The sequence below is a fragment of the Triticum urartu genome, chromosome 5A (assembly GCF_056163025.1).
Source record: "Triticum urartu cultivar PI428250 chromosome 5A, HENAU_Tu73, whole genome shotgun sequence".
Classification (NCBI taxonomy): Eukaryota; Viridiplantae; Streptophyta; class Magnoliopsida; order Poales; family Poaceae; genus Triticum; species Triticum urartu.
Genome location: NC_141877.1, coordinates 53313909 through 53384936, shown reverse-complemented (window position 1 = coordinate 53384936; position 71028 = coordinate 53313909). Strand labels below are relative to the sequence as shown.

General features: G+C 46.3%; 4 protein-coding genes and 1 pseudogene across 6 annotated transcripts; 2 read left to right on the top strand and 3 right to left on the bottom strand.

Annotated features, from left to right (window-relative positions):
* The first annotated feature begins 14983 nt into the window (after positions 1 to 14983).
* On the top strand, positions 14984 to 15658 carry LOC147967981 (uncharacterized). The gene is made up of 2 exons (XM_087522606.1): positions 14984 to 15146; positions 15300 to 15658. Exons 1-2 carry the CDS (start codon positions 15068 to 15070, stop codon positions 15467 to 15469), a joined length of 249 nt encoding a protein of 82 aa, XP_087378732.1. The 5' UTR covers positions 14984 to 15067; the 3' UTR covers positions 15470 to 15658.
* A 6425-nt stretch (positions 15659 to 22083) lies between these two features.
* On the bottom strand, positions 22084 to 23425 carry LOC125555601 (uncharacterized; annotated as a pseudogene).
* Positions 23426 to 28078: 4653 nt separating this feature from the next.
* On the top strand, positions 28079 to 28859 carry LOC147967980 (uncharacterized). The gene is made up of 2 exons (XM_087522605.1): positions 28079 to 28267; positions 28486 to 28859. The coding sequence occupies exons 1-2, from the start codon at positions 28180 to 28182 to the stop codon at positions 28677 to 28679; spliced, it is 282 nt and encodes a 93-aa protein (XP_087378731.1). The 5' UTR covers positions 28079 to 28179; the 3' UTR covers positions 28680 to 28859.
* Positions 28860 to 38359: 9500 nt separating this feature from the next.
* Positions 38360 to 50590, bottom strand: LOC147967979 (uncharacterized). The gene is made up of 4 exons (XM_087523340.1): positions 50293 to 50590; positions 50020 to 50243; positions 49455 to 49890; positions 38360 to 38610 (listed from the first exon to the last, which is right to left on the bottom strand). The coding sequence occupies exons 1-4, from the start codon at positions 50588 to 50590 to the stop codon at positions 38360 to 38362; spliced, it is 1209 nt and encodes a 402-aa protein (XP_087379466.1).
* A 12520-nt stretch (positions 50591 to 63110) lies between these two features.
* Positions 63111 to 67641, bottom strand: LOC125507808 (GDP-L-galactose phosphorylase 1). Of its 3 annotated transcripts, none has more exons than XM_048672316.2 (8): positions 67538 to 67641; positions 66298 to 66739; positions 65709 to 65821; positions 65569 to 65628; positions 64692 to 64916; positions 64387 to 64569; positions 63595 to 63846; positions 63111 to 63503 (listed from the first exon to the last, which is right to left on the bottom strand). In XM_048672316.2, exons 2-8 carry the CDS (start codon positions 66368 to 66370, stop codon positions 63306 to 63308), a joined length of 1104 nt encoding a protein of 367 aa, XP_048528273.1. In that variant the 5' UTR covers positions 66371 to 66739; positions 67538 to 67641; the 3' UTR covers positions 63111 to 63305. The 3 variants fall into 3 exon arrangements, with proteins under 3 accessions (XP_048528273.1, XP_048528272.1, XP_048528274.1); XM_048672315.2 differs by having other exon boundaries at positions 67465 to 67585; XM_048672317.2 differs by lacking the exon at positions 67538 to 67641 and adding an exon at positions 67177 to 67194.
* Positions 67642 to 71028: the final 3387 nt, after the last annotated feature.

Sequence of the window (71028 nt, the reverse complement as noted above, 5' to 3'; positions counted from 1 at the left end):
ATGCCCAGCCTCGGAAGATCAACACGTCGCAGCCCTACCTAGGCACAACAGAGAGGTCAGCACGCCGGTCTAAATCCTATGGCGCAGGGGTCTGGGCCCATCGCCCTTTGCACACCTGCACGTTGCGAACGCGGCCGGAAGCAGACCTAACCTAGCAGGTGTTCCAGTCCAATCCGGCGCGCGCCGCTCAGTCGCTGACGTCACGAAGGCTTCGGCTGATACCACGACGTCGTGTGCCCATAACTGTCCTCGCGTAGATGGTTAGTGCGAATAGGCCAGTAGCCAGACTCAGATCAAATACCTAGATCCCGTTAAGCGTGTTATTTTGAAGTAACCGCGAACGCCGACCGGGGCCAGGCCCCCCTCTCTCCTAGGTGGTCGCAACTTGCCCTGTCGCTCTGCCACAAAGTAACAGTCGGGGGGCGTTGGGAACCCAGGCCCACCTCTATCGGGATGGAGCCACCTGCCCCTTTGGCCCCCATCTTCGAACAGTATCATAAGTAATGTAACAGTATAAAGTATATAGCATATGCCCGTGATCACCTCCCGAAGTGATCACGGCCCAGTAGTATAGCAGGACAGACGGACAAGAGTGTAGGGCCACTGATGATAATCTAGCATCCTATACTAAGCATTTAGGATTGTAGGTAAGGTATCAACAGTTGTAGCAACAATTACAGGCTATGCATCAGAATAGGATTAACGGAAAGTAGTAACATGCTACACTACTCTAATGCAAGCAGTATAGAGGAGAGTGGGCGATATCTGGTGATCAAGGGTGGGCTTGCCTGGTTGCTCTGGCAAGCGAGAGGGGTCGTCAACACCGTAGTCGTACTGGGTAGCAGCGGCATCAGTCTCGGTGTCTAGCGAGAGAAGAGGGGGAAGAAACAATAAATAGTAAGCAAACAGATGCATAGCGATGCATGACATGACAAGTATCGGTGTTAGGGGTGCCCTAACGCGGTATGAGGTGGTACCGGTGAAGGGGGAATCATTCGGGAAAATATCTCCGGTGTTTCGCGTTTTCGGATAGACGAACCAGAGGGGGAAAGTTGCGTGTTCGCTATGCTAGGGATGGGTGGCGGACGAACGGGCTACGTATCCGGATTCGTCTCGTCGTTCCGAGCAACTTTCATGTACAAAGAATTTTCATCCGAGTTATGGATTAATTTATATTATTTTTTTTAATTTATTTATATTTAGAAATTACACAGTAAAATAATCTTGTCTCCTGGTGCTATTCTAGCATAGTGTATGACAGTAGGGCCAGGGGGTTGGGTTGACCCAGTCAAAGGTTAACTAGTCAACATATGAACAGTGTATGGGGCCACGTGTCGTTGACTTAGACAATTATTTTAAATTTTGTTTTTCTCTAAACCATTAGTGGGTCCACATGTCATCTACTATTGGATAAATTAGCTAGCACTACTAATTATATAAACTAACTAAAAGGCTGGCCTGGGTGTGGCATAGCCGGCTACACACGGCTGTGGTGCATGCACACTACGCACTCACGTATACACACTATGCTAGGGAGTAACTCTATTTCTTTTAACACAAGATAGCATTTTGTGATTTTTGTAGGATTTAATCCATGCATTATCTGAAGCAGGTCCAATGGAACAAAATGAGGCTTATTACGTCTACTTTCTGTTTATATAATTTTTACCCATGTTAGGACTTGTCTTATCGCTGTTTAGTGGCTGTCTAGAGGGCTTGGCATTGTAGAAATACGAAACCTAGCTACTGCTACAGTAACTGAACATTATTGTAGCAGAGTAGCAGCAGAATGCAGCGGCTGCAGGAGACGGGGCAGGCGAGCGGAGCAGGCTCAACGGCGGGAGCGCAGGCGCAGCAGCAGGTGCGGGGATCTGAAGCAGCGGCGGCAGTGGCGCATCAAGGCAGCCAAGCGCGCGCACACGCGGGCGACACAACGGCGTAGCGGACGGGGTGATGCCAGCCTGCAGGAGCTGCGCCATGGCCCACAGGCGAGGTAGACGGGTCCTAGGTGAGATCGGCTAGGCCCAGCTCGCGGCCATGGCGGACGGTGGCTACGGTTATGAGCGGACGCGCCAAGGAGCCGAATCCGACGAGGGAAAAGGGAGGAAAATAAGCGGAGGCTCACAGCGACTCGGAGGCATGCTCGGGGAGGTCGGGGATAGCCAGAGCAATACGGATCGACGCCGGGAAGCGGTAGTCGTCGTCGGGGAAGAAGGTCGCGGCCGACGTCTTGGCGGCTCCTCGATCCAAATCAACTGGCGTAGACGATGTGGTCGACGTCGGGGATCCTCTTGAACGTATCCTTGCAGCGTGGGGTGGCTTCGGAGCGTGTTGAGGAAGGTGGCACGGCGATGCAGCGCTTGGCTATGCGCAAGGAAGAAGAAAGAGGCGCGACGAGGGGGGGAGGGGGTGCTAGGGTTCGGGTGAGGGGTGTTGTTGCTAAGTAGGGTGAGAGAGGACCGTGGATGCGTGCCACGGTGCCATGGTATCCGTGGATGTGCTCCACGATGCCTCACTGCTACAGGTTGAAGAAAACTAGTGTGGGCTGGGCCTTCGTGCATTGTAGCACTTAGGTCCAGTGGCACTGTAGCAGATGGGCTTTTACTTTCTCTGTTTTCATTTCTTTTGCCCATGTTTTGCATTTACTTGACCTAGTAAATGAATTTACTTGAAACCAAAATTTAGTATATAAATACTAGACTATGTAATGACCTAGCGCAACAAGTTTCAAATATTTTCGAATTGTTTAAATATTTGTTTAACTTTAAATGGTTGATTTAAATGATGTTGGTTCTGTTTTGAATATTTTAGGGTCATTTAAATATCCCAAATGATGTTGTTTTACTCATGAAAATTAGTTAGTGAATATTTGGAAATGAAAGAACATTTTTGTTGTTGTTTGAATAAATATTAATTTGACTCTATTTTAAATTGAATTTGAATTTGGTTTGGAACATAGTGAGGTTTAGAAAAATAATTGTGATGACATGGCATCGTTAGTGAGTGGTTATTGTAGCTTAATTATTCGGGCGTCACAATTCTCCTCCACTACAAGAAATCTCGTCCCGAGATTTAGGAGTAGTTGTAAGGGGGAAAGGATCTGGTTACGAAATTCTAACGATTCTTCTCGGTCATACTTGCTCTTCTCGAAGAGGTCGATCCATGACATTGATGTCTTCATTCCTTTGCTTCAGCTCATCATGATGAAGTTGTCGTCCTTTCCTCGGGGCACTCCATCATACTAACGAATAGGTAAGGGGCAGCTCTACAACGATAGGATGTTATAAGGGAAAATCATCTGGGGGTATCCCAAGAATGAACACATGAGTATCTCTCGAGTTGAACAAATGAAACACCTCAAGAGCAAAGTAAGAAGGTACCATAAGCAGTTTCAAGCAGATAGACAACCGTTGTTGCCTGAAACAGCGCGTGAAAGGGGTTCAGAGCAACGATAATTAGTGTTGTGTCTGATACCAGAATTGACGATCTCTCGGAAGGTGGCTCCCGAATTACCTATGAGGTCACGTTCGAGGAATAACTATGGAAACAGGGGGTGTACAGGAGAGCCAGGTTTCGATCCTGTGGGACTGTGGGTTATGGGCCCACCATGTGGGTTAAAGTAGAAAGGGGGTTGACATATTGCACGGTCACGATAGCAAGGCATGTCAGAGGGTAGCCTGTCAGTTATGTCGGCAACAACATCGATACCAAGGGCGAGGGACGAAGAGAACCATTTTCCTGGTCGTTGAACAAGGCGGACCAATAGGCAAGGTTCTCGTCCATCAGTGGCTACCAGAATGTCAGCAACAATAGTAACATGGTCTTACTGACAGAGTGGTACAACGAGGTGTTTACATAAGCAGGGAAATATTACTGCTTATATTATATAGATCACAAGAAGGTTTAAACAAACCAATGGAAAGGAAAAGTGATTATCAGGTTTAAACAGAACAATGGAAAGAAAAATGTGTATACACACATATTTCAGGGGTATATCCTTAGAAAAATGTGTATACACACATATTTCAGGGGTATATCCTTCCCAAGGACAAGCGGAGCATGATATCCATGACAGGATAGAAAGTAGGAAACCATTTAGGTAAGTAGGGAGGAATCTCATGATATTACCCATACAACAGTGTTAGGATAAATGATAAAGAAAACTTAGCATTGTGCTTCAAATGCTCTTATTGAAAATCAGATTACCACATGCATGCTTCGAGATAGCATTGACATGGTCTTCAAGCAAAGGTCAGACTTTGGATACAGCAAGGATCCATCAAGAACAACTTGTAGAATAAGTCTTACAATTTCCTCATGGAAGAATGGATAACCTTGCTAATAAGGAAACTATAACAGTAGGTCCTTCGGCCAAGTGTGCTGGGCATGACATCACCTTACTATGTCATAAAATACCAGTGTTATAACTCTTGGAAAAATGTTCCAACCATCATATCTGACCGAGATTCAGATCTGATCGGTGTTAGGATACCTCAGACTCAGGATGCCTGAGAAGAAAAGGTGCAACACAATTTGACGAGATGACATAGTAAGTTTCTCGGGAAAAGAATTATGGAAGCGAGTTCCAAAACAAGAGTTCATCATTAAACCAAGGAGAGGATGAGGAGGTGGCTGATGGACTCAGCGACAATTCCTCAAGATTTCCAAAAGGACGGATTTCCACAATTATGTGAACAAGGGGATAACATTTGTCAATTCAAATGATATAATGTTGTATGCTCTAGGAAAACATACACCATCAATCATTAGTTGAAAGGTGTGCCCGAAGTATGACCTTAGGCAGCAAGCTCAATGTTAGAGTGACGATTCAATAACCAACAGTCTAAGAATGAACTGTCGACCGTTAACTTCAAAGCAACAGGGTTTCTAGAAGTACAGAACTCAAACAACATCATTAGCATATTGGTATCCTGGTTAAAAACAACACTGGAACCAAGGAAGAATGGTGATGGTGAGAAGTATCATCATACAGAGAATTTCTAAGAGGTGGAGCAATCCCCACAACATTCTCGACAGAAAAGACAGTAATACTTGAAGGCAGAATACAACGCTAGCTGGAAAGCAAGTTGTATACATAATGTGGACAAGTTCGCGATGAAAGGAAGTCAAGGGCGTTGTTGATGATAATAAAATCATCAAGGGCAAGGAGGGTATTTCTCATCATGAACACAGTTGACATCTCGGAAGAAGTCAAAGTGTTGAAGGTGATCCGACACATTTGTCGGGAGGTTTCAAGAGGATGCAATCAAACAACAACAACAACAACAACAACAAGCAAGCAAGGAAATGACGAAGTGGCAAGTTATAGGATCAATATATAAGCTGCAAGCTCGGGACCAAAGTTGCCTTTCAAGACAAGCAACATGATGTTGAAAGCTCGACGTAAGTCGTGCTGGCACACTGAAGAATTCATGCCCCAGAGAAGGACGCGGTAGCATAGTCAAAAGTAGAAAGACCAAGATGCAGCCGATAGTCTAGGAATGACCAGATTGGATTCAGAATTTCCTAGTAAAACTACTATGGGTATTTGATTTGTAGTGTGGAATAATTTCACTAGTCGGTTCCCTCGGTTGACAACAACCCAGAACCCGTAGAGTGATTACGACAAGGAAAAACATTACTTCAACAAGTTAGTAAGATGTGGTGCAATGGCAAGGCATCTCCGAGATACCAGGGGGTAATACTCGAAGGTAGAACATGATAGAAGTAGAACCGGGTCATTGACCTATGACAGTAGATACTTCAACCTTGCCACAATTAGACGAGGCACTCGAATGAATTCCGATCAGATATATCAGATCAGGACAGCATGGTCGGAATCATAACTGTAAGGAATCAATTTCAAAAATACCGAAAGAATCATACAGCTAGATAATCATTTTGCAAGAAGCTTCTGAGACGGTCTACATCATTTTCATGGGCATGAACACAAAGTTCAAGGTCGACTCCCACTTCTTTAATGCATATCATTTCATTCACCTCTCGCTTTGATAAAACTGTAGTGTTGGAATTTATTTGGTAGAACACCGGAAGAGTATGACTTGTGAAAACTTTCGGGCTCTCATGGATTAGGGGAAGACATAGGTTCAACCCATAGGGGCATCTTTGGAACATATATCACAAACTTCAGGAGTAAATAACACAAGCTCGAAAGTAGAGCATGGTTGACAAGGCAGAGGATACAATTTACCAAAGGCATTATATACCTGTGGAAAGGCTCACAAGGTTATTGAATATTAAGGACGATGTCGGATGAAATCCAACAATGGATCTGACGATCCACAACGGAGCTGATGTGAGTATCGATACTCTGCCAGAAGAAGAAAGAATGCAAGTGGATCAGATGACAGAAACAACTGACTAACTCAAAGCTCAATTGCACAGGAATTGTGATTCCAAGTCAAGGGATCAGAAGCAATGCTCTCAATAGGGATGGATAAGTTGAATAGTCTTAGAGGTACAATCGCCGGCAATTTGATTGGTCGAGAACTAACTCATGTTTAAAATGGCATCTGAGCCGGAAGGATGAATTCTAGGATCTGGTTAAGGATTGCGAGCATTCACACTCATTGAATCAATGGGCTCAAAATGATAGTGGCAAAGGATGCTAATAAGATTACGAGACTTATGGGATTAACCATAATGGAAGCAAGCAAGAATTTCAAGAGCAATAGGCTGCTCAGGATTTTCGGAAGACCGAATTGTATTTCGAAGACTTTTGTGAAATACGTGAATCAACTAGGGATGAGCGGATACTCGATAAGTGCGAGAATTATTCCATAGGGGTATTCAGGTTGCAAAGAACAGCAAGGGCAGTGGGCACAAAGTACTTTCGGAACAATAGAGAGAATTTCGGGGTATCTTGTAATAACAAGATTAACTGGGAATAAAAGTAAAAATGACAGGTGTAGGTATTTATCCATATGGATATTTCGGTGGTACGGGATGGCAAAAGCAATGGGCACAAAGTCTTAGAAGAACAACATAGAGTATCCTCGGAATCTTCTAGTGCAGCAGTCGACCATCGGTAATAAGATGCTCTCCAGTTGAAAGTGATCACGAGATCCTAATGTTAGATTAAGTAAAAATAATTTCACCCGAATAGAAGAGAGAGCAGAATCCCAGAGTATAGACAAGGAATAAAAGATCCTAATACCACCCAAATGGCAACATGGGCCCGTAAGACACACAACCATGTTAGTAAAAAGTTTTGCAATGTCTAGACTCGACTTCAACCAAGGAGAGTGGAAGGGGGATTCCTACAGGAAGTCGGCTCTGATACCAACTTGTGACGCCCCCAATTTGACCGTACACTAATCATACACGCAAACGTGTACGATCAAGATCAGGGACTCACGGGAAGATATCACAACACAACTCTACAAATAAAATAAGTCATACAAGCATCATATTACAAGCCAAGGGCCTCGAAGGCTCGAATACAAGAGCTCGATCATAGACGAGTCAACGGAAACAACAATATCTGAGTACAGACATAAGTTAAACAAGATTGCCTTAAAAAGGCTAGCACAAACTGGGATACAGATCGAGAGAGGCGCAGGCTTCCTGCCTGGGATCCTTCCAAACTACTCCTGGTCGTCGTGAGCGGGCTGCACGTAGTAGTAGGCACCTCCCGAGTAGTAGTAGTCGTCATCGACAGTGGCGTCTGGCTCCTGGGCTCCATCGTCTGGTCGCAGCAAACGGGTATAGGAAGGGGAAAAGGGGGAGCAAAGCAACCGTGAGTACTCATCCAAAGTACTCGCAAGCAAGGAGCTACACTACATATGTATGCATTAGTATGAAATGGAAAAGGGGTGTCATATGTGGACTGAACTGCAGAATGCCGGAATAAGAGGGGGATAGCTAGTCCTGTCGAAGAATACGCTTTTGGTAACCTCCATCTTGCAGCAGGAGAAGAGAGTAGATGGTAAGTTCACCAAGTAGCATCGTGTAGCATAATCCTAACCGATGATTCTCCCCTCGTCGCCCTGTGAGAGAGCAATCACCGGTTGTATCTGGCACTTGGAAGGGTGTGTTTTATTAAGTATCCGGTTCTAGTTGTCATAAGGTCAAGGTACAACTCCAAGTCGTCCTGTTACCGAAGATCATGGCTATTCGAATAGATTAACTTTCCTGCAGGGGTGCACCACATAACCCAACACGCTCGATCCCATTTGGCCGGACACACTTTTCTGGGTCATGCCCAGCCTCGGAAGATCAACACGTCGCAGCCCTACCTAGGCACAACAGAGAGGTCAGCACGCCGGTCTAAATCCTATGGCGCAAGGGTCTGGGCCCATCGCCCTTTGCACACCTGCATGTTGCGAACGCGGCCGGAAGGAGACCTAACCTAGCAGGCGTTCCAGTCCTACCCGGCGTGCGCCGCTCAGTCGCTGACGTCACGAAGGGTTCGGCTCATACCACGACGTCGAGTGCCCATAACTGTCCCCGCGTAGATGGTTAGTGCGTATAGGCCAGTAGCCAGACTCAGATCAAATACCTAGATCTCGTTAAGCGTGTTATTTTGAAGTAACCGCGAACGCCGACCAGGGCCAGGCCCACCTCTCTCCTAGGTGGTCGCAACTTGCCCTGTTGCTCCGCCACAAAGTAACAGTCGGGGGGCGTCGGGAACCCAGGCCCACCTCTATCGGGATGGAGCCACCTGCCCCTTCGGCCCCCATCTTCGAACAGTATCATAAGTAATGTAACAGTATAAAGTATATAGCATATGCCCGTGATCACCTCCCGAAGTGATCACGGCCCAGTAGTATAGCATGGCAGACGGACAAGAGTGTAGGGCCACTGATGATAATCTAGCATCCTATACTAAGCATTTAGGATTGTAGGTAAGGTATCAACAGTTGTAGCAACAATGACAGGCTATGCATTAGAATAGGATTAACGGAAAGCAGTAACATGCTACACTACTCTAATGCAAGCAGTATAGAGGAGAGTAGGCGATATCTGGTGATCAAGGGTGGGCTTGCCTGGTTGCTCTGGCAAGAGAGAGGGGTCGTCAACACCGTAGTCATACTGGGTAGCAGCGGCGTCGGTCTCGGTGTCTAGCGAGAGAAGAGGGGGAAGAAACAATAAATAGTAAGCAAACAGATGCATAGCGATGCATGACATGACAAGTATCGGTGTTAGGGGTTCCCTAACGCGGTATGAGGTGGTACCGGTGAAGGGGGAATCATCCGGGAAAATATCCCCGGTGTTTCGCGTTTTCGGACAGATGAACCGGAGGGGGAAAGTTGAGTGTTCGCTATGCTAGGGATGCGTGGCGGACGAACGGGCTGCGTATCCGGATTCGTCTCGTCGTTCTAAGCAACTTTCATGTACAAAGTATTTTCATCCGAGTTATGAATTAATTTATATTATTTTTTGAATTTATTTATATTTAGAAATTACACAGTAAAATAATTTTGTCTCCTGTTGCTATTCTAGCATAGTGTATGACAGTAGGGCCAGGGGGTTGGATTGACCCAGTCAAAGGTTAACTAGTCAACATATGAACAGTGTACGGGGCCACGTGTCGTTGACTTAGACAATTATTTTAAATTTTGTTTTTCTCTAAACCATTAGTGGGTCCACATGTCATCTACTATTGGATAAATTAGCTAGTACTACTAATTATATAAACTAACTAAAAGGCTGGCCAGGGTGTGGCATAGCCGGCCACACACGGCTATGGTGCCTGCACACTATGCACTCACGTATACACACTATGCTAGGGAGTAACTCTATTTCTTTTAACACAAGATAGCATTTTATGATTTTTGTAGGATTTAATCCATGCATTATCTGAAGCAGGTCCAATGAAACAAAATGAGGCTTATTACGTCTACTTTTCGTTTATATAATTTTTACCCATGTTAGGACTTGTCTTATCGCTGTTCAGTGGCTGTCTAGAGGGCTTGGCATTGTAGAAATACGAAACCTAGCTACTGCTACAGTAACTGAACATTACTGTAGCAGCGTAGCAGCAGAATGCAGCGGCTGCAGGAGACGAGGCAGGCGAGTGGAGCAGGCTCAGCGGCGGGAGCGCAGGCGCAGCAGCAGGTGCGGGGATCTGAAGCAGCGGCGGCAGTGGCGCATCAAGGCAGCCAAGCGCGCGCACACGCGGGCGACACAACGGCGTAGCGGACGGGGTGATGCCAGCCTGCAGGAGCTGCGCCATGCAGCGGCGAGCGGGAAGGGCGACGCGCCGTGGTGCGCGCTAGACATGGGCGGACCGCAGGGCACACAGGAAGCAGGCTGCGCACGGCAGCACGCCGGAGGATGGCGGACGTACAACACGCACACATGGAGGCACGGGAGGATGCTCATGAGCACATACGAGACTACGGGGGTGTGCGCAGGTGCGACCTCGTCCAATGGAGCCCACAGGCGAGGTAGACGGGTCCTAGGTGAGATCGGCTAGGCCCAGCTCGCGGCCATGGCGGACGGTGGCTACGGTTATGAGCGGACGCGCTAAGGAGCCGAATCCAACGAGGGAAAAGGGAGGAAAATAAGCGGAGGCTCACAGCGACTCGGAGGCATGCTCGGGGAGGTCGGGGATAGCCGGAGCAGTACGGATCGACGCCGGGAAGCGGTAGTCGTCGTCGGGGAAGAAGGTCGCGGCCGACGTCTTGGCGGCTCCTCGATCCAAATCAACTAGCGTAGACGACGTGGTCGACGTCGGGGATCCTCTTGAACGTATCCTTGCAGCGCGGGGTGGCTTCGGAGCGTGTTGAGGAAGGTGGCGCGGCGATGCAGCGCTTGGCTATGCGCAAGGAAGAAGAAAGAGGCGCGACGAGGGAGGGGGAGGGGGTGCTAGGGTTCGGGTGAGGGGTGCTGTTGCTAAGTAGGGTGAGAGAGGACCGTGGATGCGTGCCACGGTGCCATGGCATCCGTGGATGTGCTCCACGATGCCTCACTGCTACAGGTTGAAGAAAACCAGTGTGGGCTGGGCCTTCGTGCATTGTAGCACCTAGGTCCAGTGGCACTGTAGCAGATGGGCTTTTACTTTCTTTGTTTTCATTTCTTTTGCCCATGTTTTGCATTTACTTGAGCTAGTAAATGAATTTACTTGAACCCAAAATTTAGTATATAAATACTAGACTATGTAATGACCTAGCGCAACAAGTTTCAAATATTTTCGAATAGTTTAAATATTTGTTTAACTTTAAATGGTTGATTTAAATGATGTTGGTTCTGTTTTGAATATTTTAGGGTCATTTAAATATCCCAAATGATGTTGTTTTACTCATGAAAATTAGTTAGTGAATATTTGGAAACGAACGAACATTTTTGTTGTTGTTTGAATAAATATTAATTTGACTCTATTTTAAATTGAATTTGAATTCGGTTTGGAACATAGTGAGGTTTAGAAAAATAATTGTGATGACATGGCATCATTAGTGAGTGGTTATTGTAGCTTAATTATTCGGGCGTCACAGTCGCCCTGTGGTATTTTCCAGTGAACCTTCGTTTTAGCCATAACGTCTCTGATTCGATTATATCATCTGCATTGTTTGCATGCTAATCTATGTCTGATGTCACTTGAACATTTAAAGAACAATTTTAGATGGACAAACATTGCCCCCCCTCCCCCTCTCTCCCCCTCTCAAACTATTGGCATTAGCACTTAACCCGTAATCTTTGTCGGTGACTTGGAACAGTAAATGGAAAATCAGGAGAAAACAAACCCATGAGCTGACAACAGAATGCACGAAAACAGCTAAAACACAAAACTATACAAGTTCTAGCCGCTTTACATAATCATTATTTAATAATAAACAAACCAAATCAGTGGTTGGGTATGCTGTTTTGACCCCTAACGACCAAATTTAGATTTCTAGAATTGACAGCTCATGCACAGGGGTTTTCCCCCATTTATTGAGGAACAAGCTTGGTGTTAAGATAATATCTTGAACCATGCTTATCTTGGTACTCATACTAAAAATAACTATGTGCATCCCTAGTTGGTGTAGAGGCCGGGAAGTGAAATTCTCTCTCATTTTCAGACATGGTGGCCATCACATTTTTCAGTCCTCACTCTCAACTCCATCCCCCCCCCTCCCCCCCCCCGCCACCGCCGCCGTGCGCGGGCGACACAGGAGTACCCAAACCCTAGCCATCGGGCAGACGCCCTCCCCTCCATCGCCGCCAATGGTCGGCGGCGGGCAACAACGGCGGCGGAGGGCTTCTCCTCCCTCTCCCAGGTCGAAGGATGGCACAAGGTAGCCATATTCATGGGGGTGTGGCCTTCGTTTCGGCCCACGACGGTGCGGCGGCTCCCGGCGGCGGCGCTTGCTATGGCGCTAGTGGGGATCGATGGCCGAAAGTAGGGTTGTGGCTGGGCGTGGCGGCAGTGACGTTTGGCCTAGATCCCCGGGGGGGCTCTGGTTGGTGGCGGCAGGTGAAGTTGAGGTGGCCCTCGGCGGCATGGCATGGTGGTGACCAAGTCCAAGGCGGAGCTGCTTCGGCCATCTGGTGGCTTTGGCTCCGGTTGGTTCGGCTCAGCAACAATGAAGATCAGGAGCGGGATCCTTCCCAGCAGCTCTCGCGATTCAGCGCGGTGGGGTTGCGGCCCTTCCCCCCAGGCACCAGTGGTGGCGCACGCTGGCAGTGGCCGGAGTGTCAGGGCTCCCGCGGTGACAGTGCTGTTGGGTAGTCACTAGATCTGGGCGGCCAGATCTAGGGCTTTGAAGGTGGTCTGGCCGGTGCGCAGGTTGTCCATTGGGAACTCGTGGGAAAGATCCGGGTGAAGATATTATCTTCGACCGGTGGCTGGAGTTGGTGATGGCGAAGCCCTAGGCGTCATCTCCTTGTTGAAGGAATCATCGAGGTCAAGCTCCCACATCCTTCCGCTACCTCCAGGAGAAACCCTTGATCAGTCGACCGGATGATGATGGCTCTCATGTATCGTTCCCCCCTTGGGGGCGTCATTCTTGGAGGTGTTCATCGGCTCGAGGGACCAGTGGACGGTTTCAGTGGTGGAGCAGCGTTGCATCTGACGCATCGACGACGTGGAGTCTCAGTGGCGTAGCGCAACAGGGTCTTGGCGACGAATGCGTGATAATAGACATGCGTAGGGAGGTGGCGTCGTCAGCCGGCGTGGCGGCGTCGACGGCAGCCTGGCAAGGTCAATGCATTGATACCAATTCTGAAGATGGATCGGCGAAAGATGGTGGTGGCAGCCTCTGGAGCGTGCTTATGCGGTGCCCACTGAGAGCCCACTGGACTGGTTTATCACCCGCTGTTGGGCAGATTGGTGTGAGGTATGGGCAGGCGGCCCTGATCATGTGCACCACCTTCATCAAGTTGGTAGGAGTAGCGACAGATGTTGCCTGCAGGGTTGTCAGGAAGGTGGCTTCAGAATAATTGTTGTATTACTTTGTAAGGCTTTGTTGGATAATTAATAAAAAAATGGTTGTGTGCATCGCTGCATGCAGAGAGGCCGGGGGTTATCCTTCTTTTTGGAAAAAAAATGGGTCAGCTCTATCTAGACCAAAAATTCCAGCATCTGCCAATGTATACAAAACCGAGCTGCATCATCCCTATGTTTGTTTTCATCCATAAAAGTCTCAAGATTGCTATGAACTTTGAAGGTGCAACACATGATTACATTATCCAGAAAGAAATGCATCTTCAAGATATAATTGCATCATACTCTCTGTTTTCTACATAGTTTTTTTATATGGTCTGGCCATCCATGACTATAAGAAGAGAAGGCACTAACCTATTTGAATCTGTACCGTCTCCTCTCCCCTAGCTTCATTTCTCCCTTGGATGTTTATTCTTGAAGACATGGAGGTCTCCAAGATCAAGATGCCAGGCTTGTGCTTGCTGCTGCTCATGCCACTCCTGTTGCTTCCTGGTGAGCCTTCCCTGAAATAGTTATCTGAAGAATATAACGGTTTCTCGGTGTTCTATTCTTTGTTTGATGCTGCTAAGCAAAATGGTGTCCTTGTTTTGACTGCAGGATCTGAAGCAGGCGATTATTGCAAGTGGTTCAGCAAGACCTACACTACTTTTCACTGTGCGGACAACCCATGCGCTGAGCACTGCCGCAACGAGGGCTTCCCTCGTGGGTGGTGTGAGTTCGTCGCCTTAGAACCTCTCGCCTTAGTCTGCTTCTGCAGGAAACCCTGCTGATGATGCTTGTGAAGTAATAATACTGTTGTGTGTTTATAAGGAAGTGTACATGTGAACTTCTATGTCGTATTTGCCGTGAAGAGCAGATCAGTATAATAAAGGTGAAGTTGCAATAGTCTGCCTCCCTTTTGGGTTCATCCTGATGAGCAGGAATCATATTAAGCTCTTGATGGTCCTCTCTGCTGATGAAATCTTTTATTGGTGTGAATAAGTAGAGACTGATGCCTTTGTCTCTTGTATTATTGGAATCAAAACAGAGCATGCTACAAATGCAGAGATATGGACATAGCTGCTGTGACATGATTATGTCTACTCGATTGTTTGTATGTGAATCCATCTCTAGTGTTACTTGAACATCCAAAGACCAATCTCCAGTAGACACAAACATTAAAAGTATTTCAATCTGGTTATAACTATCTATTATGCAGTGAGATCATACCATAGTGTCTTCCTTCACCTGGAACTGTTGGTGATTAGCACTTCACCCCCTAATATTCTCTCTTAGAAGGTGATTAAGAGGGACCATCTTAAATTCTCGCTTATTTCTTAAATTCTCTCTTATTCTGGTCAATACTTTCTTAGAAGGTAATTAAAAGGGACCATCTTAAAATCTCTCTCATTCTGCTCAAATGAGGAGTGTGTGACTGAGAGGAGTATAAGCTGTCCCCGTATCTTTTCAGCATGTGGGCTTTAAATGGTCCATATATTTTCAGTAAATTCCCAGCAGATTGCTTTCCAATGCACAGCACAACATTTTGGATTACGCAGCAGCAGGTAAATGCATCCTAAGGTCTCATCCTCCATGGCTGGCTATAAGAAGAGACGCCACTCACCAGTTTGGATCTGCGCCTTCTCCTAGCCCCTTCCTTCCTTCCCTCCCCCCTTCATTCCTTCATTCCTTGGAGACATGGCGATGGCGGCGCCCAAGCTCATGGTGCCAGGCCTGTGCCTGCTTCTGCTGATCATGCCGCTCCTCTTGCTCCCTGGTAAGCCTTGCCTGAAAGAAATTCATCCATCTGAAGAACACGGCACTTCATCGGTGTTCCTGTTCCTGAGCAGATGTTATGCTGTCCTTTTCTCATCGTGCAAAGAAGAAAAAAAAGGAAATCTGATGATGTTATGCTGTCCTTCACCTGCAGGATCTCAAGGGGCGGCTTGCAAGGAGCTGAGCAAGACCTATGACTCTCCCAACTGCGAGACCGGCCGATGCGTGGAGCACTGCCAAGTGGAGGGCTACGGTAGCGGGGTGTGCCAGGGGAGCTACTTCGACCCCTACAAGATACTCTGCTTCTGCAACAAAAACTGCTGAGCCGCCAGCGACGGCGCATTGCTTCGGGCCGGGGTGTAATAAGATGTTAGCTAAGGCGAGCCGTCGAGATGAGCAGTTGAAAATAAAATTGGTCGTCAGCTTGCGGAAATGGATCGCTTGTTCCGCTGTTTTCATTTCGTTCCTGTTGAAAAGGAATTTCTATCTATCTATATGATCTATCTACTCCTATATGATCTATCTATCTGCGGGTGCAAAGCCCAAGCCGAACCTGCACAAAACCCAGAAAACAACAAGGATCATTACCGTTGCTGCTGATTCTGGAAGACTCGCATGTTCATGTGTCCACGGTAATTTCCTCCATATCTTTTTCTTCAGAGTGTTTCCAAATGGCAGCACATCACCAGGTCATCCAGATATAATATCATTATCAATTGCATCATAATCACAGTCACCTTTAAAAAAAAATCTTGTTCAACCATCCCTGGCTCCCTATAAGAAGGTATTGATGATGACATGCATTAATAGCCTATATCTGCATATTTCTTCTTATATCCTTTGCTTAAAAAACAACATCTATCTGATTTCAACAATATACAGATGACACTGCGTTCTTCCTCAGAGGTGTTCTATTCTTGTTTTGTGAGTGTACAAGGCCGCCGTGTGCTTTCACGCTTGGTTCGCCGAGACGATGGCTTGTCAGGAAGCGGCCCGAGTCGCCCAACATTTATGTTCAGAGTTGGCCCAAGCCTACTGGACTGGGACTACGATGTGATAGATCCCTCTGGATCGGATCGGCCTGAGATTTTCGGTAGTAGTGATAGGTATTACCTTCTCCTGGTGCGTTGAACTGCCGCCAGTGGCCATGGTGGGATGGTGACGGCGGCGATGAGTGGATAGAGAGATAGCGGTGGCGGAGCTTCCCGTCGCTGTCAGCTCCGCCTCGATCAGTAGGCAGGGCAGGTGGGGTGCGAACCATTCTTCAGCATTCTGCACTCGTGGCCCCCACCTCCCTTATATGGAGCTGCGTGACAGGGGCCCGCAACCCAGTTGAGTTGAGTGTCCCCGATCAGGACTGAGTCAAGAGTCCAGTTGGCCGTTGGGCCAACTAAGAGGAGATCAACACTAACATTCTCCCCCTTGATCTCACCTTATACTTTTAACTTCACACTTTGACGTAACTCTTTTGACTTTCTCTTGATTTGCTCTTGGTCCTTGTCTCAGTGCAGATCAATACGTAGGGCGTGCCTCGTCATAACAGTTATCAGTTACCGTCAGATTAACAGCCACAATGCATCTTTCTGTATTGAAACAAGACCTTAACCTTTCTTTGGGCCCTTTAGTAATCCAGAAATCACAGACCTCCCATAATTCACATGTCGACTGCATGTTCTCTTAACACGCTGGGTGGTAGGCCTTTGATAAGTAGATCTGTAAGCATCTGTTTGGTACTTACACCGTTAGTGCTATCATATGATTCTCGATTTTCTCCTTCACAACATATAACTCTTTGTCAATGTGTTTGGCAGTACACCTGACATGTTGATGTAGGAGATAAAATACTTGGATGATATATTGCTGTTGCATATCATCATCAATTCCGGGTAAGGTTTTCTTTAACCATTTAGCCTGTCATGTAGCCTCATATCATGCTATACTTTGCGGTATACATAACTCATGACACCGCAACTATTTTGCTTTTGGAGCTTTTCCACAATAAAACTCCAAAGGTACGAGTGTTTAGCTACTAGTGTGGGCTTCACTAAACATCCCGCCAAAACTTAGTTCTTTTACTCACAACCTTTTGAGAGTATGTGTCCCTTTCTTATTTAGCATGAGGCTTACAATACTTTGTAAGATTGCAAAACGTTCTTTAACTCCATTCCAGTGATCTATTGCTGGACTGGACTTCTGCCAAAAATCTCCCGGATAATTGAGCTATGTCAGGGTAAATAGCACTGATTTTGCTTCCAACAGCTAAAGCACATGGAACCTCTTTCTTTTGATCGATCTCGTATTGGTTCCTGGAATACTTAATATTCCCAAACTATTACCCTTGACTATAAGACGGGCATAAACTTACTCGCATGCATACTATATCTCATTAGAATCCTTTTCTAAGTATGCTTTTTGCGATAATCCTAATACCCCTCTTCTTTTATCCCGGTGAATTTCCATTCTTTGGGCGAATAGACCTTCATTGAGGTTACTGTGATCATGACTTGATGTCACAAATAATCTTCTTTTTCTTCAACGGTAGATTGAACATCACTACTAGTAAGTAGTACATTATCTACACGTCGAAAGCGGGAAAAGTATTTCCCATCTTTGAACTTTGCAAATATTCAATTTTTCATCCTGACCTTCCTTAAAACCCAAAACTTCTCTTCGTCCTCTTTAATCTTTAGATGCCACTGTTCAGTGGCGTGCTTTGATCCATAAATGGATTTCTTCATGTGGCATCCCATATTTTTCTTTTCTTTTCACAACAAAACCCTTGGGTTGTGTTGTGTAAGGGTTTTCTCATACAAATCTCCTTTTGGGAGATGCTGTTTCTACATCCAACTGATGCAATTCCAAAATATTAGTATGCCACTAATGCCATTGTGATTCTAAGACAATCCTTTTATGAGACTGCATATAATGTCTCATTATCACTTATCTTTTCTTTGCATAAAGCCTTTTGCCACAAGTCGCGCTTAGTGGCTTTTCATATTCCCTCAGGAGTCACAGTTTAATCCTGTAGACCTATTACAGCCTACTGTTTTGGCTCCGTTGGGAACTTATTCTTTGTTCCAAAACGAGTAGGAATTTCTAGGTCTCATGACGTCTTCCATGGTTCTTGCCATTTCGACGAATGAGCGCCTCTCATGGCTTCACCAAAAAAGGCGGAATCACTTTATTTTCTATCTGGGGTTGTTTCTATTTTCCATTGCCAAGAGATGGTTGATACTACAGAGTCTTGAGTAACAAGAGTTCCCTTGACTTTATTTTCTTTTGAAGAGTTAACGATAGGTGTTGTACATCTGTTGTCATCTCAACTTATGTCGTTCATACAACGCCGAAACAATTGTTGTGCTTGAATCATTCGAAGTGAACATATGGTCCCACTTCTCTTCAAGCTTTAGTTCTCAACATACTTTACTCCCCAGATTATCCCATCTATTGTAATGATGGTATATTTACTAGCTTCCGTTTGGGTTTATTTGATTTGGGGTATCAATGATATGAGCGATGTACTCCCTTTTCGATCATATTCTTCTTTAATAGATCATTCTTACTTTAAACATACATTGTATGCATCGTATTCAATTTTGAGGAGAATTTCTTATCTTCCTAATCTTTCTCCCCCTCGAAATATGGCACAAACTACTTTGCGGCCATAATTTCGAAACTATTTGTAACACTTGTGAACGAGGAGTCTTTTATTACTTGGTGTGGTCACATGATCAAGTCATGCAAGAACAATGGGAGTACTATTTCCTCATTCCCCTCAAGAACTCATCAGAGTTCTTTATTCTATTGCACTTTCAAGAACTCATCAGAGTTCTTGATATTGGTACACTTTTGCAAGTTATGCTTGCAATCTTGACTTCTGTTCGTATACAACTTTATTTTGTCCTTCGGCTCTTTCGAAGTCACTGTCCAGCATGACACTATGGAAATGCATGGGATTTGTTTGGATAGCTTTAAAAGCTCCCCCAGACTTCTTCATTTTTATGTGATACTGAAGTAGTACATGAGTCCTCGCAAAAACTTTCTTTGCCATCCAAAGTTATGAATGACACAAGTGCCAAAACTTTTTCGACATGTGGTATTAAACTTTAAATGCATTGTTAACAATCAATGCACTGCTAACGCACATATTTAATTCAACGTTGGTCAAACTGAACATACATGTTATTTATTTCAATCACTATTGAAGGACAATATGTTGATTACCTTTAGTCATAATGACTTCAAAAAATGCACTTATACTTTATTTTCCCGATTAAATTTTCTCGTTGGTTCCAATTTAATCAGAAAAAATAACAAACTGAAACATCATGAAAACTTTAGAGAGAGAGAAATGATAACTCATTTCCGGAACATATTCGTTCCCTTTTGTCTTTTATCGTACCGAGAAAAAATCAGAACGACGCTCGATTTTTCTTTCTTAACATCAGCAGTGCAGCCGAATAAGTACTAAAACTTTAACTGTAGCGTTGATGGAAATCAACTGTTGTTTGCAAAATTTCTCTCTTCCAGGAAAAATATTGTATTTTAATTTAACATTGATCAAAATTAAAACATATGATATTCTTGTACTTTGAATCCTAGATCACCGTTGGGCAAAAACAGGATTTGCGAATATCATATAATAATGTTGTCATCATCAGCTATGATCATTAAACGACAACATCATAATTAATTTTAAAATTCTCTTCTTTGAGAATTTCTCATCTTTATGGATTTAACTGTAAGAACAAACTAATGCTCAACTTTTCTTTCACTTAAAACAGCGGAAGCCTTTATGAACTTTAAGCTTAAAAGTTGTTTCCCCACACAGGAAAAAACTCATCTGTACTATCATAATTAAATCATCTTTAGATCGTGAAAAAAAACATACTATTCAGAAGCATTTGTGTTACTTTTGTAATCTCTAAACAAATATCTCGTTGGTTCAATTTGAGTAGAGATCAATAATTCATCAAAAATATGCTTCTGAAAGAATAGACTTTGACTGACAAGGTGTACTTTGTGCATGCGGCCCAGCCGCAAAATTGACCCATGGTCAATATGCACCCGCCCGCATAGGCCTTTACTGTTTATGCAATTAAAACTATATAACCGTTGGACAAAAATAGAAATAAATGCACATTTAGTTTCAATAATAAAACATGATCATGTTATTTACAACATTGGTCATAAAAATAACATAATCATATTCATTTTAATAATCACTTTAATGTGCTCTTTAAATTTAATTCTATCTAAACTTTTATTTTCTTTGTAAAAGAGCACTATTAATTATTTATGCAGCGGAAAAACGTGAATAAAAATTCACAAACTTTTTAATCTTTATATAAACTTTTCTTTGACCGAATAAAAAATCATGAACTTTTTAATTTTCTTTATAAAATTCATGAACATTTCTTTTTCTGAAATTTTTCTATTTTCATTTTCAGAAACTTTTTCCTGTTTACTATTCTATTTTCTGAACAAATTTTCGTTGGATTATTTTGAACAGAAAATTGTACTGTAATTTGCCCAAAAAACAGGACAAAAAATAAATTAAACAAAAACGACAGCCTCAACTCGGCCTAGGCCACCCGCGGCTGCGGCGTCGGCCCAGCTCGCGCCCAGTGGCCGGCTGCTAGCCTCCTCCACTTTTTTTTCCGGCCCACTTGGCCCGGGGCAGGACTAGGGTTTCACGAGGGCCGTTGATCACGATCCAACGGCGCACCGCTGTTCTCGCTGGATCAAAACCAGCGACACGGTCACCCGGATCGAACCGATCCCGCACGCGTCGCTCTCATCTCTCTCGCCCGATCGCTCCTCTCCCACTGGCGTGAGCAAGGAGCTGCGCCCCGGCTGCCTTGTCCGGCCGCCGGCGGCGGCGGCGAAAGGCACCATGCAGCGTGCGCGTCCTCTTCCTTTCCCTTCCTCAATCCCCTTCTTCCTCCGCCTCCCGCGACAGAGAAGAAGAGCGAAAGAGGCAGAGTGGCAAGGGGGTTAGGGCCCCGCCGTCCGCCGGCAACGGCGTCGGCACGGTGCCGCGCGATCTCCGTTTCTTCACTTTTCCCTTCCTCTTCTCCCGTGACAGAGAGAGATGCGCCGTCCTCGGCCTCTTGCAGCACCCGATGGACGACGACGAACCGTAGCGCCGTTGCCTCCCCTTCGCCGGTGACGCGTTTCCTTAGCAGAAGCGCGCCGCCGTCGAACGGCGTGGCTGCGGTGCCCCCTTTGCCCTTTGCTGGGTGATGTCCTTCTTTCAGATGCCTCGGCTTGCCGATGCGCATCTGAATCAAGAGGGACGGCGCGGCCTTGCGGCGGCGCTACTTTTCCGGTGAGACCTGAGGCCCTTCTCCGGTGATGCACTTTGCCCTGTCTAGGGTTCTTGGGGGGAAGGGAGGGATCTTTCTATCTCTGATTTCTTTTGCTACCCGAAAAACTCAGCCAAAGTGTGGCTCTGATACCATTGATAGATCCCTCTGGATCGGATCGGCCTGAGATTTTCAGTAGTACTGATAGGTATTGCCTTCTCCTGGTGCGTTGAACTGCCGCCAGTGGCCATGGTAGGATGGTGACGACGGCGATGAGTGGACAGAGAGATAGCGGTGGCGGAGCTTCCCGTCGCTGTCAGCTCCGCCTCGATCAGTAGGCAGGGCAGGTGGGGTGCGAACCATTCTTCGGCATTCTGCACTCGTGGCCCCCACCTCCCTTATATGGAGCTGCGCGACAGGGGCCCGCAACCCAGTTGAGTTGAGTGTCCCCGATCAGGACTGAGTCAAGGGTCCAGTTGGCCGTTGGACCAACTAAGAGGAGATCAACACTAACACGATGAAGGCATCTACAACAATCTTCAAACTCCAACAAAAAAAATAGCAATGATCTCCAAGAATGCATAAATGCACATCATGCAAATTTTCGTTTGGATCGGTCCAGTCCCTGACTCAGAACACGCAGTGGATAATGGAATCGTCTTGGAACCTGTAAATTTTGCGCTTGTGGTTGATCATGTGGAGCTCATCGCCACGGCGCACCACCTCCACTCCTGTCAAGACGATGAGGTCATGGAGCACTACGTCATCGTCCAGCCCGTCGTCAGAACGGTAGCCCCATGAGCTTGGGTGCCTCTCGATGCTCTGAAAGCTGGTGGCGATGAACTTGCCCGCGCCCAGGTTCACCAGGTGCCTCTGCGACGTCAGCCACTCGCCGGGCAGGCGGTCGAGGTAGCTCCAGGTTTGCCGCACCACCGGCGGCGAGGAGGAGGAGAGGTCAAAGGCGCGCAGGAAGTGGTCTGGGTTGCGTTTGGCGTGCTCCACGCCGAACCAGACGCCGAGCTCGGGGACGTATTCCGCCGCGCCGTCGCAGGGCAGCACCCAGCGGCCAGCCTGCCTCCACTCGCCCCTGGCCGTGTCGAAGGCGCAGGAGCTGCCGGCGTCCACGGACGACACGCAGATCGTCGTGTCGTCCACCACCGCCGCCGCGGAGGGGGAGAACACTTTCCTGCCGATGTCCGGCGAGTAGAGCGGCGGGGAGGGCAGAGGCTTCCAGCTCCACCACAGGGGCCCAGCATGAGATCGACCGTACCAAGGGAAGCCGGTCCTCGTGTAGTTCAACACCTCGAAGAAGCCATCGTAGCCATTTCCTCTGGTTATGACATAGAGCTGCTGCTGGCCGCCGCCGTCGTCGTACCGGCGGTTGACGCGTCCCCGAGGCCCGGCCATGGACATGGAGATGGAGTCGCTGTGCTTGGGGAAGCTGGGCAGGGGCACGCCGGCGACGGACTCCTTGTCGACGTCGTACATGACGGGGTTGTCGTAACACGGGACGAACATGACGGAGCCCTCTGCCTCTGCCTGCCCTCTCAGCAGCGAGAAGAAATGCATGTACGGCGAGCCGGCCATGGCCGGAGTCATCGAGAACTCGAGGTCGTTGGCAGTAACAATCCCTTCTTCTCATTCGCTTTTGCAGAAGCTGCTGCTTGTGCGGCTGCTGTGGAAGGGTGGAAGAGATGCCGCGCGAGGTCGAAACGGCACAGGGAGTAGACTCCCCTGCCGCCGTCGCGCACTATCATGTTGGCGAACTGGCGATTCATCACCGTCGTCCCTCCCTCCCTCGGCCCTCGCCCAGCTAACCCACCCAGTACCCTGAGTACAATCAAAAGAAATGAGTTGTTCAAAAAAAAAAGAAGCATGGCTGCGATTTTCTTCATCGAGAAACGAGAAGAAATTGGAAGTTGATGTGTACCTGCAGCAGCAAGATCAAATCCCGTATGGCTCCAGTTCCAGATTTTACATCTAGGGCCGTCCGGATTGGTTCTGCAAACAGCCTGTTGCGGGGCCGTCGAAGATGTGGAATATGGCGGAGATCTGAGGCTGCTGGATGAACGGGGGGCAGAAAGGCGGCGGCGCACGAGATTTCGTCTGCCGCCCTAAGAGCATCTCCAACAGACGCCGCCGGTCGCGTCGCGCATAAAAAATACGTATGTCGCGCACGCATCATCTGATTTGGCGCGGCGCGCAGCGCTGGCTCCAGCAGCCGCGTTAAAATGCAGCGCGCGCGACTCGCACAAACAACATATACATTCAAAAACAAAACCAAAAAAATTAAAAACAAACAAAAATAAATAGTTCAATTTCGTTTATTACAACTCAAACAAACAGTTTATCGTTCAATACAACAAATAGTGCAATTAAACACAGTAAATAGTTCAACAATACAAATAGTTCAACAACAGTTTATCGTTCGGAAGAATCATACGATGAACTCATCTACAATGTTGAATACTATGCTATAAATAAAAAACTACAATCAACATGCATGAAATTCATGGCTTTTGAGCAATACATACCTTCTAGGCGTTTTATCGAACACCTAGCGGGCGCCGAGCGGCAGCGAGCGCGCCCGCGCTGTTCGTCGGCTGACCAACACGCGCGCAGGGCGGCGGGCCTAGAGGGGGGCCGGAGAAAGCGCGCGCGGGGCGGGGATAGACCGGGGAAGCGCCGGAACGGTCGCCGGGTGGCGCGGTCGGCGGTGGCGGCGCGGCTGGAGGGGGGGAGGTGCGAGCGAGCGCGCGAGAGTCCAGCGCGCGGGAGCGGGCACAGCAAATAAGCGGCGCGCGATTGCGTTTCGGCCCGCGCGCTGGACTACGTATGCCGCGCGCGCGGTTTTCGCGCGCCCGCTGGAGCAGCTCTTCCGGTTGCGCGCGCGCTAAAAGGTGGGATTTTGCGGCGCGGCGCTAGTTTGGCGCGCCTGTTGAAGATGCTCTAAGAAACATGCTGCTGGCTTATTAGACGCTCACAAGCGGCGAATAGAGGAGGCTCCGCCTGGAGCTAGGGCAAATGGGCCGGCCCACTCTCCACGTGCGCGGTTTTCGCGCGCCCGCTGGAGCAGCTCTTCCGGTTGCGCGCGCGCTAAAAGGTGGGATTTTGCGGCGCGGCGCTAGTTTGGCGCGCCTGTTGAAGATGCTCTAAGAAACATGCTGCTGGCTTATTAGACGCTCACAAGCGGCGAATAGAGGAGGCTCCGCCTGGAGCTAGGGCAAATGGGCCGGCCCACTCTCCGCGTGCGCGGTTTTCGCGCGCCCGCTGGAGCAGCTCTTCCGGTTGCGCGCGCGCTAAAAGATGGGATTTTACGGCGCGGCGCTAGTTTGACGCGCCTGTTGAAGATGCTCCAAGAAACATGCTGCTGGCTTATTAGACGCTCACAAGCGGCGAATAGAGGAGGCTCCGCCTGGAGCTAGAGCAAATGGGCCGGCCCACTCTCCACGTGCGCGGTTTTCGCGCGCCCGCTGGAGCAGCTCTTCCGGTTGCGCGCGCGCTAAAAGGTGGGATTTTGCGGCGCGGCGCTAGTTTGGCGCGCCTGTTGAAGATGCTCTAAGAAACATGCTGCTGGCTTATTAGACGCTCACAAGCGGCGAATAGAGGAGGCTCCGCCTGGAGCTAGGGCAAATGGGCCGGCCCACTCTCCGCGTGCGCAGTTTTCGCGCGCCCGCTGGAGCAGCTCTTCCGGTTGCGCGCGCGCTAAAAGATGGGATTTTGCGGCGCGGCGCTAGTTTGGCGTGCCTGTTGAAGATGCTCTAAGAAACATGCTGCTGGCTTATTAGACGCTCACAAGCGGCGAATAGAGGAGGCTCCGCCTGGAGCTAGGGCAAATGGGCCGGCCCACTCTCCCCATGCACGGTTTTTTCTTTTAGCTTTTTTTCGACTCTTCACCCCCAAAAACACTGGTTATTGTTTTGAAGGACCTAGATATTTAAATCCCTACGGAAAATATAACTATATCTTAGACGCTGCACCGTATCTCTCTTTATTAAAAAGTTCACCGTATATTAGAAAATGTTGAGTGTTTATTTAGAAAATGCTGATCATATAATTTTAAAAACCCATCGTACATTAAAAAACTGTTGATTGTGTATTTTTTAAAAATGTTCACCATATACTAATTTTTTTAGAGTGTGCTTAAAATATCAGTGTATTAGAAACTGTTTACCACATATTGAAAACACTATAAAAACATGAAAAAAGGAAAATATATCTGAAAAGGAGAAAATGGAAAATAAATGAAAAGTAAGAAGCCAAAACAATAAACCATACACTGAAAACCATTGAAAAAAATAACAAGGAAAGAAGAAAACCGAAGCGAGGAACACATCACGCATGGTGCTGACTGTGCCCACCCACCTACCCTCGCTCTCATCGAGGGCTCCTCTAGGCTTGGTCTATGAGAAAGAAAACTAAAAGGATTGGCCTAGACGAGATACAACTACCCCGACTCCTTTGCTCGAAACCTAGACGTTCACCTCAGTCTCATGGGATTGGTCCTAAACTCATGCATGCTTTGTTGCAGTCTCTGGCCAACCACACGCGAGCCGACCGTTGCTTGTCTGAGTGTTCCTAATCACCACCTTTGGCGCCCGTTAGAGCGCCACTAGTGTATAGAAGCAACACTACCTCTAACGTGGGTCACATATCCTTGCCTCTAATATGAGCAATATAATCTCCAATGTCTGTGACTCCAAACCAGCCTCTAAGGTGGACCCATTAAGAGTAAAAGAATATTAGAATCCTCTCTCTCCTTGTTCCTCTCTCCCTCTTACAAGTGGGGCCGTTTGAAAGTTTAATCACTGGAGGTAGCCTCTAAGCTTAGAGGTATTTAAAGTAAACTTCACAAATGTATGAAGGCAACCTCAAAAGCCTTAGAGGCGACCTTAGAGGCAGAGAAACTCAACATTGTGGATCCTCGTAGTGTGCCGGCGCTCGCACGCAATCCTAGCGGGCCATGGCCTAAACATTCGCTAGCTCCCTTGCCTCGCTCCTCTCATACATGATTGCCCGACGACCTGCGTGTTCGCTCCCAGACACACTGGCACTGCACGCTGACGAGGAGCACTCTTCGTCCCTCCCCCCTCCCAAAAAAGGATCGACGGCTCATGCACGTGTGCGGTGGTAAAGAGTTCACACTCTATGCCAACTGTTGCTAAAAAAAGAGTTGATTGGTTGACTGGTTCACCTTTGACATGTTGACCAGTTCACTGTTCTGAAAATGTTCATGAAAACTTAAAAATATTCTTGGATTTGATTGTTTTTGCAAACTAAAAAACATTGATTCTGAAAAAATGTTCATGGATTAAAAAAATATTCACAAGTTTAACAAAAAGTTCATGGATTTTTTTAAAAAAAATTAAAGGATTGGAAAGAAGTTCACAAATTTGAACAAGGTTCACGGATTTGAGACAAGTTTGCAAATTTGAACAAAGTTCATAGATTTTAAAATGTTCATGAATTTGAAAAAGTTTGAAAATTTGAAATAAAGTTCATAAATACGAAAATGGTCATGAATTTGAAAAAAATAAGGAATTTAGACAGAAATTTTCATGGAAATTAAAAGAAAAAAGAAAAATAAAAAAGAAAAAGAAAAAGGGGAAAGAAAAACCCAAACAAAAAAGGATCAGAAAAAGAAAAACACATGAAACCGGCCCTAGTGGAAACCGGCAGAAAACAGCGCTACCTGGGCAGTCCTAAGTGGGCCAACCCGCTCAGTCATGGGGGTGTGCGCCCGCAAATTTGAAAGAAAGTTCATAAATACGAACAAGGCTTGACAAGACAGTCACTGGTTCCTTCTCAAAAAGAAAAAAAAAACAGTCACTGGTTGTGGCGTCGAACAAATTTTCAGGATTGCAGCAACAATGCTTGGTTTGCAATTATCTGTTGTGTTGTACACTGCTTTAGCCAGGGAAGTTTCTAGAGAAGATGTCCATGAAGAATGATGTGCGTAATAGTACGCCATCATTCACATTAGCATTTAGAGCATAATTGGTTTGGTGCCAAAAATAGGCATGCCAATGTTTGGCAGTGTGCCAAATATTCGCTACTACCTGATTGATTACCGAGTTGTCTTGCCTATCTCACATAAAATTGCTAATATTTGGCAAGACTTGGTATTGCCAATATTTGGCAATTCCAACATTTGGCTAGCCAAATATTGGCAGCAAACCAATCATGTTCTTAGAGACGAAGATAAGGATCATCCACCCTGTGGAAATGGATCGCGTTGTTTTTCTCTCTTTTGCTGAACACACATCACATGCATGCATCTATCCATCTGCGTGTCATTGCTCAGGATCAGAGGAATAAAGTCTATCCATCTTGCTATCTATGGGTGCAAAGTCCAACGGCCCGGCTCAAAACGCGCACTGGGACTGCACAAGAGCAAGAAGATAGCAGAGCATCGTAACCGCAGCTGCCGCCACAATTTTGGTCAGTCGCCAGTTCTGGAAGACGCGCAGCCTCCCACCACATCTTCTTTCAGAGGGTTTCCAAATGAGAGCACATTATCGCGTCTTGAAGATATAATAGTTGCATTATAATCCCACTCACATTTGTCTCTCTCTCTTTTTTCCTTCTCAGCCATCCATGGCTGCCTATAAGAAGGGGAGGGGTTGATGGATGATGGCACTACCAACCTATCTGCATCTGCACCCTCTCCTCTGAATCTGGTCTTCCTTACTCCCTTTCTTGGTTGAGCGGGAGACAGAGAGAGACATGGCGGCACTCAAGCTCAAGCTCATGGTGCCACCGGCAGGCTTTTGCTTGCTTCTACTGCTCATGCCACCACTCCTACTTCCTCCTGGTAAGCATTTGCCTCCTTTCTCAGTCTTGCCTTCTTTCTTTCTTACAAATATGACACTCTGCATCCTTCCTCCATGTTCTAATATTCTTTCTTTCCGAGACCAGTTTATTGCTGATCTGGTATGTGAGTGAAAGGATTATAAATTTATAATAAACTGCATGCCAAAATAGTTGAAAGGTTCATCGAACTAACACAAGTTAATCACATTTTCTTTGTAGGATGTACTGCCATTCGTCCTGATCCCACCCAAGGGCCATCTGAGGGCAACAACAGGACATGCACGGAGCTGAGCAAGAGGAGCCCCATCCTCTACTGCGAGCACCACGCATGCGTCGACAACTGCCGCATCGAGGGCTTCGCCGAGGGAGGGTTTTGCAACTGGCTGCGCTGCCTCTGCAAGAGGCCCTGCTGAATGTGACGATGCTGCTTCAGGATGTTGCGAGCGATGCAACGAGTAATAACTAATAAGATGCATCAAAGTGTTGATGTGCATTTTCTCAAAAAAAAATAAAAAAGTGTTGATGCGCAAGTTGTAACCGCAACAAATTTCCTTCTCTAAAAATTTGTCAACTCCCAGTTGCAAGCTATATAATCTGAGGCATCTAAATATTAGTTTAACGACCTGAGTTTAATTCCTAGAATTGACAGGTGATGCACAGGGGTTTTTCTCCATTTATTAAGGATCAAGTTTGATGTGTGGTGGAACCACTTATCAAAAAATATCTTAATACTCATTTAAAAACAATCTGAGGACCATGTTTATCTTGGTACTCATACTAAAAATGGCCATATGCATCCCTAGTTGGTGCAGAGGCCGGGGAAGTGAAATTCTCCCTCATTTTTATGCAAAGAGAGCCTTGGCTCAGTGGTTGGGCATGCGGTTGTGCAGCCTAACAATCCGAGTTCAATTTCTAGAATTGACAGGTGATGCACAGGGGTTTTCCCCATTTATTGAGAATCAAGTTTGGTATGTGGTGGAACCACTCATCCCAAAATATCTTGATACTCATTTAAAAAAAAGTATGAGGACCATGTTTATCTTGGTACTCATACTAAAATGGCCCTATGCATCCTTAGTCGGTGCAGTGGCCGGGGAAATTAAATTCTCCCCAAAATTTTAAGGTCCTGAACCTGAAGCCCCGTCCCCCGCGTCCCTCTCTGAGGCGACACGGGGGAACCCTAGCCGCCCCCGCTGCCGGCCTCCCTCCACCCTCCCCCCCCCCTCGCCGCCGCCGAGAGCCACCGCTGCGCAAAGCCCAGGCAGTGCCGGCGGCGGCGGGGCTTCTCCCCTGGCGCGGCTTCCCTTCTTCCTCGCGGCGGCTTAGTCACTCCCGGTGGGCTTGGTGGCACGACGCTTCGAAGCTCCGGCGGCGGCTCGCTTTGCGGCAGGTTGGAGGGCTTGTCCCCGTCTGGTGGTGCCGCCTTGACAGCGGCTGCGGCCTAGGGCTCTTAACCCCAGATTGGATCTGGGTGGTGCTCGGGCCTGGCCGTGGCTGCCTGTCAGGCGTGGTGGCAGCGAGTCTCGCGGCCTCTGGGCATCGTGGAGGTGCCGGCGGCGGTGTGTGCTCAGCCTGGGGATGGCGGCGGCCGTGCACGGGAGTTGGATTCCTTCAAACAAATCTGGGTGAAAACTTGCTTTCGACTACTGTCAAGGCCGGCGGTGGCGGTGCTATCTGCATCGTTCCCTTCTTGAAGGCATCGTTGTGGAGAAGTTCAAGGCCACTCTCTGCTACCTCCGGGGGAAACCCTAAATCGGATGATCGGATGACGGCGGCGCTCTGGTGTCGTTCCCCCCTTGGAGCGTCATTCTTGGAGGTACACACGTGATCGAGGGACCAGAGGAAGGATCCTTTGGTGGAGCGGTGTGTCATCTCACTCATTGATGGCGGCGGATCACGGCGGCATGACGTTGTGGTGACTCGGCGTCCAATACGCGGAGATGGACTCGCGCAGGAGGGTGACGCGGTCTGGCATCAACGGCAGCTAGACCGGGCAAGGTAGATGCATCAGTACAGCTCTGAAGATGAATTGGTGGCAGGTGGCTGCGGCGGTCTCATACCCGGCAGGCGTCCTGATTGAGGAGTGCGCCGGACCGGTGGGTGCCCCATACCCGGCAGGCGTCCTGGATGGGACCTCAGGTTTTAGATGTTAGGTTTGGCTGCGAGGTCTGTTTGGTATTAGACCCAGACTATCAGCATTCCTTCATCAATTAGATAGGAGTAGCGACAGATGTTGCCTAGACGGTGACTTTAGTCTTACTGTTGTATTACTTTATAAGGTTTTATGTGAATAATTAATAAAATGACTACATGCGTCGTCCAGATGCAGAGGTCGGGGATCTTCCTCCTTTTCTAAAAAAAATTTACCTAAATATTAGTTGTGCTTGCAACAAACTGTCAGATCCTATGAAAAATTTATGTGTAGCGACACAAATGGAAAATTGAACCATCTGCCATATCCACAGGTTGGCTTCTAAATGATTCAATGTCTCATACAGATGCTGGAAATGTTGGTTTTTAGGGGATATAAATTTTTTGAGGGGATGCAGAAGTTGTTTCTGTAAGCTGCAAAAGTAGTAGCTGAAATATCACTACACATTTTTAATAATTCTGGTAATATATCCAGAGATTAATTCATGAGGGGAACAACAAGCTTTATCGATCAATCCGAACGTCTCCAGACATAGATTCCATAGTATTTAGGCATAAACCACCAAACACAGGGAATGGCGGACCACAACAGAGGATGTTTATAGTTGCGGTTACATTCTGCGCAATTTTACATAGTGGACAGTCACACAAATAAAAAAAAAAGACAGTCACACAAATTGTTGATGGTTGAGTTTCATACCGCGCAATCTCTATCTTGGAACGAGAACGATGCCATCCTGTTGGAAATTCCGGACTCAGAAGCTCAGTGGAAATCGACCTTGGGCGTTGTGTGATACAGACATCACTCCTTGGCAGAAAGACAGCAGCCAGTAAACGGGTTGTTTTAACCTAAAATCATACGCTCCCGATTAATATTGATCCACATCAATGTTAATAAAACGTTTGTTAAGAGATGGAACACGATGCATTACCGAGTTTCACCTGGGAATATAAGAAACATTTCTGCCATTGTTAGAGATAGGGCCATAGGGGGTCCCTAGGCACTCTTCGGTCGACTCAGTCTGTCCATACCCGTAGAGCGTGCAGCTCTGATAGTTCGACACCACTCACCAAAACCGTGCTTGAAATAAATATCTGAAGAATATAACAATTTCTCAATGTACTATTTTTTTTTGATGTTATTACACAAAAGGTTGTCCTTATTTTATTACGGGATCTGAAGGCAAGACTTTCAACACTGCCACGGCGAGGGCTCTACTGAAGGGCAGTGTGACAGGGCATCTTTCAACCCCATCATGACATGGTGTGAATGATGCTTCAGGATGTGAAGCAACATGTAACTAGTTGCAGAAGTTGTACGTCAGATCTCCGGGCAGCGTCCCTCGCAACGAAGGCCGGGACCGTGGCAAGGCGTCGGGGATAGCGGCTGTGGTGGCAGGCCCCATCATCGTGTCCAGTTGCTACTCCGATTAGGGTGCCGGTGCCGGCCGACGATGAGGGATGTCGCAGCCGTGCCGCCGCGAGGAGAGAAGCAACCAAATATGGAGGAGAGGCATCTCTCGCGACAGCTCCGGCCTAAGGGGCAAGGATTGTGCACCTATGCAGCCGGCCCGAGTTTCAACTCGTCATCACCGGGATGTCTGGCGCGAGAGCTATATCTGGCCTTAAGCGAGACGGAAGAAACTCTCGCTGAAGTGTGTGAGCATATGGCACCTCCTATTAGCGTAGGTTCGATCACTTCGCTCGCTCACACTCGCTGTAGATTCGCTTGCTATAGGTTTTCTTCGTTTTTTTTACTTTTTTGTTTTCTTTGGTTCTTTTCTTTTTTCACTGCCTTTTTTCTTTGTTATAACTTCAGTTTTTCACTATTTTTTGGTATTTTTCTTGATTTTCACAGAATTTTATTTTATTTCCTTTTTCTTTGTTTTTCTACGGTTTTCTTTGTTTCTTTCACGATTTTTTGGTTTTTTGTTTCTTTTTCTTTGTCCCTTTGTTTGGTTTTATTTTTCATTTCTCGTTTTTCACTAGGTTTTTTTCTTTTTTTTCTTCTGTTTTATTTGGGTTTTCTGGGTTTTTACGTTTTATTTTGTTCTTCCTTGTTTTTCTCCGTTTTTTATGTTTTTTGTCATTATACTTTGGTTTTTTTCTTCTTTTTTCGTTTTCCTTTTAGTTGCTTTTTGTTACTTTCATGGTTTTTATTCATTTTTCTTCTCTTTCTTTGTTTCCTTCTTTTTCGGTTTTGTTTATTTCTTAGTTTTTTTGCTTTTCTTTTTTCTTTATCGGTTTTCACTATTTTTACATTCTTTTGCATCTGTTTATTTGGGTTTTCTATTTTCTTTTTCAGTTTTTTTATGGTTTTCTTTGTTTCTTTTGCTTTCAATTTACATTTTTTTTGTATGTCAACAACATTTTTTAATACACGTTTAACAGTTTTGTAATGCGAGTTTAATATTTTTTTAATATATGGTCAACATTTATTCTATACACATTTTGAACATTTTTTAATGCTTAATTAACATTTTTCAAAGACAAGGTTAACATTTTTAATACATGGTCAACATTTTTCCTATACACACTTTTAAACATTTTCAAAGGCTTGATTACATTTTCTAGTACATGGTAAACATTTTTATGCACATTTTTCAAATGCTTGATTAATATTTTTTAATGTAATATCAACATTTTTGAACACATGGTCAACATTTTCTCTTAACACATTTAACATTTTTCATATGCTTGATTAACGTTTTAAAATACTTGTTCAACATTTTTTTCAAATGGTTGATTCACAATTTTATATACATGATCAAAATTTTCCATCATTTTTAATACATGGTCAATTTTTTTACACATTTAACATTTTTCAAATACTTTTTCAACATTTTTTCAAATGCTTGATTAACATTTTTATATACATGTTCAATTTTTTCATCATTTCTTTAATAGATGATCAACATTTTCTCTATACACATCTAACATTTTCCAAGTGCTTGATTAACATTTTCAAACACTTTGTTCAACCTTTTTTCAAATGGTTGATTAACATTTTTTAAGTACATGATCAAATTGTTTCCTACACATTTTATTCTTTTGCATACATTTTTGGAATACGTGATAAATATTTTCTCCATACACATTTAACATTTCAAATGCTTGGTCAACATTTTTAAATATTTTATGTTAAGTGATTTCTGTAATATAATTATTTAGAATATTTGAAAGTATAAAAAAAGTAAGAAAAAAGAAAGCAAAGAAACATGAAAAAACGAGGATGTGGCCTCCAGCGCATCGGGCTGCCCTACCGCAAGTAGGTTCCCTTCGTCTCGCTGTAAGTGAGACATATGGGCGTCCGATGTCTATGAAGGTTGGATCATCACACTAGGCCACCGCACCGTCGTGCATCTCCCTTCTAGCCCGATGGGCCAAGTGAGTGGCCTTGGCGAGTGCGGTAAGGAGATCAAGAGGTGCAACTACGTGCATCTGCAGGCATGTTGGCTTACCTATATCCTATAGACACGGCGGTGGTGATCGTGTGCGGTGCTATGGGTGCTCGCTAGTGGTGCAAAATGAATTTTTTTTTCTTCCTGACGCAAGAGCAGTAGCCATCACCCTAGAAGATTTGTGGTGCTAGTGGCAGACTGATGGTTCCCCACCATCATCTAGCATTGGGGTAGCTGCTCCGATGGCTAAATGGTCACATCTGCGCCGAGACATGGCATCTCCTGACAGTGGGAATGATACATGGTGGGAAGATGTCTCACCCATCTACTAATGCCTTCTGGCTTTGGCGTGGACCATGGAGTACTAGCAGATATGACTATCGACCGACCCATCTTTGGGATGATGATTGGAATACTGCTTCATGTCTGGGGTGAAAACTCTTGTTCTGGTTGTTATTTGTCGGTCTCAGCAAAGACAAACTTGTGTCATTACTTTGTTGAAGGCGTTGTCTACTTGCTGGTTAGTTGGTCTTCATTGGCTGGTCTAAGCAACCAGTATCCTTGTTTAGGCCGTGTACGGTCGGACGTGACGACGATGGCGTGTGGTCGTTTATCTCTTCTTGGAGACATTGCAGAATAAGTTGATAGAATTTTTTTTTTCATATCTTGTAATGGTTCGATCGTGGTTTAATTTTTCATATACTCTTTTTAATAATTAATAAAAATGATTGTGTGCATTATTGTGATGCAGAGGCTAGTGGTTTCATCCCCCCTTTTCACAAAAAAGCGGTAACTCTAATAAGTTTCATTTATACAAATTTGTCAACTGATCATCTCCTAATTAAAACTGAAAACTACGCACAAACCAATAATTATAAGACTTCGCATTTAACAGTTCATAGAGATGGTAACCCCAACCAAGGGCACGAAGGAGTCACATTTAACAGATCTAAGTATACATAGAGATTCACAGGTTGAAAATTATGTTTGCACTTGCACCCTAGTTGATGTGTTGTTGCTACATGTGGTACATTGGAGGGGAGAAGGGGCACACAAAGCCGGAGAACCGGCAAGACAAATGCAGAGCGAAGCGCGACCAAGTTGTCATCAGATACAACATCGAGCCCTCCACAACACAGTGTTCAACCTTCAAACACACCTAAACCTGCAGGAGACCGTCAACACCATACATGCACCACTCATGATGATGGGCTTTCCTAGGGAAATACTAGTATAGAATCTCATATTAGGTGAGATCAATGAGAACAACCATAAAAAATTATATTTAGACATTTCTAAAATTCTGAAATTATTTGACAACATATCTACCAGGTGTGTCTACAACTCTAAAAAAATCAACTCAAAACTCGATGTACAGGTGGAGATTCAAAAAAGACAAATTTGAATGTGAATAGTGGCAGCTTTGGGTGAATAGTGTTTTGATACTATTCACATCTGATTTTGTCTTTTTTTTTCTATTTGTGTAAGTCGAATTAAGAGCTGAAACTTTTTGACATTGTCAATCAGACATTGATGTGTGTCTACAAAAAATTGAGAATACTTGAACATGTTTTGTATTTTCAAAAATAATAATATAATTGATCTCACCTAATGTGGGATCCCATACTAGTCTCCCTCGGCTTTCCTGTGTCCTCAGGCAAAGCAACAGGAAACACGAAAGGCCTAAATAAACGACACGGGACCTTGTGGATGGGCACAGGTGAAACAACCGCTCTCTACCAGCTAACACGTGAGGGTTACCACGGGAGCTCCTATTTCGCGCGCGGGTCGCTGGGTAGTGACTTCGAGCGCGCTCCCGGCCCCAGCTCGTGCTTTTGGGCCGGCCCATATAGGGGCTGGAGCGCCCCTGTTTTTTTCCTATTTTTCCTATTTTCTGTTATTTAACTTCTACAAAATTGTTCGGGGCTTTAAAACAGTTCTGAATTTCAAATAGTGCTCGGGATTTCAAAACAAAAAACAAATTTCAAAAAAAAAATGTTCACGAGTTTGAGAAAATATTCTTGAATTTGAATAATGTTCATGAGTTCAAAAAAATGTTTTTGAATTCGAAAAAATTCTTGGTATTGTAAAACATGTTCATGATTTCCAAAAAAAATCACAAATAAAAAAAATCATGATTTTGACAAATGTTCGCAGATTCAAAATTGTTCACAAAAATCAAAAGATGATCGTGAATTACAAAAAAATTCATCAATTCAAAAACGTTGCTGATTAAAAAATCATTATTTGGAAAAAATTTGCAATACAAAAAAATGTTCATCAAACAAAAAATGTTCATGACTTAAAAAAATTCCCAAATAAATCCTTCTTCATTGAAAACATCTTCGCTAATTCAAAAAATATTCAAAAGTTTCAAAAAAAATAATCACAATAAAAACAAATGTTTGCGAATTTGAGAAAAATGTTCAAGTATTATAAAAATGATAAGAATTTTAAAAAATGCTCACGGAATTTTACAAAATATTAGCAAATTTGAAAACGTTCACGAATTCAATCTTTTTATGATTCTAGAAAATGTTCATAAAAATTGAAAAACACTCCATCCCATAATATAATAGTGTTTTTGACACTATACTAGTTGAAAAAACGCTGAGTATGTTCGAAAAATGAAAAACAAAAAAATAAAAAAGGAAGGGAATACAAACATGAAAAAAGAAAAGAAAAACGAAAAGAAAGAACAAAAATGTAAAAAAAAAGAAAAAAACCGAAACTAAGAAACACATAAATAGAGAAAACCCCGCGTAGGAAGGTTCTAGAACATTCCAAAAACCGGACGCTAGTTGAGCCAGCACGAAAATGTACGGGCGGGGAGTTGGGGGTGCGCGCATGGCCGCGCGCCAAATAGGACTCCTGGGCTACCACAAGAACATAGGTAGCAGTCAGTGCTTCTCGTTTCTAGGGCACCAGGCAAATAATATCCAGAGGCTGGGAAGCCATGAACTTCAGTCTTTGGAAGTCGGACCTACTCTGCATTACTCCATTGACAAAGATTGTACAGTAGTATTGTTTTGCCTGACAAACAGCCAAGATACTTGACTGCAGAGCACACACAATTGCCTAGCGGTACAGAGAATCCATTTATAGAAAACTATATCCGCAGTGATGGTATTCATCAACTCCAGTATTTGCAAAAACGCATGGTTAAGGGGCCAGAATCACATGATGCGTCTGATGATACTGTGAACAACTACTGCATTGCTATTCATGAGCAGATCGATCACACACACAGGAGTGAAGCTGTTGGGCAACCAATAAGTAAATCAACAAGAACTGAGCTCCGTTTGTTAGATGCTTCTGGAGAAAACAAAGCAGCAAACCCCATAATATCGACAATAATACTAAAATTGCAATAAATCGTTAAGTATTTAGTGCATGTGATTCTGGCCCCTTAACCATGATTCAGATCCGGAGGACGCAGGGACACAGAGAAGGAGGACGACGGCGACGATCCAGGTAAAAACGATGGTGATGGTGGTGGTGGTGATAACGACGGTGAGGAGGGTATTGACAGTGGGGATGAAAATGATGATGATGCTGACTTTGAAGAAGATGAGTTTGATGTGGGAGGGGGATTGAAATTATCGCACAACTCTGCACGCTCAACTTAAAGAATTGTAACTATTGCCTTGTTGGAAGAATACATTGGAGTAGTTGTTACTATTACTTGTTAGAGCGCAACCTAAGTCTTGAGACATTTGGATGTTGTATGTGTAATAAAGTTGTCGAAACTTTTGCTGTTTATCGATCAAAATTTTGGGAAATTCATGTGTCAATGAAAATAGCCAAATCGACTGTATGTACTCAAACGGCCGCATACAAGGAACACGTAAGATCATTCTCAATGTTTCTGGTTTGTTTCTTTCATGGCAGCTTGGAGTTTTTAATATGAAGATCAACCTTTTGGCATTATTTTCTACTCAGATTTGTTTGGTGAATAATGAACCGTTGGCCTCTGTTCTGTTTGTTAGGGCTCCAATTTAATTAATTTTCTGAATACCACTGATTAAGTCTGAACTCTCTTTTTTTCGCATAATAATAAGCAAGCAATTCACTCAGCAGTCCATTAACAAGTTGACATGCCTGCATACACTGTACAACTGAAAATTGATGTCACAAACCATCTTCCTTTTTCTGGTGGCCTAGGCGTCGCACACAGCAATAAACAGAGCATTTACCAGCGATCGATCATACCTTTTTTTTGCGAATGCAGATCCATCATACCCATCAGCTGGGTTTATTTATAGAAGAAGGAATCTATCTTCTGAGAAACCAAGTAATTGTGTCTATAGCCTAATACGGCTGCTGGACACAATCAAAACAGAAATACTTCATGCAACATAACAAATTAGAGTTGATTTCGATACACAAATAGTTACATATCTGATCCATTCATAAATAGTTGGACAATCAACAAACCAGTACTTGTAAAACAGGTTACAATGCACAAATATTAAGTATCCGATCCATACATAAATACGAAAAACCGGTACACTAGTAATACAAGGGTGTAGTTTCACGCCTCAAAGGAACATCATACTTGCAACATGGACCGACCAAGCAACGGTGATCTCCACCTTGGAGTCGCCAAGGTCACATACAGCTTGACTTATGTTGCAAAGCTTGGGGGCGAGCTTGACATGACCTTGTGCCGCAACATCACCAGACTGTGAGTACGCTTGGATGACAACTTTGAAGGTCTCTTCAAACGTTTCTGGATAAAAGACATTGCTTTGTCGTAATTCTACAGAAACAACACTCCTTGTGAGGTCAAGGTAACCATAGAGGCTTAGGGGGAAGCAAACGGACAACGAGCTTTGGGGAAAGCTACGCTCCCGCCACTGGCCACTCCGGCCCGCGGCGGCCACCAGCCCCCGTCGCTGCCCGCTCGCGGCACCGGCGCCACCCCCTTGTTCCATGGGTCGCTCCCGCGCCCGCTCCCGTTCCTCCTCGCGCTCCTCTTCGGCGGGCAGCACGGGATGGGGCACGCCTGCCTCCGTGCCTGACCCTGCTCGGTCTGGCGGTCCGTCCGCTGCGTCGGCTGCGGCCCCGCCCCCGTGCCGGGCAGCGCCAGATCCGGCTGCTGCGCCGCGTTTTTTGCTCCGGGGCGAGGGATCCTGCGCGGCCGCCCCGTCCTGCCCGGTGGATCTGGCCGTGCCACCCCAAATGGGGCGTCCCCGCCTTAAATCTGTTGTGGTAGCTCCTCCCTCCCCTGCCAGCGCTTCCGTTTCGGGCATGGACGGTGGATGGACAACCGTCTCGTCCCGGAAGAACCGGCGTTGCTCCTCCGATCCGGCGGTCCATGCCTCGCCCCAGCGCGCGCAAGCGCATACCCACCGACGGCCGCCCCATTCCGACCCTGGCCGGCTCGCCTTCTTAAAGAGGCTCGACGGCCTCTGCTTCTGGTGCCTCAGCACACGCCACCGCCGCAAGGACTGCAGAGATCCATTTCGCTGCATCATTTGCAAGCGTCAAGGCCACTCCGGCAAGCAGTGCCCGCGGAACCCAAGAAACAACGGCCGAGGCGGCTCTACCAAAGAGCGGCTCAGCCCCCGGCAGCCCCCCAAGTCAATCCACAGCTGCATCCGCTTCCCCACACCCCCCTCCTCCACGACCCCCTCGTCACCCGTCGCCACGGCTTCCAGTGGTCGCGTCTCCCACGTCGACCCCTCGCGCCGCCCCCGTTCAAGCAACAAGGTCGTCGTCTCCTCGCCAGCCATGGACCATGCCGTCTTCGTCCTCAGTCACCACGCCGTCACCCTCACCGCCGTCGGTGGGAAGGGCATCACCAACCCGCTCATGGTGGGCCAGGCCATCGAGGAGCAGGTGCGCGTCTCGCCGCACCTGATGCGGGTCACGGAGCATGACCCCGAGGACTTCTTCGTCCACTTCGACCTGCCGGCGCTGCGAGACAACGCAGTGGCCCGCGGCTTCATCATGGTGGACGGCATCCGCTTCAACATCGCTCCCTGGCACGACAACGACCACGCCGCACTCCTGAAGCTCAACCTGCACGTTCGGGTCGTCATCGAGAAGCTGCCGATGCACTTCTGGTCCATCGAGGGTGCCGAGGAGGCCCTGGGTGACCTCTGCGTCGTCGACCGCCTCGACAGCCGCACCTACGAGCGCGACCACACGAAGATGTTTGCCTGTTGGGTGTGGGTTTGGGATGTCTCTCACATCCCGACCAAACACACCCTGTGGGTGACCAAGCGCGGCGCCGGGCGGGTGGTGGAGATGCTTGGCTACTCGCTGCCCGATCGCAAGGTGGCCCCTCCTCCAAACGTCAAGCGCTATGACCTGCTGATCCACGTCGACCGCGTCAAGGATTGGGCGCCCTCCTACTCACCGCGCTCCTCCCACTCCGGCCAGAGCGGGCTGCCCTCCTCCGACTCGGACGACGGCTCCCCCTCCCCCGCACCGACCCGGGCGTCTGGTACAAGGGCGTGGAAGACGGCCAGGGGCGCGGCCGTCGCCAGGCCCCGAGGGTGGAGTCGTCTGGCTGTCATGGCCTGGGTCTCCACGGACAGCGCCGCGACCACGACGAAGACGGGAGCCAGGGCGGTGGGCGGCGCTCCTGGAAAAACACCCTGCTGGGCAGGGGCCGTACCTCCATCGACAAGACGCCAGCGGCGGACGCCTCCTCGTCCAGGCACAGGAGCCGTACCCCTTCGCCGCGTCACCGCGGCGGAACGCAGCGTGGCCGCAGGCTGGAGCGGCGCCATGAGAAGCGCTCCAACGACCTCGCCGCCTCCGACGCCACCCCGCCCCTGCCACCGTGCCCCGTGACCCCGCCTCCGCCTCCACCCTGCGACGTCGACCCCATCGTCGACTTCTTCGCCAAGGCCAAACAGCCAATCGAGACGCCCCCCAGAGTCGACAGCATGCAGTTCGAGCTTGACGCCACGATCGAGGCCACGCTCTCCGCGCCGCTCGTCTTCAGCGCCCCGAGCCCGCCCCTCGCCCTCCAAGTGCAGCCCTCTTCCTCGACGCTGGAGGTGCAGCTGGGCGCGGTTACTTGACGCGTTAGTGACATGGTGATCGCGCCGAAGGAGAATGCTGCCCCAGACCACGCCCTCTTCATCGACCCGCCGCCGCCAATCATCAAGACGCCCCCTCCGCGCAAGTCTGCACCACCCAAGTCTCGGACAAGGGCCCCCCTCCGCCCCTGTGCGTCAGAGCGCTAGACAGGCGATGATGAACTGTTCGATCCCGGTGGCAGAGCGCGCTGCACTCCGCATCGTTCGGGAGCTGGGGCTGCTGGGACCGAAGGACAGGATGACCCTGGAGGCCGCTGAAGCGCTCGTCCGCCGTTTCAAGGAGCCCCTAACCGCCGACGACATCGCCTGCATTGCCAAGCTCACTCGCCTGGACGAGGCGGCTCTCCTTGTTGCTGCAGGCCTTGCTGGACCTGACGGAGCTGCCACTGATGGCCAGTAGTTCATATGTTAGTAGTCTTCGTTAGTTGTAGTCTCCGAGGGTGGCTGACCTTCTGTCAGTTAGAGTTAGGATCTAGTTTCACGATGATGCTCTGTAATCGTAGTTGTGGTTCGTTGTGTAGCTGGCGCCGGCGAGAGTTGGGGCCTATTGGTGGTCGTCGGCGCCCCCCTGGTAGATTGGCAGTGTACCTGTTTTTCAGTATCATCAATTCAGTAAGCCTTTCGGAGAAACTATGGTGTCCTCATGATTGAAAACCTCTGTCCAATTCTCTCTTGGAATGTTCGGGGCTTGAATTCGCCAACAAGAAGAGTTGCTGTTGCTGAAATTGCTGCTTGCCATCGCCTTGGTATTCTCTGTCTGCAGGAAAAAAAATCTCCACCTGGACTGCTGATTTGGCCAGAGAAGTTGGAGGTGCAAAGCTCAGAGACTGCGTTGTGCTGCCTGCTCTAGACACTAGAGGTGGTGCTGCCATCTTCTGGGACCCTGATGTTGTGGAGATCAACTCCCATGCAATTGGACAGTTTGCTATAACAGCTCAAGTTAGGCTCAAAGCTTCGGGCAAATCCTTCTGGTTGACTACCGTCTACGGACCAACTGATAATGAGAGGAAAGAAGATTTTCTGACTGAAATAAGAAGCTCTGCCCCCCAAGCTGGACAACCTTGGCTGATTAACGGAGATTTCAACACAATTTATGAAGCCAGAGACAAGAACAACGACCGAATAAACCGCAGAATCATGGGAAGATTCAGAAGTGCCATTGACTCGGCTGAACTCAGAGAAATCAAATGCAAAAATAGAAGATTTACATGGAGCAATGAAAGAGAGAGACCAACCCTTGAGAGCATCGACAAGTTTTTTTGTAACATCAGTTGGGAAGCCCTTTTTCCCTCAGTTATCCCGATGGCCGCTTCTACGGCTTGCTCAGACCATCGCCCTCTCCTCCTAGTGGACGCCACCTCCCCAAGGAAAAAAGCAAAGTTTCGGTTTGAATCTTTCTGGCCCAAATTCCCCCACTTTCAGGAGACGATGGACAGAGCTTGGAATAGACCAGTCAAGCACTCATGTGCTTTCGTCAGGCTGAAGCTGAAACTCTTGAGGACGGCAAAAGATCTGAAAATTTGGAGCAAGATACATTTCAGTCATGCAAGACTGAAGTTCCACATCGCTTATGAAATCATTCTTCGCCTCGACGTCGCTCAAGAGACTCGGTTGCTGACCCCGCTTGAGCTCGCCCTGAGAAAGAAACTGAAAACCAGACTGCTTGGGCTCGCTGCTATCGAGCGCGTCCGAAAGAGACAGGCATCCAGAGTTACATGGCTGCGAGTGGGGGATGCAAATACAAAAAAATTCAATGCAAAGATAAACTCAAGGCGTAGCAAAAACTTCATTGCTGCATTGAAAACAAATGAGGGAGTGCTCACGGCACATGAAGACAATTCAACAACCTGCTCGGATCCAAGCAAGATTGTTCAAAAACGATCAATTGGAACGGGCTCCAGCTGCCATCAATTCAGGGTGGGGGCCTGGATAACCCTTTCACCGAAGAAGAGATTTGGAATGCTATCTAAGCCATGCCCCCGGAAAAAGCTCCGGGCCCTGACGACTTCAACAGCGTCTTCTTCAGAGCTTGCTGGTCGACGATCAAACATGACATCCTTGCGGCCTTCCACCAGTTCCACTGTAACACCCCGGATGTAACTTACCTTATTTGTACTCCAACTCTTGCCGTTTCCGGCGCTAAGTTATTTTATTTTCTCGGGTTCGGGTTTTTGTCTCCGTGTGTTGTTGTCGTTGTCATGCATCTCATATCATGTCATCATGTGCATTGCATTTGCATACGTGTTTGTCTCATGCATCCGAACATTTTCCCCATTGTCCGTTTTGCATTCCGGCACTCCTGTGTCCTCCGGTGGTCCTTTCTACCTTCTTTTCGTGTGTGGGGGTTAAACATTTCCGGATTGTACCGAGACTTGCCAAGCGGCCTCGGTTTACTACGGGTAGACCGCCTGTCAAGTTTCGTACCATTTGGACTTCGTTTGATACTCCAACGGTTAACCGAGGGACCGAGAAGGCCTCGTGTGTGTTGCAGCCCAACACCCTTCTAATTTGGCCCAAAACCCACCAAAACCCTCTCCATCATCTAGAGCGTTCGATTACGATCGTGTGGCCGAAAACTGCACCTTATTTGGACTCTCCTAGCTCCTCCTATGCCTATAAATAGCACCCCCTCCGAAATTCATGGTTCTTCTCCCCCGAAACCCTAAAATCGCCTCATCGCGAGCCGGACGTGTCCGCCACGCCGGACACCGCGTCCGCCGCCGCCCGCGGCCACTGAGAGACCACCACATGGCACCGGCCACTCCTCCCGCCGCCGGCCCGTCCCGGCCCAGGGCGGGCCCTCTCCGCCAAGTCAACCGGGCCGCGACCCGCGCCCGCGCGCCGCCATCTTCATCTTGCCGCCCGCCTCGCCGATCCGCCACCGCGCCGGCTCGCCGCCGCGCTCGCTCCGGCGCCACCCCGCCGCGCCGCTTCCACCGGCCGACGCCGCCGCGGCTCCGGCGCCGCCCCGCACCGGCCCCGCGCCTCCTCCTCCACGCCGGCGTCCTCCACGGTGAGAACTCCGGCCGCCCCGCTTCGAACTCCGGCGAACGACCACTCCGGCGAGCCCCCCCAACCATCCTCGAATTCTGCGCTACCACAGTGTTCTCAGATCCAGATCTGAGAGGGTTGACTTTCCTCCCGAAACCCTAATATTTTGCGTTTTTCATCATGCTATACCTCATCATCCGTAGCTCCGATTTGAGCGTGTAGCATATCAAAATGTTTGTCTCAGAGAGTACATCATTTCATCTCATTTCATCATTTTCATTTGAGCTCATCTTGATGCCCGAAATGCTGTTGGAAGAGAGCTATTTGAGTTAATTGTCAGATCTACTGCACCAAATAGCTATTTGTCATTTTTGCCATGATTATTGTGTGCATGATATGCTCCTGAGCTCTACATGTGTTTTGTTATATGCTTTGCCATCTTTACAGAGGTGCTATCCATGTATTTTTGTGATATGTGTGGTGACTAGCACAAGCTTGCAAAGTAGTGCATTCGTTAACGCTAATTTCAGGGACTTAGAATTTCTCTAAGTCCTTGATCTGTTTTTATCAATATGCCATATGTTCATGTTGTTTCCTAGTGATCCGTGCCTCTTTTGAGGATGATCAGTAAGGATGATTTGTTAATATTGTGGTGCTCTATCCATCCATGTCTTTGATTGCAATTATGGATTACCCTAGCTTGAGTCAATCGAGCTCTACTTTTGCTATTTCGTGAATCCTGGCAGATTGTCTACTTGTTAGCGATTTTGCCGAGGATGTTATTGTTGATCCGTGCATGCTATGTTGTTGTTCTTGCCATGTCTAGCTTATATAATGTTTATTCTTGATGGGTGTATGCTTAATTTTTCATGCCTTGCTCGGTAGTGAGTGCATCGAGCTCATGAACATGCCTACTCGTTAACATATTTACATGCTCTAGTTTTTCTTTAAGTCTGAGATCTGATTATGTTTTTGCCATGTTCACATGCTTGCAATTGTTTTTTCTGATCCCTTTTGGCTCAAGGTCACTAAGGGACTTTTGTTAAGATCTTTAGTAGCTCCATCCATGCCTTGCTTTGCCATGTTAAGTTCCTGTAGCATATAGTTTTCTTGCTCCAAAGTGTGCTACTTGATCTGAAATTTCAGGCTTGTGTTAATTTCTCTAAGTCTGAAACCTGTTTATCAATTGCAATTTTGCCATGCTTGTTTGAACCTGTTAATGGATGAATTGGCTGTAGCTCAGTGTTCATCTTTTGTCAAGCATCATGAGTGGATCCCTGCCATGTATTTTGTTGTCTTGTTTGAGTGTTGTAGCATAATTATCTTGATGCATTTAGATGGCTACTTACTGTTTATCGCAGACCGGTGCCATATTTGTTTTGCTTGCCATTTCCAAACCGTGCATCCGATTCCGGTGTTCTTTATATCGATTTCAACCGAAATCACCTCATCTTTCCAGCGGCACTCTTGGATTTCCAAGTGGAGGCCAGGTTCAATCATTCCTTGTCAAATCTTGCATATGCATCACATATCGCATCCCGCATAGCATACCATGGTTGCATCATGTTGTTTGAGCTTTGCACGTGGTTGATTGTGTTCCTTTTGCTTGTTTGTCTTATTTGGGTAGAGCCGGGAGACGAGTTCGCTAACGAGGAGCCCGTTGAGTTTGCTTTCGAGGATCCAGTCAACTCTGACAACTTTGCAGGCAAGATGATCATACCCTCGAAATCACTTCTATCTTTGCTTGCTAGATGCTCGCTCTTTTGCTATGCCTATGCTACGATGCCTACCACTTGCTTATCATTCCTCCCAAATTGCCATGTGAAACCTCTAACCCACCATGTCCTAGTAAACCGTTGTTTGGCTATGTTACCGCTTTGCTCAGCCCCTCTTATAGCGTTGCTAGTTGCAGGTGAAGATTGGAGATCGTTCCTTGTTGGAACATTGTTTATTTGTTGGGATATCATTATATTATCTTGTTATCTTAATGCATCTATATACTTGGTAAAGGGTGGAAGGCTTGGCCTTGTGCCTAGTGTTTTATTCCACTCTTGCCGCCCTAGTTTCCGTCATATCGGTGTTATGTTCCCGGATTTTGCGTTCCTTACGCGGTTGGGTGATAATGGGAACCCCTTGACAGTTCGCCTTGAATAAAACTCCTCCAGCAATGCCCAACCTTGGTTTTACCATTTGCCACCTAGCCTTTTTCCCTTGGGTTTCGCGGACTCAAGGGTCATCTTTATTTTAAACCCCCGGGCCAGTGCTTCTCTAAGCGTTGGTCCAACCCAGAGCACCGTGCGGGGACGTCCCTTGGCAACTTGGGTTACGTTGGCTCCCGTACGCTTAGCTTATCCGGTGTGCCCTGAGAACGAGACATGTGCAGCTCCTATCGGGATTTGTCGGCACATTCGGGCGGTGTTGCTGGACTTGTTTTACCATTGTCGAAGTTGTCTTGTAGAACCGAGATACCGAGTCTGATCGGAATGTCTCGGGAGAAGGTTTATCCTTTGTTGACCGTGAGAGCTTGTGATGGGCTAAGTTGGGACTCCCCTGCAGGGATTTGAACTTTCGAAAGCCGTGCCCGCGGTTATGGGCAGATGGGAATTTGTTAATGTCCGGTTGTAGATAACTTGAACCTTAACTTAATTAAAATGAATCAACTGTGTGTGTAACCATGATGGTCTCTTCTCGGCGGAGTCCGGGAAGTGAACACGGTGTTGGAGTAATGTTTGCCTTAGGTTGTTCTTTAGTTATTCGTTCGTGCTTTGCCTCCTCTTCTCGCTCTCTCTCTTGCGAACAGGTTAGCCACCATATATGCTAGTCGCTTGCTGCAGCTCCACATATAACCTTGTCTTACCTATAAGCTTAAATAGTCTTGATCGCGAGGGTGCGAGATTGCTGAGTCCCCATGGCTCACAGATTACTTCCAAACCAGATGCAGGGCCCGATGACTCCGTTCCAGATGATGTGCTTGAGCTCAAGTGGGAGTTCGACGAAGACTCACGCCGTTACTATGTGTCTTTCCCTGATGATCAGTAGTGGTGCCCAGTTGGGGCGATCGGGACCATGTCACTTGTTGGGGTTGATCTTTTATTTTGGTACCATAGACAGACCATGAGTGATCGGATGATTGTAATGCTATTTATGTACTTTGTGTGACGTGGAGAGTGTAAGCCAACTATGTACCTTTCCCCTTATTATCTATTTACATGGGTTGTTGTGAAGATTACCTTACTTGCGACATTGCTTTCAATGCGGTTATGCCTCTAAGTCGTGCTCCGACACGTAGGAGATATAGCCGCATCGAGGGCGTTACATCCACCGCCTGGCTGGTGATTTCAAACCCCTAAACAAGGCACTGGTTGCTCTCCTACCAAAGAAGGATGGTGCTGAAACTATTGCTGACTATCGACCTATCGGCTGAATTCACTCCATGGCCAAGCTCATTGCGAAGGTGCTGCAGCTGAGGTTGTCACCAGTAATAAGCTAGCTAATCTCACCAGCACAGTCAGCCTTCATGAAATCCAAATGCATTCATGACAGCTTTATTTATGTTCAAAATGCCGTCTGTTCCCTGCATCGTCGCAAAACACCCGCTCTGCTGATCAAGTTAGACATAGCCAAGGCCTTCGACAACGTCTCCTGGGAATACATGCTGCAACTCCTAGATAAGTTAGGGTTTAGTGCTAGATGGAGGGACTGGATTTCGATGTTGCTAGCTAGTTCTTCTTCGGCCTTCGTTCTAAACGGCTGCCCTGGACGCGCTATCGACCACCATAGAGGGCTGCGGCAGGGAGACCCGCTCTCGCCCTTGTTGTTCATCCTCGCAATCGACGCTCTGCATCGACTATTAGAAAGAGCACAGGAGCAGGGCTTGCTCACCCCCCTGCTGGGTAGAATTGGAACCCTAAGAACTTGCCTCTACGCCGACGACGCCATGATCTTCGCCAACCCCTCTCGTCAAGATATCGACAACCTGCTCCTGCTGCTAGACAACTTCGGAAAGGCCACGGGACTCCGCATCAATTTAGAGAAATCGTCCGTAGCACCTATTAGCTGTGAAGACATCGATCTTCAACACGTACTGCATGGGTTTGGTTGTCCGGTCGTCGACTTCCCCCTGCGCTACCTAGGACTTCCCATCACCACGTCCCGCGTCCAGCTAGTCCATCTTCAATTCATCCTCGATCGCATTAGACCCAGACTGGCAGCATGGAAAGGACGCCTCATGTCGATTGCAGGTCGTAGGGTTCTGGTCCGCTCCGTCCTAACGGCACTGCCTACCTTCGCTCTGACGGTGCTGCGGGCTCCAAAAAAGCTGCTCAAAGACATAGGCAAGTGCAGACGGCGCTTCCTTTGGGTTCAAGACGATGAGCTCTCCAGGGGCAAATGCAAGATCAACTGGCCCACAGTTTGCTCCCCGACGGACTACGGGGGTCTGGCATTCTTGATCTGCAGCATTTCGCGCGAGCGCTCAGGCTACGGTGGCTCTGGTTCAGCTGGCGCAATCCTGATCGGCCCTGGGCGGGCTCGGAGCTGCCCTGTGACGACTCTGACAGGAAGCTTTTCGCTGCAGCAACAAAAGTGACAATTGGCAACGGGGAAACTGCTTCATTCTGGAACTGTATGTGGCTGGGATCATCGACCCTACGAGCTTCCTTCCCAGCTCTGTTCGCACACGCAAGGAGAAAAAACAGAACAGTTAAAGAAGTCCTCTCGGCTGACACTTGGATTCGAGACCTCGCCCATGGAAACACTGATGCCCTGCTCCAGGAATTTCTTCGGTTGGCCAGGTGCATCCGTCTTGCCAAGGTGCAGCTGCAACAGGGGACAAAGGACGAGATCACCTGGAAATTCACGGCATCAGGAAACTACACTGCGGCCTCGGCCTACAACATGCAGCTCCTAGGCAGGATCAAATCTCCTATGCACAAGCTAATTTGGAAGGCCTGGGCGCCTGGAAAAATCAAGATATTCTGTTGGTTATTAAGCAAGCAACGAATCTGGTGCAATGACAGGCTACAAAGAAGAGGATGGCCAAATGGTTATTTCTGCCAACTATGTCTCAGAAACCTCGAAACGGCGACACATCTCTTCTGGCAATGCAACCTGGCCATGGCGGTTTGGCAGAAGCTGGCGACATGGACCGGTTGTGACGCCGTCGACCGGGTCAGATGGCAACCGATGACGAACTCCACGCGCATTGCTACCAAGATAATCAACAACACCAGCCCAGCATTCAGGAGAGCTGTGAACTCCCTCATCCTCCTGGCTCTGTGGGAAATATGGAGAGAAAGAAATGATTGCACTTTTAGGGGCAAGGTGGCATCCGCCTCTCAGATAGTCACATCCATCAGGACAGACATCGAGATGTGGCGCGCTGCGGGCGTGACGAACTTGGAGCCCCCGTTCGGGGATACGTTGGGAGATATGTAACATGTTTAAACCCTAGCTTTTTCCTCTTTCTCTCTGTTTTCTCTTCTCTTTAATCCTTGACCTACGGGTCACCCACCCCATGTTTGTTTTCCCCATTGCTCTCTGCTAAATCAATGCAAAGCCAGGAATCCCTGGATCTTTCAAAAAAAAAAGTAACCATCAGTATCCATTGGCATTTCTCCACCATTGCAGTAATGAGAATCAAGCAACACAACTTGCGTCGATGGGGGGTCAGTAACCTCCAGAACAGAGCCTTGACTATCCATGATCACAACTTCATGAGGTGGCGACGAGCACGCAACTCGACCCCCATATTTGAATGTGCACGGGTCGCCCTTAACGACGCGGACACTCAAGATAGTGGCCTGAACTGAATTTTCAAGTTGCTCCAGACTTACCTCGATTCTGCAATGGCAGTTGTGAAAGCCAATAGTGTAGAGGCGAGCACAGCAATGGGTGTAAGGGTATGCTTGATTGATCAATGCTCTGTCGCGAGACTCTGTTCTGCCCTTAACCCTTAGTTCGACTTCAAGGTCAAGCTCGGGCAAAATTGCCCGAGCTGGGCCAGTCAAGCGCAAAAAAGGATCCTGCAAGCATGGTTATATACACTTAATTGCAACGAACGAATCAACAATGAGACATGCAACATACGTCAAGAAAAGAAAAGAAAAGAAAAGGAAAATGGAGAGAAAACAGGAAACCAAAAGCATACATACATCTTGTGTGACTTGTTGGGCATTTTCCCTTGTTCGATGGAAGAGAATGTTGCATTTGAAATCGACTCTGTCCCTGGCAGCGACCACGCCATACACATAGAGAGGCCACTTCAAGTCGCCTTTGATCCCGGCGATCTTGACGGAGAAGATCTGCAAGCTGGTCCCGGTGGCATGATCAAGGTCGTCTGGCGTGCAGTGTGTAAAGTACATGGGGCTCAACGTGGCTGCGGCAGCAAGCAAATCAAGCGAGGAGCTGTGAGGAATCAACATTACTCTTGGCTTCGAAGGTCCAGCCTGCCGATAAACCGTTCCTGCCTCTGCGGTAGGTGGCATACAGTCTCTCCTCCATTGCAATCTGCTGCTCGACAGATCTCGTCAGCTCCGTCTCCTCCTCCTCCTCCTGGCGAGGGTGAAGCCTGTAGTACTCATGCATGTACTCCTCGGGCTCCTGGAAAGGGATCAGCTGCAGCTTGTCGCGGACCCGGACCTTCTTTTCCTCGGCAATCTGCTCCTGGATCTCGCGCATGCGGGCAGAATGCTCCTTCATAAAGTTCTGAGCATTCTTCTTCATGGATGATCAGCTGCCCGCGGCATCGAATCCGACCTCGACGAGTGATGCTCTGAATTTGGCCAAGTTGTCGCACATAATTGAGAAGTGGTTCGAGATGTCTTGCCTCTCCATGAGTTGCACGGTCTGAGATGCGTTCATCTTGTTCGTCAAGAACGATGCCACCTCCTGCATCTGCACACGGATCGTCTAAATCTGCTGCTCAGGCTCGGTCATGTCCATGGCCACCTCCCTTCTGGGCTCTAGGGACACTCTTCCTCGACCTCACCTGCCGTGCCCACGCCTTCTTCCGCGCCGCCATACGCCATCGCTCTTTTATTTTGGCTAACCGGCCGAGCGCTTAGGGTTTCTACGGGGTGCCATCCGGGTCCGGGTTCGACACGTCGTGGAACCAGACTTGCCTTTCCCGGTTTCCGGTTTCCGTCTTTCCATATTTCCGGTTTTCTCTTCTTTTTTTTTCATTTTAAGTACTCCCTTCGTTTCTTTATATAAGATGTGTTTCTTTATATAAGATGTATTCGTTTTTCAAAAGTCAAACGAGTGCATGTCTGACCGAGTTTTTAGAAAAATATATCAGTATCTGCAATATGAAATCTATATCACTTGATCCATCATGAAAAGTAGTTTAATATTTTATCTATTAGGTATTGCAGGTGTTGTTATTTTACTTTATAATCTTGATTAAACATTTAAATGGTTGACTTGCACAGAAATCAATACACCTTATATTCTGGAATGGAGGAAGTACCCTTTAGGTTTCTTAACTTTCCTTTTTGTGTTTCTTCATCGGTGTTCCTCCCTCATGGTGCCTCCGCCGCTTGATTTATGTTTCCTTACCCTTGTTGATGCCCTTTGTGCGACCATCACCTCCTCCACCTCCATCCTCCGACGATCGCGATCGCTGGCTCATTTCTTCTTGTGCTTCGACCATCTTCTCCGTGGGTCCCTACTCTGTAGGCGGTTGTGGTTAGTTTGTCGCCTCCCTATGTTTCACTTTTTCACTTTCTTTTTCCCATTGTATTCATGGGAGAGGGAGTTTTATGGGGTAAAAAAGGGAGGGGGCACCATAGCTTTCAACTATATCAAATCACAACTTTCAACTCAATAATCAAATTTATTTAATCTGATTTTGGCAATCTCTCTCTTTTTTATGATGTTGCAGGTATGGCTTGCCCCTCTTGCCGTAGGCCAAGTGGCCCTTGCACCCTAGTAATGATTTCCTGGATTAGTTCACTTTGGTGTTGGATGGGCGGTGCTCGAGGCGTGTGGTAATTTCAAGAACATCTTGAGTTGAATTTCCAATGTACACACACATGCATCAGCAACCTAGGGTGTATTTTATTACCTTCAAAGTGTCTTTTTCAAACACCTTGGTTTTTTTTAAGTTGTGTACAACACCTTGTTGCATCATCCAGATATATGCAATTGCATCATCTAGATAAGTATGGCATTTTCTATTTTTTTTTGTAGGATTTCCATCTAAGCAACAAATGCGCCATTTTGAGCAGTACAAACAAACATCATGCCACACCTCACCCAGACAAAAGCACATGCATGTATCAACAACCTATCCTGTCTTATATCATGCCTTAGGCTGTCTTGTAGCAATTCACAACACATCAATGCATCATCAAGATAAATATGACATTTTTTTGCAAGGTTTCAGCCTCCATGGCTATAAGAAGGAATTAGTGGCACTACCAAGTTAACATATTTGGATTTCCTTATTTCATTTTCTTGATTGTTTATTCCTGGAGGCATGGAGATCCTCAAGGTCAAGATGACGGGTGTGTGCTTGCTATTGCTCATGGCACTTCCGCTGCTTCATGGTAAGCCTTGCCTGATATAATTAACTAAACATAATAATTCAGTCGTGTTATACTTTTTTTGATGTTGTTATGCAAAATAATATCCTTATTTTTACTACAGGATCTGAAGGCGAGAATGTGATATAATTAACTAAACATAATAATTCAGTCTTGTTATACTTTTTTGATGTTGTTATGCAAAATAATGTCCTTATTTTTACTACATGATCTGAAGGCGAGAATGTGATATAATTAACTAAACATAATAATTCAGTCATGTTATACTTTTTTCTGATGTTGTTATGCAAAATAATATCCTTATTTTTAGAGTTATTTACTCAAAACCACCACACTTGGGGCTAGGGTAACCACTTAGTACCACATTAAAGGCAGGGCATAAAAACCACCGTTTTTGTGCCTAACTAATAACACGGAGCACTGATAGTCGAATAACCTCACGAAAACAGCCAAACTGACCGGTTGGGCCCACATGTAAGGCTGATGTGGCATGCCTATGTGGAAGTTTTGCTAAGATGGACCTAGGTCCCACCTGTCATCCACCCACTACCTTCTTCCTTATCTCTTCGACAGGTCACGCACACAGGAGCGGGGCAGGGAAGTTGCAGACGAGCTCGCCGGCGGCGGCCAGGAGCGGTGCAGGCCACCATGCTCCCGTAAGAGAAAAGGAGGCCACCACGCTCCGGTGGTGGAGACGTGCTCCTCCGTGTTGCACGCCCTACTCGGCCGGAAGAGAAAAAAGGGAGGGCAAGTGCGTGGCTGCGGCGACCGGGTTGCTGAACGGCGGCGGCGGTCGGAGTTGGCGGCGTGGAGCTCCGCGGTGGCGGCAGAATACAGCGGTGGCGCTCCTGAGTGGGAGCAAGGAGGCGGGGTCGCGCGACAGGGGAGGGCACGATGCGGTCGCGGAGTCGCACGGCCTGCTCCTAGCGCTGCTCCCGCTCTATGCGTCCCTGCCTCCTTCCTTCATTCCTTGCCGCGCAGCCATTGACGGCGAAGTAAGAAATTTCGGCGCCTCCATTTTGCTGTCCATGCCGAGCGGGGCCGTACGCTGAGCTCGGGCGAGATTCCGCCCCGGCCATGTCCGCGTCCACCGGAGGAAGAGCGGCCACTTCCACGACGCGGCCCGCGAACGCGAGCAGGTCTCCCGGAGGAGCTCGCCGGCAGCAGCCAGGAGTGGTGCTGGCCAGGCATTACCGCTGCACATGTCCTCTATGGCGGCGGCGCCGGCGATGTCCGTGTCTAGTGCTCGCCCACAACCTGTTCGGTCAAATGCCCACATAGGAAAAGAGAGAGAAATAAAAAAGAATAGGTGGAAAAAATAAACACTTTAGTCATTGATAGGTGGGACCTAGGTCCAACTCAGCAAAATTTCCACATAGGCATTCCACGTCAGCCTTACAGGTGGGCCCAACCAGCCAGTTTGACTGTTTTCGTGAGGTTATCCGACTATCAGTGCTCTGTGTTACGCATTAGGCACATTTCCGGTGGTTTTTTGTGACCTGCCTTCAATGTGGTACTAAGTGGTTACCCTAGCCCCAAGTGTGGTGGTTTTGAATAAATAACTCTTATTTTTACTACAGGATCTAAAGGCGAGAATGTGTGGGCTCGCAGGTGGTACAGCAAAACCTACACTGATCCTAAATGCATGGAGCTAGGACCAATGCGACCAGCACAGTCGTGACATGGTTTCAATGAAGGGTTCTGTGACAAATATGATATTGAATATGACCCTGACTTGGGGGTTTGCATCTGTCGGAAACCCTGTTGATGATATTGAACTCATGCTCCAGTCAACTCATCCAAAAGTCCGAACTGATGGAAGGAGGTGGGCAATATATTTCAAAACTCCCCCTCACGTCTAGGCTATTTTAGTCCTTAGACATGGAATATATGTAGGCCGCAGAATCGTTTTATTTAATACTGCGTTGGCAGGGTCTTGAACTCAAGACCTCTTAGCTCGGATACCATATTGAATTCATGCTTCAGCGAACTAATCCAAAAGTCCGAACTGATGGAGGAATGTGGGCAATATATTTCAACAGATGATGCTTCAGGATGTGAGGCAACATGTAATAAGATCTTAAGGCAAGTCGCCAATGCACCTTTAATTTATACAGTACAATTTTGCCAGCTCTCATCTCCTTGTCATACTAGAAATCATCCTAGAAATTGAGGACGGAACAATAGTTATTGGACTTCCATATTTAACAGTTAGTTCTAAGAATGGAGATGGGTGCCCAAATCAAAGGCATGTAGGGCTCACGGAGATGGGTGTCCAGGGATATGTAGTGAATTCACATGCCGTAAATCAAAACTGACTTCATGTGCATGGTGGCAACTATGCATAGGCGTTCTAGTTGACATCTGTCCTAAGGAACCAACGGGGTCAAACATACCATCAACTCTAAGAATCTCGATAGCTCCACTGCTAAGTCGATGTTGCATGCACAACGCACTCACCAACAGTAAAACCTTGCTTGAAATAATTATCTGAAGAGTAATAACCATTTCTTAGTGTAGTAGTATTTCTGATGTTATTACACTAAAGGTTGTCCTTATTTTACTGCGGCATCTGAAGGCGAGACTTCCATGGAGTTAAGCAAGACCTACACTACTTTGTACTGAACGAGCCATAGATGCCTCTAAGGCCTTGTACAATGCAGGGTGCTCAGGGAAGATGCTTAGAGAAATAAACCAAGCTTTTTTAAACATCGGTGTTTATTTGTACATGATAGATGCTTAACTAAGCGTCTCTCATGTAGAAATAGACATCGGTACTTTAAAAAAACTTGGTTTGTTTTTCTAAGCATCTCTCATTGTACAAGGCCTAAGGCCAACTCCACCGCGCGACCCCAAACAGACGTCTGTTTTGTCCGGATTCTGTCCGTTTGGGTAGGGATTTGGAGTCGTGTTCAGGCGTGTCCTGGGATGCTGTGGTCGTGCGCCCAGCGCGCGGCCGCATCCGTTTGCCCCATCATGTCCGCGTCTATTTTAAAAAAAAGAGCAACGTTTCAAATGCCAAGCCCTAGTCACTAATATCAACGTCATTGCCTTCTTCATCACCATCACCTTCGACATAGATGTCATCGTCTTCATGCCACAAGTCACCATGGTCGTAGTCAGCACGGTCGTCGGCCTCTTCATCGGGCATGTACTGGGCACGGCCATCCTGACTTTGGGTCTCCTCGGGGTCGTAGGCACGGCCATGCCCACCCTCGAAGATCACATCCTCCATGTACTGGTTGTAGAAGGGGTCGTCGACCGTTAGCGTTGGGGTTGGCATTCCATCAAACAAGACACGGGGGGGGGGGGGGGGGGGTCGGCATGGTGGCCGTGAACGGTGCCCGTGCCTGCTTTCTTTGCATCTCGACGGACGGTCGGCCGCCGCTGCTGGACCCAGGCGTGACGCTGAGGTCGATGACGGCCGCGGGACGCGGTGTCGACGGCGCGAACAAGCCCACGTCCAGCGACCCCGAGAAACGGGTCTGGTCGTCGTGCCTTGGCGGAGTAAAGCCGGGCGACATGGGCGCGGTGTGCGAGGTCGGCGACTGGCAGTGCGTAGGCCGGGCGACCGACGAGCCTGTGCTTGCCGGGCCGACGGCCGCTGCAGGGAACCCTGCCGGACGGCCCTGTTGGAAATATGCCCTAGAGGCAATAATAAATTGGTTATTATTATATATTTCCTTGTTCATGATAATCGTTTATTATCCATGCTATAATTGTATTGATAGGAAACTCAGATACATGTGTGGATACATAGACAACACCATGTCCCTAGTAAGCCTCTAGTTGACTAGCTCGTTGATCAATAGATGGTTACGGTTTCCTGACCATGGACATTGGATGTCATTGATAACGGGATCACGTCATTAGGAGAATGATGTGATGGACAAAGACCCAATCCTAAGCCTAGCACAAAGATCGTGTAGTTCGTATGCTAAAGCTTTTCTAATGTCAAGTATCATTTCCTTAGACCATGAGATTGTGCAACTTCCGGATACCGTAGGAGTGCTTTGGGTGTGCCAAACGTCACAACGTAACTGGGTGGCTATAAAGGTACATTACATGTATCTCCGAAAGTGTCTGTTGGGTTGGCACGAATCGAGACTGAGATTTGTCACTCCGTGTAAGCGGAGAGGTATCTCTGGGCCCACTCGGTAGGACATCATCATATGCGCAATGTGACCAAGGAGTTGATCACGGGATGATGTGTTACGGAACGAGTAAAGAGACTTGCCGGTAACGAGATTGAACAAGGTATAGGGATACCGACGATCGAATCTCGGGCAAGTACAATACCGCTAGACAAAGGGAATTGTATACGGGATTGATTAAGTCCTTGACATCGTGGTTCATCCGATGAGATCATCGTGGAACATGTGGGAGCCAACATGGGTATCCAGATCCCGTTGTTGGTTATTGACCGGAGAACGTCTCGGTCATGTCTGCATGTCTCCCGAACCCGTAGGGTCTACACACTTAAGGTTCGATGACGCTAGGGTTATAAAGGAAGCTTGTATGTGGTTACCGAATGTTGTTCGGAGTCCCGGATGAGATCCCGGACGTCACGAGGAGTTCCGGAATGGTCCGGAGGTAAAGATTTATATATAGGAAGTCCTATTTCGGCCATCGGGACAAGTTTCGGGGTCATCGGTATTGTACCGGGACCACCGGAAGGGTCCCGGGGGCCCACCGGGTGGGGCCACCTATCCCGGAGGGTCCCATGGGCTGAAGTGAGAAGGGATCCAGCCCAAAGTGGGCTGGGGCGCCACTTCCCCTAGGGCCCATGCGCCTAGGGTGAAAGGGGAACCCTAAGGAAGAGTTCCAAGGAGGGAAGGCATCTCCTAGGTGCCTTGGGGGGGAGGGAAACCTCCCCTGGCCGCCGCCCCCTAGGAGATTGGATCTCCTAGGGCTGGCGCACCCCCCCTTGGGCTCCCTATATATAGTGGGGGTAGGAGGGCCTCTTGAAACACCCCTTATGCCTTTGGTGCAGCCCCTCCCTCTCCCTAAGTCCTTCTCCTCTCCCGTGGTGCTTGGCGAAGCCCTGCAGGATTGCCACGCTCCTCCACTACCACCACGCCGTTGTGCTGCTGCTGGATGGAGTCTTCCTCAACCTCTCCCTCTCTCCTTGCTGGATCAAGGCATGGGAGACGTCACCGGGCTGTACGTGTGTTGAACGCAGAGGTGCCGTGCGTTCGACACTTGATCATCGGTGATTTGGATCACGACGAGTACGACTCCATCAACCCCGTTCACTTGAACGCTTCCGCTTAGCGATCTACAAGGGTATGTAGATGCACTCTCCTTCCCCTCGTTGCTGGTTTCTCCATAGATAGATCTTGGTGACACGTAGAAAAATTTTGAATTTCTGCTACGTTCCCCAACAGGCCCATGCCAAGCATGAGGATGGCCTGCGCTTTGTTGACGAGGTCCTCCTTCTCGTCGGCCACGGCCTTGCGCCGCGCGGCCTCCAGCTCATCGCGCTGGGCGGCGAATTTGGCCGCGGCGGCATTGACCTTGACGACCGCTCTCTGTTCCCTTCTCTTCGTCGATTCCGCGTCCAACTTGGCGATCTCCTCCGGCGTGCACTTCGACCGCGGCTTCCTTGGCGTCTTCTTCTTCACCTTTGCGGGCGGGTCGACGGCCAGGCCACTGGAACTCGGCGGGGCGTCGGCCATGGACGGAGGAGAGAGGGGGCGGCGGGAGGGACGTGGGAGGGTTTGGGGAAAATGACGCCAAATGGGCGTGGGGCGGTTTCGTTTCTCCCACCGACAGGCGGGCTAGGGAAGGACAAGCGCGTGCGTCCCGCCCGTCCGCACGCTGTCCCTTTCACCCCAAAACCGGCGCAAATTTGGGTTGGGGATAGGTCGAAAGCGGACACAAAGCGGACAAAAATTCGTTTGCGCCCGCGCGCTAGGCCGTCTCGTTTGTCCCTTTTACCCCAAACGAACGGGGGCGAACAGGATAGGGCCGCGCGGTGGAGTTGGCCTAACACTGCCATGGCGAGGGCGACTGAAGGGCAATGTGACATGACATCCTTCAACTCCATCATGACATGGTGTGATGCTTGAGGATGTGAAGCAACATGTAACAAGTTGCAGAAGTTGTAACTGTAACAAGTTCCCTTCATTTATACAATTTTGTCAAGTGCTCATCTCCTAATTAGATCTGCAAACTGAGGATAAAAGAATAATAATTATAGGACTTCACATTTAACAGTTCTGAGCATAGAGATGGGGTACCCGAATCAGGGGCCTGAAGGACCTAACATTTAACAGGTCTGAACATACGTAGAGACTAAATTATTTTTGCAACAAAATTATCAGATCCAGTGACTGAACAGTGTTGTCTTCTAGTTCGAACGCACCAATTAGGCAGTTTGTTTATCCTTAGAAAGTTAGAAGACAAGGAAATTATTCATCTGCTATATCGTAGGCTCCTCATGAAGTGATGCAACGTCTGGCGGAAATGTTGCAGAAGATGACCTTTTAAGCCCAGAGATCATTCACATCGGTAACAATACCATGTATTGATTACTAAGAGATTGATTCATGAATTTCCAATGCCCGATACGCTAGGTGTTCTTTTTCTATCGCTATATATAAGATCCAAAGGCACTATTTTGAGTGGTACAAATATCATGACATACCTCACATAAAAACTCGGAGGTAAACCGCTTCAGTCGAGTCTCGAACTCTCGATGGTTCGACGCTGCTCGGCTGTTCTGCACAATATGCGCACCGAACCCGGTCGCGACCCTCTCGTCCCGCAGCCCCCGCACCCTTCCCCAGTGCTGCTCATGTATGCACGCGCCGCCTCTCTCGCATCTTCTCCCATGCTCCCGTGGGACGAATCGATGACCGCTGGTCTGCTGCAGACCGCCGCCAGCGGCCGCTCTCCTCCACTCCAGCCCCAACCGCTATCTGCTCCGCGCTGGCGCCGGCCACCCCAGCCTTCGTGTTGCTGCCTTTGGGCGTTGGCCGTGCCAACCAGTTGCCAACACTACGCCCAGGACTGGCAGCACCTACACAGCCGAGAATCACCCACACCTGGCCACTAATCTTGGGTAATTTATTGAACTGACACAAGAATAGAACTTGCATGCTGTATAAGTTGATTTCTAAATTGATGCATTTGAAATTGAATTTATTCTGAATTGAAAAATAATTGTGTGTATGTATGGATTAAACTCAAATCGATGCATTCGTCTTACAGAAAAATAAGACGAGGATGGTGTCTACACATGTGGGAGGCACGGATGAAGCAAGCTATTGATTTGGTATTCTTTTGTATCCATTATTATTATTTATATCTTTTGTCATGTTTCATCTAGTTTGTTCAATAGTTTCAGTTCTACATATATTATGCAACCAGTAGATTTTCTTCATGCTTTCTTGTGAGGAAAGCTATGGTGTATTTGGGGGATAGTTCTTAAGTTATGTAAATTTAAAAAAAAATAGGGCTTCATTTTATGATTCGTCCCGGGGCCTCAAATTCCTGGAGACGGCCCTGCCTACATGCATGCGGATTTTATTGAGCCATGCGTTTTGAATCATATAACACATCTACTCCCTCCGTCCCATAATATAAGAACGTTTTTGGCACTACGCTATAGTCAAAAACGTTCTTATATTATGGGACAGAGGTAGTAATATTTAGTTTCTATCAAGTTTTCAAACTGCAATATTATTTTTCATTTGACAATATCCTTTGCAAGATTATGTTTTTGTTTCAGTTTTAAAACTGTAATATCGAAAAAAAACATCGAGTTATGTGTCTTCTATAAAATTGAGAACCTCATCCTATGACAATTAAAATAGTGGATTTCATTATTATTAGAATTTTAAATAAAGAGAGAATTCCAATATTCTAATTGCTGGAAAACTCATGGAATAAATTCCATGATATTAAGTCTTCTTTTTTTATTTTAGTTAAAACCGAGAACTTCGTGATAATAATTCTAGACAAATTAATTATAGTAATTCCAAAACTTTTCCTTCTCTAAAAACTATGTTATTAGTCACCTTGTCTGGTTTATCAGTGCAACGTAGTCGCATTTAATCGTTCATCTTCATGGCCTAGCAAAGATGAATTAACGATAATTACATCGCATGCAACTGTTTTGTTTTTATTTATTGAGTCGTATCATACCTCTGAGCTCCAGCACAGCACATTGATTACGTAGTACACTAATAACTACTCTGACATACCTGTGCAGACAAAGGATATCACATGAACCTTTCTTGCATGCAAACGCGTGACATTAACTGAGAATATTGACTTTTGCTGCCCAATTTAGTATGCTACCCCACCACGCTGCACAAATATACCATTAAGGGCATCTCCAACAGGTTGTATGTTAGTCTTGTTGGTAAAATGTCCATGTCATCAACCAACAAGCTATTATACAACTACTCCAATGGGTTGTATGTAAGCTATCCAATAGATGATGAGACAATAAATGTGATTGCTCTCTATTTCACCTTGAAGCTTGTGCAAAGGTTGTTGGTATTACTACATACAACTTTGCTCTCTCTCCACATTTAATACATGCCACATCATCACTATGTCCTAGGTGGTAAATTTACCAACACCTATCTCACAACTGTTGAAGATGCCCTAAGTGTCAACTATATTAAATGTCAAATGACATGTACGCACTGCTAACCTATACAACTTCGCAATGTATTCACGTGTAAAAAATCAGTTCAGCTAAAGTGACGCGAATCCCCAGGGGGCAGACGACAGGCCGTGATTTTGGAGGTCGTAGTTGTCGTGTGCTCTTAATCCACCTCCCTACCTAGGGTGTCTTTTATCACCCCCTGGGGTCTTTTTTTCAGTGTAATAACGTATCGTTGCATCATCCAGATAAAAATGGCAATTTCTGTTTTTCGGGTTCCGCCTAAGCAACAAAGGCACCATTTCACGCGCGCGCACACACACATACCAACCAACTAACAACATATAGTGTCTTTTTCAATGTATACAACACATCATTGCATCATCCAGATATATACAACTTTTTCTGTTTGGTTTATTGTAAGGTTAAATCATCCATCTCCATAAGAAGGGATCAATGGCGCACTACTAAGCTAACCTATTTGGAATTCCATCCTTCTTTGCTTGGGTGTTTATTCCTGGAGACATGGAGGTCCACAAGGTCAAGGTGGCAAGCTTGTGCTTACTTTTGCTCATGGCACTCCTCTTGCTTCCTGGCAAGCCTTGCCTGGAATAATTATCTGAATAATATAATAGTTTCTCAGTGTTTTGTTTTCTGATGTTGTTATGCAAAATCTTACCCATATTTTACTGCAGGATCTGAAGGCCAGTGCAGGCAATTAAGCCAGACATACCCTACTCCGCAATGCAAGGGTGATCAATGCACAGAGCCAGTGGCGAATCTACTAGGGGGGCTTTAACAGGCTTAAGCCCCCCCCCCCCCCCCCCTCCAGCTTTGCAAAATTAGTTTTTACTACTAGTTTAAAGGCCCAATCCAGCTATTTGTGAGCCCAACACAACATATATTCGCATGAAATAGGCATCCAGCCCACCCTACATTTTCTCTGTAGATTCGCCACTGCACAGAGCACTGCGAACATGAGGGCTTCGGGTACGGGAAGTGTGACACGGACCATCAATATCCTGAACTTATTTTCTGCTTCTGCTTCAATCCATGCTGATTCTGCTTCAAGGTGCTTCAGGATGTGAAGCAGCGTGCAATAAGATCTTAAGGCGAGCCGTCCGTAACATCCAAATATTCCAAAGTTTGGAATCTTAAATAGATTAGTCAATCAATAAATATAATTGATTTCCCTTGTTTGTGGTTGTATTTTTGAAGGTATTAAAACTTATTATGGGCTTGTTTAAGTTTGTCTGTAACTTTATTTGAAATATCCTTCAAGAATGAACTAACATCATTATCAAAAATATAAATATTGGTCGGAAGTTATTTCATAAAAATCCAAGTTATTTAAGTTGAATTGTGTTTGGATTCAATTGGACTTTTAATAAAGCCATTAAAGAAAGGAAGCCAATAGTCAGGATAGCAATTGCGAACGGCGCGGCTGGCAGTTTCTTCAGTGGGGGTCGGCATTTTTAAAAACTGCCATGGCAATTCGTTTAAATCTGGGGATTTTTTGTCCAAAACTGCCACACACGAGAAACTAGCTTACTGTCCAAACTGCCACAAAATGAAAACCGGCTGCAACCATACATAGGATCGAGATGAAAACCGGCAGCAACCATACACAATTTTCTGTTTTTTCTTTTCCATCATCAGCGGCTGCCTAGCCTCTGCAACAAGCCCTGTTGAATCTGATGCTGCCTCAGGATGTTGCGACCGATGCAATGAGTAATAAGATCCATCTTATCATCGATGCACAACTTATAACTGCAACAGATTTCCTTCTCTACATACAATCTTTGAACTCCCAGTAACAACTGCAAGCTATATAAATTTATAACACAACCAAGTAAAAACTGTTTCTGCAACAAAGCTATCAGATCAAGGGCATGTGCCTTCTGAAGCAAACAACCTGAAACAAACCAAGTCATCTGCTATATCACAGGTTCAGTTCAGTTCAGTTCTGAAGTAATTCGATGTCTCACAGAAATGCTGCAAAGTTGTTTCTGTAAACTGCAAATGTAGTAGCTGAAATATCATTGCACAATCCTTGCAATATTCAGAGATTGATTCATGAGCAGAACAGCAAGCTTTATTCATCAACCCGGATGTCTTCAGACATATGTTTCATAGTATTTAGGCATAACACGCCAAACACGGGGAATGGAAGAGCATGATACACGATATGTTTATAGTTGCAGTAACATTCTGGGTGATTTTACATAATGAACCGCTACACAAACTGTTGATGGTTGCATATGCCGCAGGCTTAGGTAACGAGGTCATCAGCTATAGCGCAGCAGAGTTTCTTCAGGTCTTCAAATTCACCATCTTGGAACGAGAACGAAGCCATCCTATTGGAAATTCCGGTCTCAGAAGCTCGGTCAAAATCAACTTTGGTGTGATAAACAAAGTAGCCGCAGCACTCCCAGGCAGAAAGATAGCAGCCAGTGACCAGATTTTTCACCTAAAATCAAACACCAAAGATTAACCCCTATCAATTCCTTGGTGATAAAACATTTTTTTAGATATGGAACACAATGTATAGCAAGTTTCACCTGGGGGAATAAGAAAACATTTCTGCCATTGTTGGACATCATTAGGCTGTGCACAGTATTTTTCTCATGCAAAGCTAAACATGCTTCACTGACTACATCGACAAGTGCATTTACATTGGTGCTGGTGAACACAAGTGCTTTTAGAGGGTAATCAACTATTTCAGACACACAAATGCCTGATCTGGTTGCCCCATCATATAATGCAACAGTTGAGGCAGACTCCACTGGTAAAGGATTAGCAAAGTAACAGGCCTGTAATATTTAGCAAAAATAACACCATGAGATTCTCCTTAAGCATCCACTGCAAACTGGTAATTCTAGTATCTTAGCAATATCTTATTATGGAAAAAATTCTACTCACTTATTTTGATTCATTAATAATAAAACAATAAAACATGGATCAATCTTCCCTTTAAAATCTTACTCATCATGGCATATTAAAGTAAAAGGTTAGAAGCAATTAAAGTACGAAGTATGCTGTAAGCCGGTGACAATGCATTACAGCACAAAGTGCATGCCTATAGTCGAATGCTTAGTGAAGATCAGACCACCAGACAACTCAATGATTACTCCCATTATATTGGTTAGACAGGTCTGTACAGCAGATGGCAGGTGAATAATAATGTACTCCCTCCATCCCAAATTACTTTGTCACAAAAATGGATAGAAATGGATGTATGCAGAACTAAAAATAGGTCTCGATACATTCATTTATACGACAAGTAATTCAGGACAGGGGGAGTACTTGGAGTAAGTTCAAAACATTAAGCACTAGAACTAAGACGGTATTACCTGAAAAAACATGTGCTTTGGCACAATAGATGTACCATCATCAAAGAAAACCCGGAACGCTGTACTGTTTACTTCAGAGGCAATCTTTGTAATCAGCCCAAACATCCTTTTATCCCAAAAGGAAGATAGCTGATTAGTTGAATTTGGGACCAAGAAAATGTGACCATATTCAACAGGATATGCCTTCAGGAAAAGATGTCCATCAGAAATGGAAAAACATGATGCAGATGGCAACTAGCACTTGTATCTATATTCACATTCACAGAGGGTTGGGGAGGGGTTAGGGGTCATTTGAAGGTGCGTACATTCGCAATCAGCAGTACCCCATTGTTTGGGGGTGTAGTTGAAGGAACAACCTCCGGTTCAGTATCTTCTCCTTCTGCAATGCACAAAAGTAATTCCTCATAGCTTTTAGCAGAATTTGGCTTCAAGCATCCAAAAGGATGGCCGAACTTGTCATGTTTCTTGAGGGGAAATGTATTCCATTTATCATTCATCTGAATAACAAAATCCCTTTGACCTTCAATGACCTGTACAACCATTCAAAACCAATTATTTCAGTCAAGCTCAGGGCATATCATTAACAGGATTGATGGCTTAATAAGCTTTTTAAAAGGGAATATAAGTTTGACAGATTGTCAACGGTATGTCTGGCAGAAAAAAACTGTTGGTTGGTTGCTTACACATCTAGAATCGCAACATTTCTTGAAAGTTAAACTTCTGCCACCTAAGATGGAATAGTTATGTGCTTTAACATGTGGATAACTATAAGTGGCAGCCACTAGTATTTATCAAATCTTTCCCATTCCTTCCTCTCTTATTTCCCACTGCTATGTTTCCTAACATCCCCATCCGTACTATCCCCCCATAGCCATCACCATTGGCAGAGCAGGAAAGTCAGTCTGTTCTAATGAGGGAAGCAACAGTGGCAGAATGTGAACAGTTTGATAGGCGGTGTTGCAGGAATATTTGGTATTAGTATGCCACTCTGCAGTTTGATTGTGGAAACTGGGGAAGGGAATAGGTTAAGTATAAAATGTATAAGCCTATATTTTCACATCTCTGGCTTTGTGTTTTTAGATTGGGTATCGGAATCCAACGTGCACAAGCAAACATTTAAAGTTACTTTTATCTACGACACAAGAATTAGGGGGGGGGGGGGGGGGGGGGTCCAAGAAGCACCTTAAGTTCACAAGCAGTAACATCATATCCCATGTGGCCCTTCTGGGCAAAGTTCTCCCACTGTTACATAAAAAATCATCTATAAAAAATGGTGCCATGAGAACTCATAAAGTTTGTGTGAACTCTCAGGTAATACAAACCTGAGAAAGAATGAATGTATCAAGTAAACTTGGGCTGCCTTGACCAGCATATGCAAAGCTTTTGAGGGCATCGTGTTGTTCTATACCAAGACGGTAAAGATGTATCTTCACACCTGAATATCAAAGAGAAATGTATGAATATTACAATGCCACAATAATATATAACTGAACATGTGCTGTTATTTTAAAGGGTTAAAGGCGAGTACACAGCTAGGTTTGGTAAAAGGAAACTAAGAAAGTGCTTGCCTAAAATTATCTAGGGATACTGCAGTATTCCAAACTGCAATTGTAGCATCAAGCAGGCGCATATCATTAATTCAACTATAACATAGCTATCTAACTCGGCAGAGAGTTCAAATATGTGGAAAAACAAACGGATAAGCTTACATACACTAGCTCATCCTTTTTGGTTTTGTTTTTGGTGCCAGAAAATAGTAGAGGATAACGTTTTTGGTGCCAGAACAGTGTATAGGACAATTATGGTTTTAGACAGGCCAAAGAAGAAATTCATGATTATAGGATTAAAGAATATTATACAGTCATTTCTAAATGAGACAAACATTTGGAAGTTCAAAGCATTTTTGTTTACCTTCAGGTTGATCCAGAGGAGAGTTCTTGCTGTGAAAACAATATCCACCTTCTAGTTTGGTGGCTGACACCATACTTACAATTCTTATTATTATGGACTACTAACTGAACTAACTATAATGCTAAAGGCCTACTTCAGACTTGTGCAGCAGCACCACCACCAGCAAGGTAGGTGAGATCAGAAGGATGCCCCCCTGCAGATGGGAGGGCACCACGGCCACCGTGGAAAGAAGGCGATGCAAGCAGAAACTTAGGAAAGCGATGGACACATTGTCTTCCCCTTCTTAGTGTAACACGGGTTGCTTTCCTTAGAGCCGTGGCTGATCTTCTGAAGCCAGCCCTGCCGGACCAGCTATCCAATTTTGCAGGATCAACTTGGCTCTTCTTCTAGGAGCTCCCCACAAGTTCTCCGATCATAAAATGCAGTATTTTTGCAGGACAATCTGAACATGAGCAAAGTGTCAGCCGATCGAAACAGTAACCCAGGTCCTAAAAAGAAAATCATCTGAAATTGCAAGCATTCATACAAGCACACACTTCCTCCGTCCTGAATCAGTTGACGCTCAAACCGGATGTATCTAGCACTGAAATACGTCTAGATACATCCGTTTGAGCGTCCGTCAACCGATTCCGGACGGAGGGAGTAATATTCAATCAAACACCACACAGGATCTATGCCGGACCATACTCCGACTGGTGAGCAAGCTAGACAATGCATTTCTTCTCAAGTACAGGTTGTGAAATCACGGCATCATGCCGCCCGTGTCCCCATATCTTCACTGCCAACGAAAACATCCTAATTTCCTAACGGCGGCATGACATTCAGTTTTTTCCCCTCCGTGAGCAAATAATCGGGGGCCTTCAATACGAATCATCTTACCTAGAAACTGCGTCATAGTACCAGATTGCTCCACACCCTAGAGGCGTACACAAGATAAATGAATACCCCCCCCCCCCCCCCCCCCCCACACACACACACACCCACACACACCCCTCCGGTGCATTTGCTTGAACAGGACCAATTTCGAGAAACCTACACCCGAATCGGGCGGAAGAATGCGAGAATTTCGCCCGCCCACCCTCTATTCCGTCACAGATTATACCAATCTGCGCCGGCTGGACTCCATGAGGAACACACAAAATCGATGGAGAGAGAGAAAACACTCACAGATTCCGGTGAAAGCTAGCGGATTTCGATCTCGCGGACGCGAATAAATAAGAATGGTCGGATGGATGGGTACCTGGCTCGGGTGGGTGGGTGGGTGTCCGTCCGTCCGGCCAAGAAGTAGAAGAGGAAAGGGAGCGGGGGAGAGGGATGTTTGCGCTGGAGAGGAGAGGAGTTTGGAGCCGCCAGGAAGGAAGGTTCCAGGAAAATTGGCAATTGGCTTCTTTATTTGCACAAGTGGTATTTTTCCTTTCTTTATTTTTTTTACATCACAAGTGGTGTTTTCCATGGACAGCTATTGTTTGGATGGTTTTTGGTTAAATATACCCATGGATTTGAAAGATTCCACAAAATACAAGTGCAAGCATTTTTTGAGTAATTGTATTTGCTGATTTTATTGAATGCCACATGCCAAGTTTTTATGTTTTGGCAGGGTGTAAAACATATGGTTTTATGCGATTTTGTGCAGGTGGTTATGTGATGTGGGTCATTACTTTTCACGAAATGTATCATAAAACATAGGGATCTCTATAAATAGATATGTTTACATATGGTAATTGTTTTTGTACGCATGGCGTGGATAAGAAATGGAAAAGCCATGCAACTATTTGAACCCAACTTAGTATATTCCAGGGTGGGGAGAGAATTGACAATGAGAAGGAAAAATAAAGGGTACGTGTGAGGCCCTCGATCGACGTGTGTTTCCTTGGTCACGGTCCACTCAATCCCTTCTTGATCTCAAGGATGATGAGCTCCATGATGTGGTTTCTGGTGGCGGAGTAGGCCAAGAAGTTTGACTGTTTGAGGTGGCTGGCGATGCGGTGCTCCGAGAGCTTATATGCCCCATGCTTCAGGAGCACCTGGGCCATCGGATTGGAGATCCAACGGACCGTTTGCTATGTTAAAGACTTGAGAAAGTATACATTTCGTCCCTTAACTCTTGGCCAAGTCTAAATTTGGTTCCTTAACTTTAAAACCGGACAACTTGCATTCTCAACTATTGAAAACGGACAAGATTCGTCCCTGGTCTTGGTTTTGACCGGTTTTGGTGCTGACTCGCCCCGGTTTTGACCGATGCTGACTCAAATCCGTGTAGTTTTTTTTCAAATCAATGAACCTTTTTTTGAAATTCACGCACATTTTTTATATATATTTACTCTTCCAAATCCGTGTACTTTATTCAAAATCGTTTTTTTATATCTGTAAACCTTTCTCAAATTCATGTACCTTTTCCAGTTTGTGCAATTATTTCAAATTCGTGTAATTTTTTCAACTCCTTGTACTGTTTCAAATCCATGAACTTTTCAAAAATTCATGTACTTCTAAAATCCATGTACCTTTCCCAGGTTCGCGTATTTTTCAATATTCGTGTAATGTTTTCATGTTCGCCTACTTTTCTGAAACTCACGTATTTTTCTACAAAACCGCGTGCATTTTTCAAGTTCATATATATATTTTTAATTTCGCTTACTTTTATTCTAGTTCGTGTACTTTCTTGAAATTCACATATTTTCTACAAAACTGCATACATTTTTTAAGTTCGCATATTTTTTCCAAATTCGCATACTTTTATTCTAGTTCACGTACTTATTTAAATTCATATTTTTTTTCCAAAAGTACTATGCGGATTTGGATGAAAGTATGTGAATTTGAAAAAATTACGCGAACTTGATGAAAGTACGTCGATTTGGAAAAGGTATGCTTGGATTTGAAAAAACACATGAATTTAAGAAAAAAACATAAACTTGAAAAAAGTAGGTGGGTTTGGAAAAAATAAAGGGATTTGAATCAGTAGCAAAACCGGTCAAAATAGAGTCCAGGGACGAATCTTGTCCGATTTCGGTAGTTGGGGGGTGCAAGTTGCCTGATTTTAAAATTGAGGGACCAAATCTAGACTCCATCAAAAGTTAAGGGACAAAAAATATACTTTTCTCTAAGAGCAAGTACAATAGGGTAACATAAGCAGGCTATAAGGAATACTAATAATATATTTGTGCTTAGTTGGAGGAAAGAGAAAAAAAGCGGGCTCTTAGTTAGTAGCCAGCTACAACACGAGACCCAAGACACGTTGTGAGGATGTAAAGTGGGTCAACTATTGATAAACTAGTATATATTTAAAACTTACTATTATACATGCCGGCTAAGAGATTGGTTGTAGATGACATGGCAACTTCTTATAGCCGACCGTTGGCTGTATTATTAACCATGCTTTAATAGCGTGTTTGGTTCATAGGATTGGGAACTTCTAAAGGAAATAGGCATGAGAATTTTTTTTTTATGAGGAACACCAAGCATTCCATTAGCTAGTGGTCGCGGATAAATCGCCGGCCACAGCACCGATTACGTTAGAGGGGAAATTGGAGGTCCACACTTGGTGGTTCTCACCTAAACACCGTGCACCCAAACTGGCCAGCTTGTGAGCCCGGTTCATTACACATACGTGGACAAAACTCCACTCTGGTTTCTAAGAAACCCAACTGCAATAGATACTTAATCTCACGGGAAAGAACCCCCAGACTAGCTCTGTCAAGAGAAGTAGACACCACAGCCTGCTTGAGCGCGAGGCAATCAAGTGAAACAGCCTTCGTCAATGCTAACGCTTCCGCATCAATAGCCTCTGCAAGTCCTTCCAATTTCCCGGCTGCAGCAAACAAAACATCTCCCTCTGAATCTCTAGCTATACAACCCCATCCACCTTCCCCTGTTCTCTCACAATAAGCTGCACCGTTTTATTAACAGGGGACGGGATGGGAATTGAAAGAAAATTGTTTTAGTGAGTCAATCTTAACTCTAAATTATAACTTATGTTAACTTTCCATGTCTAGTCCATCATCAATTCCCATAAAACAAACAAAGGAATACAATTTCTTCGAATTATGTGCCAAACAGAGGATTGGGAATAAAACATCTCATCCCATGTCTAATCTATATCTATACCAATATAAAAAGACCCACATAGGCCGATCCAATTAATCTCGGCCATTAGATCATTTCAATCCAACGACCTATACTGCTTCAATCTCGAGAGCTCAACACGTCTAGCGTGTAATTAATTTCATGCCAAATATAGTGCTAATCACACAATAACACGCAAATAATATCCTACTTAATATCTGCATACACTTAATATATTTCCAAATTAATGTGCATTGCACGTACAATTGACTAGTCTCAATACAACTCTCTACTATAAACTCTCATTCCCCTTCCCAAATATTGCCAAACGCGTTGTAAAGACTTTGCAGTATGCATGGGGACTAGCCCAGAAACCTAAGTACAGAAGGCTGGGGAGAATCTGTTTGTGTTTCAGATGTGCAAGTAGCGTTTAGTCGACAAGAAGAAAGCGAGTTGTCGATGCCAAAATGATAGGGTACATACGATACGTGTGATACATGAACGCCTCTTGGACGTGAACATGTGTGGAGTACATTAGCTACGGTGAGAAGGAGCAGAATTAACTAAGTATGAGCCGGAATAGCCAGTCCCATCAGCCGGATTAGTTCGGTCCCTACAAATTATTCATCATGGGCACATATCGTGTGCTGTATTTGCAGGAAAATCATCATG

What these genes read in the sequence shown, in the direction of transcription:
- LOC147967981 (XM_087522606.1), top strand. Translation starts at nt 15,068, where the DNA reads ATGGCGATGGCGGCGCCCAAGCTCATGGTGCCAGGCCTGTGCCTGCTT. An exon ending in GCCGCTCCTCTTGCTCCCTG is followed by an intron (nt 15,147 to 15,299) that starts GTAAGCCTTGCC and finishes CTTCACCTGCAG; the next exon opens with GATCTCAAGGGGCGGCTTGC.
- LOC147967980 (XM_087522605.1), top strand. Translation starts at nt 28,180, where the DNA reads ATGGCGGCACTCAAGCTCAAGCTCATGGTGCCACCGGCAGGCTTTTGC. An exon ending in ACCACTCCTACTTCCTCCTG is followed by an intron (nt 28,268 to 28,485) that starts GTAAGCATTTGC and finishes TTTTCTTTGTAG; the next exon opens with GATGTACTGCCATTCGTCCT.
- LOC147967979 (XM_087523340.1), bottom strand. Translation starts at nt 50,590, where the DNA reads ATGAAGAAGAATGCTCAGAACTTTATGAAGGAGCATTCTGCCCGCATG. An exon ending in CCCAACAAGTCACACAAGAT is followed by an intron (nt 49,891 to 50,019) that starts GTATGTATGCTT and finishes CCATGCTTGCAG; the next exon opens with GATCCTTTTTTGCGCTTGAC. An exon ending in AATGGATACTGATGGTTACT is followed by an intron (nt 38,611 to 49,454) that starts TTTTTTTTTGAA and finishes TCTATGGTTACC; the next exon opens with TTGACCTCACAAGGAGTGTT.
- LOC125507808 (XM_048672316.2), bottom strand. Translation starts at nt 66,370, where the DNA reads ATGGTGTCAGCCACCAAACTAGAAGGTGGATATTGTTTTCACAGCAAG. An exon ending in GGGTACTGCTGATTGCGAAT is followed by an intron (nt 64,570 to 64,691) that starts GTACGCACCTTC and finishes CTTTTCCTGAAG; the next exon opens with GCATATCCTGTTGAATATGG. An exon ending in ATGTTTTCTTATTCCCCCAG is followed by an intron (nt 63,504 to 63,594) that starts GTGAAACTTGCT and finishes GTTTGATTTTAG; the next exon opens with GTGAAAAATCTGGTCACTGG.